This window comes from Camellia sinensis, chromosome 1, assembly GCF_055761805.1.
Source record: "Camellia sinensis isolate YWXY chromosome 1, ASM5576180v1, whole genome shotgun sequence".
In the NCBI taxonomy this organism is placed as follows: Eukaryota; Viridiplantae; Streptophyta; class Magnoliopsida; order Ericales; family Theaceae; genus Camellia; species Camellia sinensis.
In genome coordinates, this window is record NC_138961.1 from 223903152 (window position 1) to 223975240 (window position 72089).

Consider the following 72089-nt stretch of genomic DNA (forward strand, 5'->3'; position numbering starts at 1 on the left):
AACTTTCCAAGTCAACACTTGGGTTACAAAAAGAGAGTACTAACTCGATACACAAATTAAGCCCTTGGCTTGATGTACATGTAATATAAAAATGTAATCACAAAAAAAGTGTCCCAGCCACTAAGCCTCTCAAGCTACGTCCTTGGAGGTGACATGCTACCTGTACCTGAAAATGATGTCCCATAAAGGGTAAGCCAACGCCCAGTAGAGATATGCTAAACACAATATGAGCAATAACTAAAACATTAGCATTTGATAAATGTTCAATTTAACACAACTCAACTTATGAACATGGCTCAGAACCTGGCCAAATAACTGAAGTGAGGCTACATCTCATGCCAACAATACTATAACTTACCATTTTACGGAAATTGCGTCCGCAGGATTCGGAACCCATGTATTTTCATTCTCTTATGGCCATTTTACGGACATTTCATCCGCGGGACTCGGCACCCATGTATGGATATATTCGGATTGCTATTTTACGGATATTGCGTCCGCGAGATTCGGCACCCATGTATACATATATTCAATGGCCATTTTATGGAAATTTCATCCGCGGGATTCGGCACCCATGTATTCAAATACACAACTTGATTAGTTTCAATTTACCTAATCATCACGTAGTGTCTACAACAATCAAGACTATCCTCCACCGATAGCCCAAAGCAGTTATTTCTAAACAGATAATAAATGCCCCAACTCAATTTCATAACAAATGTCATTAATTACACTAATGACCCAAATATACCCAAATGTGGCATTTTTTCCCATCTTCTCAAGATTGACCCAAATGTCAAAATATTAACAACAACTACAATAATCCCCTTTCTAGACCCAAAACACATATGTATGAGCCAAATAAACAAAACCCCTTTTTAAACATCATACATCTCAAACCCTAACATCCCAAAACCGAACCATTTATACAAAAGCCCAACATTTAGGTTAAAACCTATAAAGATGAGTAGGAATCCCTACCTCAAAAGATGAAACCCAACGAAGGAGATGAAGAAAACGAAGATGCTCCAGATCCAAAAATTCTCGGATCAAAAGGTAGCCCTCGACGATCAACACACTTTTTACAAAGGCCAAAGGGTGAGAGTTTACTCTAACTAGATCAAACCCTAGAGAGAAGTGGAGGTTTTAGTGAGAGAAGCTCTCCAATGGTTGTTTTGAAAAGTAAAAGAGAGAAATGGAGTTGAAAAAGTGATCCAAAAAGCTAAATCTCAGAGTGATATACACGTCTCCCCGCTCGAGCGTGGAACTCCCCGCTCGAGCGTGGAACTCCCCACTCGAGCGTCAGACACAAACTCACGCTCGAGCATCCAAACCCCCGCTCGAGCGCCGGATACACACTCCCAAAACTTTTGCAGAACCAGGTCCCCGCTCGAGCGTAAAACTCCCCGCTCGAGCGTCACACACAAACTCACGCTCGAGCATCTAAACACCCGCTCGAGCGTCAAACACTGCAGAGAAAATACTGGGATATGGAAATTTACGCTCAAGCGTCAAAACTCCCGCTCGAGCGGAGAAGCAACAACAAAGGGCCCGCTCGAATGTCAAAATCCCCACTCTAGCATGAAGGCCAAATTTTGGACAACTACCTTTGGCTTCAAAGCACAACCAACCTGTTTCAAACTTGCCCAATACAACCCAAGACTCAAATACGAAGAGTAAATAATGGAAATGAAAATGAGACAACAACACATCCACAGAACCGAGTCTGGAATACAATAAATAAAGAGAGGCAAAACCAGGATTGCTATTTAAAATACATTTCACATTAGAATAAATAAATAAATATTTAAAATATAAAATATTTACCCTAAGAAAATTTTTAAATATTTTAAAAAAAAATTCAAAATACAACTCAAAACTTTTTTAAAAACTTATAATCAAATAAATTTTCTCTTTTCAAAACTCAAAACATTACTCCACACTCAAATTGTGATTTTAAAAAACAAAAGAAAAAAATATTATTTTAAATTTTTTTGTTTAAAATAAAGTTTTAAAAAGAGTTTGGTTTTCAGTTTAGAATTATATATTTGGTTATAAGTTTTAAAAATAATTTTTAAATTGAGTTTTGAATAATTTTAAACTAGCCTATCACTCGTGCATAATTATAGATATTTATATTTGTTTTAGATTTTTTTTAATATACAAATTATGTTTTTTAAGATTTTATAAAAAGGAGATAATTTCAATCATACAAATCATAATTTTTTTAATGTTATCTAACTACAATCATATTTTTCTCATAGTAAAAAAAATAAATTTTAAAAAAGAACTATTAAAATAGTAAATAAAAGATTATTTAGAACCATTGAATAAAAATAAATTTTAAAAAAGAACCATTAAAATAGTAAATAAAAAGATTATTTAGAACCATTGAACAAAATACAATCACATTTTCCTTTTTGTGAGTGTTTATGTTTATCTTACTTCAATCATATTAAAAAAATCAAATTATACACAAAAAGAGATAACTTCAATCATACAAATCACAATTTTTTTAATGCTATCTAACTACAATCATATTTTTCTCATAATAAAAAAAATAATTGAAAAAAAGAACCATTAAAATAGTAAATAAAAAGATTATTTAGAAGTATTGAACAAACTACAATCACATTTTTCTTTTTGTGAGTGTTTATGTTTATTTATTTTCAATCATATTAAAAAGTTAAATTATAAACAAAAGAGAAAACTTCAATCATACAAATCACATTTTTTTAATGCTATCTAACTACAATCATAATTTTCTCATAATAAAAAAAATAATTGAAAAAAAGAACCATTAAAATAGTAAATAAAAAGATTATTTAGAAACATTGAACAAACTACAATCACATTTTTCTTTTTGTAAGTGTTTATGTTTATCTAATTTCAATCATATTAAAAAAATCAAATTATAAACAAAAGAAGATAACTTCAAAAATACAAATAATAATTTTTTTAATGCTATGTAACTACAATCATATTTTTCTCATAATAAAAAAAATAATTGAAAAAAAGAATCATTAAAATAGTAAATAAAAATATTATTTAGAGTCGTTGAACAAATTACAATCAACATTTTTTTTTTGTGAGTTAACTTCAATCATATTAAAAACTCAAATTATAAACAAAATGAGATAACTTCAATCATACAAATCACAACTTTTTTAATGCTATCTAACTACAATGACATTTTTCTCATAATAAAAAAAATAATTCAAAAAAATAACCATTAAAATAGTAAATAAAAAAGATTATTTAGAACAATTGAACAAACTATAATCACATTTTTCTTTTTGTGAGTGTTTATGTTTATCTAACTTCAATCATATTAAAAAATAAAATTATAAACAAAATGAGATAACTTCAATCATACAAATCACAATTTTTTTAATACTATCTAATCATCATCAATAATTAAAAAAATTATAAATTAAGTCAATTGATAATTAAAAAACACAATAATTTATTTTTCAAAAAACATAGTGAGTTAAAAAGATCAATTACAATTTTTTTGGAGTCAAAATACAATCTAATCATCATCAATAATTGATACATTATGTGACCCTAATGAGTACAATCCATTTTGTTTTTCAAAAAACACAGTGAGTTAAAAATCAAATCACAAATTAAGTGAATTGATAGTTAAAAAAACATAATAATTTTTTTTCAAAAAACATAGTGAGATAAAAAAATCAATTACAATTTTTTTTTTCAAAATACAATCTAATCATTATCAATTATTGGTACTTTAAAAATCAAATAAAAAAAATCAAGTCAAATCACAAATATTTTTATGCTATCTAACTAAAATAATATTTTTTTTTATAAATAATTGTAAAAAAAATCATTAAAACAGTAAATAAAAGATTAAATCACATTAAAAAAAAGAACCATTGAACAAACTACAATCACATCACATTTTTCACATAATAAAAAAACTAAATAAATGAAAAAAAAACCATTGACTGCAATCACATTAAAAAAAAAGAACTATTGAACTAACTACAATAACATTTTTTTTCTTTGTGAGTGTTTATGTTTATCTAAATTTAATCATATTAAAAATAAAATTAAAATAGTAAATAAAAATATTAAATAACATTAAAAAAAATCATTGAACTAACTACAACAATCATATTAAAAAAAAGAGCCATTGAACAAATTACAATCGCATCACATTTTTCCCATAATAAAATAAATAAATGAATAAAAAGAACTATTAAACTAACTACAATCACATTAAAAAAAAAGAATCATTCAACTAATTATAATCACATTTTTCTCTTTATGAGGGTTTATATTTAAAAAACACAATAATTTATTTTTCAAAAAACATAGTGAGCTAAAAAGATCAATTACAATTTTTTTTGGGGTCAAAATACAATATAATCATCATTAATAATTAGTACATTATGTGACCCTAATGAGTACAATCCATTTTGTTTTTCAAAAACCACAGTGAGTTAAAAATCAAATTACAAATTAAGTGAATTGATAGTTAAAAAAACATAATAATTTTCAAAAAACACAGTGAATTAAAAAAATCAATTACAATTTTTTTTTCAAAATACAATCTAATCATTATCAATAATTGGTACTTTAAAAATCAAATAAAAAAAAATCAAATCAAATCACAAATGTTTTTCTGCTATCTAACTACAATAATATTTTTTTTTTATAAATAATTGTAAAGAAAAACCATTAAAACAGTAAATAAAAGATTAAATCACATTAAAAAAAAGAACCATTGAACAAACTACAATCACATCACATTTTTCCCCTAATAAAAAAACTAAATAAATGAAAAAAAGAATCATTGACTAACTACAATCACATTAAAAAAAAAAGAACTATTGAACTAACTACAATAATATTTTTTTTTCTTTGTGAGTGTTTATATTTATCTAACTTCAATCATATTAAAAATAAAATTAAAATAGTAAATAAAAAGATTAAATAACATTAAAAAAAATCATTGAACTAACTACAACAATCATATTAAAAAAAAAAGAGCCATTAAACAAATTACAATCACATCACATTTTTTCCATAATAAAATAAATAAATGAATAAAAAGAACTATTAAACCAATTACAATCACATTGAAAAAAAGAATCATTCAACTAATTATAATCACATTTTTCTCTTTATGAGGATTTATATTTAAAAAACACAATAATAAAAAAGATCAATTACAATTTTTTTTTGGTCAAAATACAATATAATCATCATCAATAATTGGTACATTATGTGACCCTAATAAGTACGATCCATTTTGTTTTTCAAAAAACACAGTGAGTTAAAAATCAAATCACAAATTAAGTGAATTGATAGTTAAAAAAACATAATAATTTTTTTTTTTCAAAAAACACAGTGAGTTAAAAAAATCAATTACAATTTTTGTTTTTCAAAATACAATCTAATCATTATCAATAATTGGTACTTTAAAATCAAATAAAAGAAATCAAATCAAATCACAAATATTTTTGTGCTATCTAACTACAATAATATTTTTTTTATAAATAATTGTAAAGAAAAATCATTAAAACAGTAAATAAAAGATTAAATCACATTAAAAAAAAGAACCATTGAACAAACTACAATCACATCACATTTTTCCCATAATAAAAAAAAAACTAAATAAATGAAAAAAAGAACCATTGACTACAATCACATTAAAAAAAAGAACTATTGAACTAATTACAATAAAAAAAAAATTTCTTTGTGAGTGTTTATGTTTCTCTAACTTCAATCATATTAAAAATAAAATTAAAATAGTAAATAAAAATATTAAATAACATTAAAAAAAAAACCATTGAACTAACTACAACAATCATATTAAAAAAAAGAGCCATTGAACAAATTACAATCGCATCACATTTTTCCCATAATAAAATAAATAAATGAATAAAAAGAACTATTAAACTAACTACAATCACATTAAAAAAAAAGAATCATTCAACTAATTATAATCACATTTTTCTCTTTATGAGGGTTTATATTTAAAAAACACAATAATTTATTTTTCAAAAAACATAGTGAGCTAAAAAGATCAATTACAATTTTTTTTGAGTCAAAATACAATCTAATCATCATCAATAATTGGTACATTATGTGACCCTAATGAGTACTGTATGGGTAATTTTCTGACCACACTGCCTGCCTAGTAATCAGCTGGAGAGCACCAGCAGAATAGATGGCTTCAACAGACCTGTAACAAAAAGAAAAGGCTCCGACGGTGGTTCTTCCACCCGGGGGCACTCCGACGATCAAGTCAGTATATCTCTCAAAGATAATCAAGTGCTAAACTCACAAGCTTAAGTATAAAACTGCGTACCTTAGACCCATGGGGGTGCCTCTCTTTTATAGTTTACTAAATCCAAGTCCCACTAGAAGTCTGACTTCCATGGACTCCAATTCAATGTCAACTTTGGACTCTTCAAGAGATAAAGATAAACTCCCTAAGAGCTTTATCCTTATCTTAGCAAAGTCTTCTCTTTTACCTAGGACTCTTGCCCCTTATCCATTTATCCGCCTATCTCGGATTCCGATATCTTCGGAGATCACCTCGGCCTCGCCAAAGATAACCTCGGCATAACTACCAAGACACGTGGCAGCTAGGCTGACACGTCGGCGTCACCATGCCACATGTTGGTATTCAAAAAATACATCCCCACAACTGCCCCCTAGGTTCTATTACCTCGGCATTCTGAGGTGATGGAACCTATATCTGTATTTTCTTTCAGTACCTCGGCGTGAGAACTTTTTTGGCCGAGATCATTCATTTTAGGCCGACGTGTTCTCTTCGGAGAACAAGAACTTAAACAAATTCCCTCACGCGCATGAGCTGTCACGCATTTCTTCTCAACCGTTCCCCTTACGTGTTCTATCTTCATTGGCCCATGTCTGTGACGCGCTTGTAAGCCGTCTTTCACCTGTCTGCGCCGTCTGACGCATACGTTCCTCCAGGCGCAATAAATGCCCTGTTTTGCCGCCGTTTCAAGTTTTTGATAAAACTTTTCTTTCCATCTTCATTTCTTTACTTTTGTATTCGATTTTCTGGCTCTCTCTCTCTAAACTTTCTTAAACCCACCATTACTCTAGCTCCAAGCTCTGCAACTGTCTTCATTCTTCCATTCCAGCGAAGCTTTCGTCATTCCGTCTTGTCTGCAACCGTTGCCTTACTTCGGCGACTTTCATTCCGGCTTCATTTGTTCTGGTAAGCTTCTGTTCCTCTCATTCCCAATTTCTTCTTATGTGCTTTTGTTTACTTACTGCTATTGTTGCGCTGTTCAAACCTTTGATTTGTTGAACTGTTCATCTGGATGCGTCTATTCCATGATTTTACTCATATCTTGAACACTTGCACTGTTTTAATACTTTTCTTGCCATTGTTCTTGACCTTTTACTTCTGTATTTCTTTCGCTTTTGAGAACCATACCTCTGTTCTTCGTTTCTGAAACGTCATTCTTTGTTTCTTGTTTTCTGTTTTTCCTTTCCAGATCTATGCCTTTGATCTTCATCTTCATAGTTCTTAGGCTTGGGACTTGTTTGTAGAACCTTTAATTTAGGGAAAACGGAAACAAGCCATACCAATACTCTCCTAGGTTTTTGCCGAGGTTCCAATAACCCTTTAAGAATACCTTCTTTCTGAGACCTAGCCCTCTAATTTTAGGCCGACGTTATGGGTATGTGGAGACATAGGGTAGATACCCCAACCAAACTTAAGTACTTCAGGTGGGAGTTCTCAATTCCTGCCGATGTCTATCTGAGGCTGGCTGAAGATAATGACTCTATCATGCCTACCGAAAACACCATGCCTCTCCCTATTGTAGCCTTTACTGAGTGTGGACTTCGGCTTCCACTTAACATTCTTTTTTGCGAGATTCTGTATTATTATAGGTTGAACCCTATGCAACTTGCCATAAACTCTTATCGAGTGATTTTTGGTATTATCGCCTTAGCCAGACAAGAAAACGTTAGAATCACACTAGCCGACATACAATATTGTTACACCATGTGCCCCCTTAACCTGAAGGAAAAAGGCTACGTCTACTACCTCAAGCCGAGGTCCACTGAATTCAAAATCGTAGCCGACCTTCCAGACTCCAACAAGAGGGCTGGAGATGACTACTTCATTGTCTCTGGAAATTGGGAATTTGCCTCAGAAGAAGATGTCCATCTATACCCTCTTCCTCAAACGGTTAAAGAGGGCAAGGGTAAGAGCCCAGTGTTATTTACTTAGTTGTTCCTTTTTAAGTCTTCAATATTTTATATGTTTCTAATGTCTGTTTCTTTTTGCAGACGTTCGCAAGCCAGCGAAAGACTTTCGCCAATCTTACGTTCTTAGCAAGGATCTGAAAAAGCTCCTGGACTTACATGTCCACAAAAGGAAAGCACCTCTCCTTCTGAACTTTATTCCGACATACAAATCCACACTGCCCGACGTCCCAAAAAGAAAGAAGAAAAGCCTATCTCCTCCCTCTGCTACCACTTTACAAACAGCATCAACATCTCGAGCTAACCAAGGGTCAACCTCTGATCCAGCTGACCAACCATCAACTTCAGCCCCATACTTAATCCCAATACCAGAAAGAAAACGTCGGCGACGACTCGTCAAAACTGCTGAGATGGGTCGCCCGAAGCCTGTTGCCCAAGATCTCCTAATCGACCTTCCCACGGATGTTGACGCTCAACCGACGCAAACCATGCCCCCACCGAAGCCGAGAAGAATTAAAAAGGCTCAGCCCAAGGCCAAAGCCGCTGAGATTGAGACTGAGGATGCTCTGCCCATCTCTCAATTGGCTGAGAGTAAAAAAACTACTTCTACTTCTGCAAAAAGGTCTGCTGAGGCCCAGCCATCAGAATCCACCCAATCAAAGAAGCCGAGGTCATCGTCTGCAACGACCTCGGGTTCCAGAATACCAAAAGTCCCTTGGAGACCAGAGATTACTCTGGAAGATAAGCCAATCCTAGCCAGCGACAGTGCTGATAACATAAACGTCAGTGTGGCCCTAAGTACTGCTCTACTCCTCCCAGGAGATCTTGAACGAAATGCCAAGATGAGTGAGTATGAGAACTACGCCTTTATGCTGCAACACTCTGTCCAAGTAAGTGCCTTTGTGTTGAAATATGTTTTCTTTCTTAATTTGTAGAATTTTGTAACAATTTGTGCCTTGTGTTCTTTCAGGCCATCCAACATGCCCACTCCCTCTCCATGCAAGCTTTTGAAACAAGGGAGAGGTTGGCCGACATGAAGAGGGAGGTTTCTGCTCTTAAAAAGGAGAGCAAAACCCTTCAGTTAAAAATGAAAAAACTGGAAGACCAGGCTGAGGCTGCCACCAAAGCCCAAACCCTAGCCGAAGAAAAGGCCGAGTCTGCTGAGGCCATCAAGAAAGTTGCCGAGGCCGAGAAGAGAGAGGTCGAGGTCAAAAAGGCCCAGGCTGAGAAAGAGTTTCAGAAGGCTCTGGCCACCAAAGAAGCTGAGATTAAAGAAGCTGATGAGAAGGCTTACTCCCAGGGAATGGCCGACGTCACTGAGGAGTACAAACTGCAAGTCAGGCAGGCATGCAACAGGGGCTTCTCCCTTGTTTGGATGGCCCTTGTCAAGAAGCTTAACATTCCTGATGATTCGCCACTGCGCAAAGCCGACGCTATTCCTCTTCCATTTCCTCCACCTCCAAGCCAAGCTGAAGATGAATCTGAGTCTGAATCTGAGGATGAGGATAAGGATGATGATTCATCTTTGGTAAGGAAGCCCAAGGATACCAGTGAGACCAAGTCTCCTCCTCAGAAGGATCAAGTCCTAGACTTGACTTATGAGGAGGATGAGGAGGTTATCAAGGAGACCACTCCTGAGCAAGCATCATCTGATGTTCCTCAAATCGGCAAGAGCGTTGATGAAACCATTGCTGAGATCGACGCCAAGATTGCTGCAGATAAAGAAGCCGAGGTATCTCTTTAGGAGACTTCTGAGGTTCTGATCCAGCCAGATGCTGATGCTGAGAAGTCTTAACTTTCATGTTTTTTCTTTTGCACCCTTGTACTTTGTTTTATTTTCTGGACAATGTAAGCTTCTTTTCATGGCCGATGTGCCTTTCTTTGTTACTTCAAAATAGTTTACTTCTGGTAGGCCATAGTGCCTTCTTTTGTATACAATTGCAACTGTTTTTCTATGGATGCTTCAATCTTTTAATTTCTCTTGATTTGCTTCTGCGTGGTTCTATACTTAGAATATCTTGCATGCCTTTCATATCTTGCCAACTTTGTGCAATCTTCTCGGGGTCACATATCTCGGGTTCAATAATAACAAGTTTTACTTCGGCAAGATACTGACCTGCAAACTTTTCATAAGTTTCAACAAGTGTAAAACATATACTATTCAATGTCAATTTTGCAAACTTTTTTCCAAGTTTCAACAAGTATTTAAACAGTGATCTCGGTCTAATTCTACTTGTAAATTGCTGCAAATTTCAACAAGTGTTAACATATACTGTAATTTTTTCTCAAGTTATAACAATGATCTACTTGTAATTTGCTACAAATTTCAACAAATGTTTAAACAATATACTTAGCTTTTACCTTAACCTGTAAATTGCTGCAAATTTCAACAGATGATCACATGTCGGCTTAACATTATCTTGTAAATTGCTACAAATTTCAACAAGTGTTAAGCATCTTCTTTGGTTGGACCAACTTGTAGATTGCTATAAGTGTATAAACTATAACCTCGGTTTTACTTCGACTTGTAAATTGCTACAAATTTCAACAAGTGAAGAGAACCAGTAATCTCGGCTTAACTTCGACTTGTAAATTGCTACAAATTTCAACAAGTGAAGATAAGGAATCAGCTTAATTCCAACTTGTAAATTGCTACAAATTTCCACAAGTGAATTAAGGAATAATCTCGGCTTAACTTCGACTTGTAAATTGCTACAAATTTCAACAAGTGAAGATAAGGAATCAGCTTAACTCCAACTTGTAAATTGCTACAAATTTCAACAAGTGAAGATAAGGAATCAGCTTAATTCCAACTTGTAAATTGCTACAAATTTCAACAAGTGAATTAAGGAATAATCTCGGCTTAACTTCGACTTGTAAATTGCTACAAATTTCAACAAGTGAAGATAAGGAATCAGTTTAATTCCAACTTGTAAATTGCTACAAATTTCAACAAGTGAATTAAATGTCTCTGTCTTCTATCTGCCCCCACTGTGAACCTGAGTTGTACTTGGGTTCTCATTATTCATGTCTCGAAAAACACCAATATGTAACTTTATCCATCATATGTGTTTTAAAGAAAAGGGAAAAGATTTTATTGATGACATCGGCCAAAAATACTGCACATCTAATGATAGAAGAATTTTAAATTACAAGTATTCCAAGGTCTTGGTAGTGCTTTGCCCTCGTTATCTTCAAGCCGATAAGCTCCATTGCCTAATACCGAAGTAATTCTGTAGGGTCCTTCCCAGTTTGGGCCAAGCTTGCCCTCTCTGGGATTTTTCTTGTTGCCGACGACTTTTCTTAGGATTAGGTCGCCGATTTGAAAATCTCTTGGATTGACTTTCTTGTTGTAAGCTCTAGCAAGCTGTTGCTGGTATACTGCGAGCTGAATTGCAGCTTTCTCTTTTCGTTCTTCCAAAAGATCCAGATTTCGGGCTAAGATTATATCATTGGTGCCATTCTCTACTCCCTGGGTTCTGATCCCTGGGATGCCGATCTCCAATGGGATGACTGCTTCTGTGCCATAAGCCATGGTAAAGGGGGATTCCCCTGTTGATTTCCTCGGCGTAGTCCGATATGCCCAAAGTACATTGGGCAATTTGTCTACCCACTTTTCTTTTGCTGCCAGCAGCCTCTTCTTTATTCCATCCAAAATTACTTTGTTGGATGCTTCTGCTTGCCCATTACTTTGGGGAAAACTTGGTGTTGAAAAGTAATTCTTGATCTTGAATTTCGCACAAAAGTTCTTGATGAGTTTGCTGTCAAACTGTGTTCCGTTGTCGGCAACTATTGCTCTTGGAATCCCAAATCTGGTGATGATGTTTCTCCATATAAAGTTCTTGACGTCCACATCTCGAATTTTGGCAAGAGGTTCTGCCTCTATCCACTTTGTAAAGTAATCTATTGCCACCAGCAAGTATTTTCTCTGCCCAGTTGCCTGGGGAAGTTTCCCAACCAGATCCATGCCCCATTGGACAAACGGCCAAGGGCTGGATACTGGGTTTAGGTCAGTAGCTGGCTGATGTATCAAAGGTGCAAACTTTTGGCATTGTTCACACTTCTTTACGTAGGCTTCAGCATCCTTCTGCATGTAGGGCCACCAATACCCCTGGGTAATGGCCCTGTGGGCTAATGATCTGCCCCCAGCATGCCTTCCACAAATTCCTTCATGAATTTCATACAAGAAATCTTCAACCTGCAAAGGGTGTACGCACCTTAAAAGTGGTCCAGTGAAGGACCTTCTGTAGAGGTGTCCATCTTCTGTCAGACAGAATCTTGCTGATTTCAGTCTGACTTTGTGTGCTTCTTTACGATCTTCTGGCAGCTTTCTTTCTTTCAGGAATGCAACAATTGCATCCATCCAGTTTGGTCCCATGTCCACACACATTGCCTCTTGTCCTGTGCTCCATGGTTCTATGCTCGAGCCCGACATATAGTCGATCACAATTGTCCTTGTTTTTCCAGTTTGCATTGAACTTGCCAGGTTAGCCAACGCGTCGGCGTGGGTGTTGTCATCTTGGCTAACTTGGAGTAATCTGCAGTTCTGAAATAAGGCTGCTAATCAGATGACCTCTTCTGCATATGCCGACATCCTTTCGTCTCTGGCTGCAAATTCTCCTGTTGATTGGTTAACAATAAGTTGTGAATCACAAAAAACTATTACCTCATCTGCTTCTGCTGCTGCTGTCAATTTTAGTCCTGCAATTAATGCTTCGTATTCCGCTTCATTGCTTGAGGCCTTGAACCCCAAACGGATGGACTGTTCTATTATTTCTCCATCTGGAGATATCAGCAGTACTCCTGCCCCCGCTTCTTGTCGGTTCGAACTTCCATCGACGAACAGTCTGAATGAATCGCCGATATAGATGCTGCAGGGTCTGAGTTTTTCCTTCCTTTGTTCTTTTGCCCTAGGCTGGGATTCTTTTTGCTTGCTGGGACAATGCTCATCCTGGCTCAACAGAGCCCGATGTTCGATGGTTTCGAGTGTGAATTCTGCCACGAAGTCGGCCAAAACTTGGCCTTTAATTGCTGTTCTTGGCCTGAACTCCAGGTCATACTGGCCTAGGGCTACTGCCCATCTTGCTATCCTTCCCGTTAAGTCTCCTTGTTGCAACAAGGACTTCAGTGGGTGCTCTGTTAGGACCACAATCTTGTGCGCCTGAAAGTAATGGTTCAATTTCTTTGAAGCCATTACTAAGGCTAGCATTAATTTCTCCAGTGGTAGATACCTTGTTTCTACATCGGCCAAGGTTTTACTAACATAATAAACAACATTTTGCTCCCCTTTTTCTTCTCGGATTAGTACTGCACTTACTGCGTGTTTTGAAACTGCCAAGTACAAAAATAGTTCTTCCCCTAGTTCTGGATTGGAAAGAACCGGAGTTGTGTCAAAGCAGAGTGCCTACCCTTGAACATGCCGATGTTCTTTATGCCCTGGATCCTTCATTCGATGTGTCCTTCGGGACTCTTCTTGTCTCGGTTCCTCTCGTCCGCCTTCCCTGAAAGGTCGGTGAGAGTGCCTTCCGCTCCTGGTGTGCTGAGGGACTTCGGGGATTATTCCTCTTCCCCCCCTCTGGGCATGGGTTGCTGGCATCGGTGTATCCTGCAGCGGGTCTGGTGGCTGCATGACATTATTTTGCATCATGAAGTTGACAACCGACTGTAGGTCCGCCAACTTGTTTTCCAAGTCTTTTACTTCCAAGTTGTGTTCAAGTACTTCTTTAGGTCGGTTAAAGCGGCTTCGCATTCTTCTGTCCACAGAAAGTCTGTGGCTTTTTTCACCAAGTTGAAGAAGGGTCTGCATTTATCTGAGCTTCTGCTGATGAACCTATTTAGGGCTGCGGCCCTTCCAGTAAGCATCTGAACCTATTTTGCCGACGTCGGGCTCTGCAGCTCTAGGATGGCCTTGATTTGGTCTGGGCTGGCCTCAATGCCCTTTCTCGTTACCAGATACCCTAAAAACTTACCTGATCCAACACCAAACGTGCACTTTGATGCGTTGAGTCGGAGCCGGTATGTTTTGAGTATATCAAAGACCTCTTTTAGGTCGGCAAGGTGACCCTTAGATTCCTTGGTCTTCACAACCATGTCATCGATGTAGACTTCTACCGTTTTGCCAATCAGGTGCTTGAACATTTTTGTTACTAACCTTTGGTAAGTTGCTCCTGCGTTTTTCAACCCAAAAGGCATTACCTTGTAACAGTACAGGCCTTTAGGGGTGATGAACGCGGTTTTCTCCTCGTCTGGAGGGTACATGGCAATCTGGTGGTATCTCCTGTATGCATCCAGAAAACTCATTCTTTCATGCCCTGAAGTAGCGTCTACGAGCTGGTCAATCTTGGGCAGAGGAAGCTGTCTTTGGGGCAGGCTTTGTTGAGGCTGGTAAAGTCTACACAAACCCTCTATTTGCCATTCTTTTTCTTCATCACTACTGTGTTGGATAGCCAAGTTGGGTAGTGAAATTCTCGGATGGCCCTGGCCTCTATAAGTCTATCTACTTCTTCTTCTACTGTTTCGACGTGCATCAACGTCGGTCTTCTGGCTCGTTGAATCACAGGTTTTGCCGACCTATCGACATTCAGTCTGTGGCAAGTGACCTCGGGGTCAATGCCAGGCATCTCGTAAGGTGTCCAGGCGAACACCTCAATGTTGGTTCTTAAAAAATCTTCCAGTTCTCTTTTCTCTTCTTCGGCTAAGCCTGAGCCAAGAAGAAAGAAGCGTTCTTCGTCGCCCTCTTGGACAAGGATTTTTTTTAGTGTCTCTTCACTTTTTTCGGTTGGCTCCTTGTCGACATCATCTAGGACCTCCATGTCCTCGTCTTCATTCTCTGCCTCTTTTGGCTTTCAAATGCTGCAAGTAGTCTTCATTGCTGCCATGGAGCAAGTTTTTGCCTGCAGTTGATCCTCTCTGACTTCTTCAATCCCATGCTCTGTTGGGAACCGTAGTAGTTGATGCAGTGTTGAGGGAACTGCCCCCATTGCATGCAACCATGGTCTTCCCAAGATGATGTTATATGGCGAGGGTGTGTCAATCACCATAAATTCTGTCTTGATCTTTTTAGTACCAGCCTGTACTTCCACGCTTGCTGCGCCCAATGGCCATGTCGGCGTTCCATTGAAGCCGACCATAGGGTTGTTGGATTGTTCCAGGTCGTCAGGGTGAAGGCCCAGCTCCTTGTAACATCTGACATACATGATGTCACAAGAGCTGCCTTGATCTATCAGGATGCGTTTCACTTGGCATTCCCCAACCTGAAGGGATACTACCAAGGCATCATTATGCGGATGTTGGACCAACTCCAGGTCGGCTTCAGTGAAAGTTATCATCGGTCCTTGGCATTCTTCAGGCCGAGGTCTTTTGTATCCGACCTGGTTCGCGTGCTGCAGGTGTTTTACTCTTTGGGTTTCTTCCCGAATGTCACTTTTGTTCATCTTTGAGTGGATTACATTAACCACCCGCGGTCCTCCCGCCTGTGGTTGCTGTGCTAGGGGAGGCGGTGCTGCTGGTGCTTGAGGCAATCTTGCATGTTCTTCTCTTGTCCTGGCCTCATCAACAAGGTCCCTCAGATGGCCTTGCCTTACTAGGTCTTCTAAGTGTGCTTTTAAGGCTCTGCAACCCTGAGTTGTGTGTCCTTCTTCATTATGGTAAGCACAGCGCCTACCAACGTTTCTTCCCATAAATTCCCCTGGTGCTCTTGCCGGTGCCTTGAAATAGGGTTGATTTCGTATTTGGTCCAGGACTTTATGGATAGGGATTCGGAACACCGTCGTCACTGCCTGTTTACCCTTCAATTCTGTTTCTTGTTTGGTTGGCCCGTTGGTACCTCGGCCTTGTTTCGGCGAGCCGTTTCCCTTCTCCTGCTTCATCTCTTTGTTTCCCGACGTATCTTCCTCGGCTCTGGCATACTTCTCGATTCTCGCCATGAGTTCCTCCATGCTTTTTGGCAATGTTTTTGCCAAAGACTTCCGTAGTGGGTAGTCATCTTTCAGGCCGTTCTTGAAAGACACGACCGCCACTTCTTGGTTGCATTCGGGTATTCGATTGAACACCTCATAGTACCTCTTCGCGTAGGCCCTAAGGTCTTCTTCCTTGGTGATTCTTAAAGCCATTAGGGCGTCGACCCTCAAGGGCTGTAATTTGTTCGTTACAAACCTGGCCACAAACATCTCGCCCAGGCCTTTCCATGTCTTTACGCTTCCCTTCGGTAGTTTATGGAACCAATCAGATGCAATTTCCCCAAAGGATGAGGGAAATACTTTGCAGAGCAACGACTCGTTCCCACTGTATAATGCCATTGAGTTCAGGTATAGTCCGACATGAAAGTTGGGATCTGACTTACCATCATAAATTTGGAACCTTGGTATACTGAATCTCTTTGGTGCTTCAAATTTGTCTAGTTCCACCGAGAACGGTGTTCTCGGCTTAACTGGGGATGTCACCTCGGCTTCAACATTCTGCTGCCTCCTTTTGAGGTAATCCCTCAAGTCTTCCTTACTCCTACCTGGAGCTCGGCTATCTCTGGACTTCAATCTTTTTGGCACACTACTTTCGGCCTCGTGGTGGGCCCGTTTCGATCTTTCTCCATGGGTTGTGTCAAAACAGAGTGCCTGCCCTTGAACATGCCGATGTTCTTTATGCCCTGGATCCTTCATTCGATGTGTCCTTCGGGACTCTTCTTGTCTCGGTTCCTTTCGTCCGCCTTCCCTGGAAGGTCGGTGAAAGTGCTTTCTGCTCTTGGTGTGCTGAGGGACTTCGGGAATTATTCCTCTTCCCCTCTTCTGGGCATGGGTTACTGGCATCGGTGTATCCTGCAGCGGGTATGGTGGCTGCATGACATTATTTTGCATCATGAAGTTGACAACCGACTGTAGGTCCACCAACTTGTTTGCCAAGTCTTTTACTTCCTCATCCCTCCATAGGCACCTATCCCTCCATACCTGAAGGTTATCTTCGTTATAGTACTTGCTTTGGTCTGTTCGCTTCGAAGTACCGCCCTCCTGGCCGACGTTTTTCTCTCCGTGACCCTGGTCATGATTTTCTGTACTGTGGTTGTCTCCTTCAACGTCAAGCTCAATTGGTCTGCCACTCCTAGCAGGAGTGTCGCCCCCAATGTTCTTCCTCTGTTCGTCACTGGCCATCTATTCTTCTAAGATTCCCACAGACGGTGCCAAATTGTATGGGTAATTTTCTGACCACACTGCCCGCCTAGTAATCAGCTGGAGAGCACCGGCAGAATAGATGGCTTCAACAGACCTGTAACAAAAAGAAAAGGCTCCGGCGGTGGTTCTTCCACCCGGGGGCACTCCGACGATCAAGTCAGTATATCTCTCAAAGATAATCAAGTGCTAAACTCACAAGCTTGAGTATAAAACTGCGTACCTTAGACCCACGATGGTGCCTCTCTTTTATAGTTTACTAAATCCAAGTCCCACTAGAAGTCTGACTTCTATGGACTCCAATTCAATGTCAACTTTGGACTCTTCAAGAGATAAAGATAAACTCCCTAAGAGTTTTATCCTTATCTTAGCAAAGTCTTCTCTTTTACCTAGGACTCTTGCCCCTTATCCATTTATCCGCCTATCTCGGATTCTGATATCTTCGGAGATCACCTCGGCCTCGCCAAAGATAACCTCGGCATAACTACCAAGACACGTGGCACCTAGGCTGACACGTCAGTGTCACCATGCCACGTGTTGGTATTCAGAAAATACATCCCCACAAGTACAATCCATTTTGTTTTTCAAAAAACACAGTGAGTTAAAAATCAAATCACAAATTAAGTAAATTGATAGTTAAAAAAACATAATATTTTTTTTTTCAAAAAATACAGTGAGTTAAGAAAATCAATTACAATTTTTTTTTTTCAAAATACAATCTAATCATTATCAATAATTGGTACTTTAAAAATCAAATAAAAAAAAATCAAATCACAAATATTTTTCTGCTACCTAACTACAATAATTTTTTTTTTATAAATAATTGTAAAGAAAAACCATTAAAACAGTAAATAAAATATTAAATCACATTAAAAAAAAGAACCATTGAACAAACTACAATCACATCATATTTTTCCCATAATAAAAAAAATAAATAAATGAAAAAAAGAATCATTGACTAAGTACAATCACATTAAAAAAAAAAAACTATTGAACTAACTATAATAACATTTTTTTTTGTGAGTGTTTATATTTATCTAACTTCAATCATATTAAAAATAAATTAAAATAGTAAATAAAAAGATTAAATAACATTAAAAAAAATCATTGAACTAACTACAACAATCATATTAAAAAAAAGAGTCATTGAACAAACTACAATCACATCACATTTTTCCCATAATAAAATAAATAAATGAATAAAAAGAATTATTAAACTAACTACAATTACATTAAAAAAAAAAGAATCATTCAACTAATTATAATCACATTTTTCTCTTTGTGAGGGTATATATTTATCTAACTTCAATCATATTAAAAAATCAAAAATAAAATTAAAATAGTAAATAAAAAGATTAAATAACATTAAAAAAAACCATTGAACTAAATACAACAATCATATTAAAAAAAAGAGTCATTGAACAAACTACAATCACATTACATTTTTTCTATAATAAAATAAATAAATGAAAAAAAAAAGAACTATTAAAACTAACTACAATTACATTAAAAAAAAAGAATCATTCAACTAATTATAATCACATTTTTCTTTTTTGTGAGGGTTTATATTTATCTAACTTCAATCATATTAAAAAATTAAATTATAATTTTTTATTCGCTAGACAAATCACAAATATTTTTATACTATCTAACTACAATATTAAAGCAGTAAACAAAAGGAAAAGTCAAGAAAGAGAAAACAAAAAGAAGACTTACTGTTTGCATACGTGGTCATTGAAATTAAAAGTGTAGAATTGAGAAGTCAAGAAGGAGAAAACAAAAAGGAGACTCACTGTTTGCCATAGGTATGTAAAAAGTTAAAAAGAGTGTGTGTATTGGAGAAGTTTAAAAGACTTGGAAGAATTTAAAAAGTATTAAGTTTTTTTTTTTAAAAAAAAATCAAAAAAATTAAGAAATTAAGGTTCAGATATTGGAACTCCCACAAAACTTGTGAGTTAGAGATAGATATAAATAAATAGATAGATATAGATATAGATATTTATATTTGTTTTAAAATTTTTTTAATATAGAAATTATTTGTTTTGGAAAAAGTATTACAGTAATTATAAGAGAAATCAAAAAGTCTTGTGAGTTGAGAGAAATTAATAAATACTGAAGTTAATTTTTTTTTTAAAAATAAAAAATAAAAAAATTAACATTGATATATTGAAACTCTCACAAATCTTGAGAGTTAAAAATCTCATTTTAGTTAGTATAGAAGTATAGATTATATGTTTAATTATAAATTTGGAAAATTTTTAATTGGAATTTTCAAAACTAAGCCATATGCCAGCGAAGTGAAGACAACCAACGGAGATCTTATCTGCAACTGCAAGCGCACACGTATTACAACGATTAGGCCTCCATTATCTATTTAGGTCTTTGATACCCCTATCACTCTACATAAACGTGGCGAGTGGTGATAAAATTAAAAAAAAAAAGAAAAAAAAGAAAAAAAAGAAAAAAAAAGGCGCCAATCAATCATGTTAAGAGGGATCAAGGGGGATGGGGTGAAAAAAAAAAACAAAAAGAAAAGGGTCTGGAACATTTTTCTATCTATTTAAACTCACCATTTGGCTCTCTTCCAAACGCAGACGAAACCAAAGCTTTTTCATGGCTCGGGTGGTCTTAAACCCTATCGGTCTCCATAAATTCCGGCCGTATAGCTTTGTGACTCATCAATCCCTGCAATTGATAAAACCCTCGGTACGCTCCCTGAACAGAACTCGTAGATGTCAAATAATTTTCTGCCAAACAAACCCCAATCCCGCCGACTCCTCCGAAACGGTACTGTTCTTTCCTTTGTTGATTCTCTCTGTGGTTTTACCTCTATTGTTGATCACCCAATTTTCAAATCCTGTCCTGTTTTATGGGTTTTGCCTCTCATTTTTTTTTGTGTAGAATGGATTGGGTATTGTCTGAATTTGCGTCTAACAGAAGGTGTAATAGCCAATGCTTAGTAATTTCTCTGCTCATTAACCTGATTCATCATTGTTTTTTTAACCTCCGTTTGTTTTTTGATATAGAAGGAAGTGGGTATTGTTGTTGTAATTTGGGTCTAACAGCAGGTTTAGCATGATTCATCATTGTTTAAATCTCTTAGTTGTGATTTGTTTTAAATTTGGTTTAACAAGAGACTATGTTTGCTTGAAAGTTTTCTCTGATGAGTTGTTTTAAGGGTTAGACAAATTTGGTGAAGGTGAAGCAAGTGATGTTGTAAACTGATATGATAGTCTTGAAGAGTCCGGAAGTCTTCTTTTTTTTTTCCTTTTTTTTCTCTCTCAAATGTTTGAGAACCAAACCCTAACAACCAGAGAGGCGAGAGAAAGAGAGAAGGAGGAATGGAGGAGGAGGAAGAAGAAGAGAGGACGCCGGAGATGGCTTCGCTGGCCAAATGGGAAGACGTGATCTGGCCACATCGGAGAAGGAGAAAGAGAAGGGGTAGAAGAAGAAGAGAGCAGAAGGATCGAAATTTTTTTCCTCTTTAACAATGGAGTTCGCAGATTACCCAAACCCGGTACCAATTTCTGACCCAGGTCCTTTGAAATCGATATCAACGAGACCCCCTTCCCTCTCATCACGAAACCCTCGACGTCGCCCTGCCTTCACTGCTGGAGGGAGAGATTTTGGTGTGTGGTGGTTGCGGGCGAGGGTATCATGTGAAGTGTTTGCTAACAAAGACATCTTCATGTACAGGTTTGTCTCTTTTTCTCTCTCTCTCGCTCCCCTCTTTTGAATTTGAGAACCTGTTTTATGTTTTTCTCTCTGTTTTTTATGGGAAGGTTGAATTTTTTGGAAAAATTTTGTTTAATCACGGAAAATTCTATATATGTTTGGGGAAAGTCCAATTCTTTTTGCTCTACAAAATATGGGCTTACTAGTTGGAGATGGGTTTAGGATAGAATCGGAAAAGGATGAGATTTTGCCGTCTTATTTTCGGTTCACTGCGTTTGGATGCGGAGAAAACTAAGTCAAATGAAAGGGAAAATTTATAGTGAATGTTTCTTATTTTGGTCTCTGAAAATTGATAAACGCAAAAAAAAAAAAAAAAATAAAAATAAAAATAAAAAATTGATTGGACCCAAAAGAGTTTGCTCTCAATATGGGAAATTCAAACTCCAAATTTTAAATTGATCTATTATCATTATATTTTCTCTGCAACCAAAAAGGATTGATTTTTTTGTTTTCTTACAAAATTTTCATCTTTGTTTTGGGGGTTATTCTAAATTTGTATGGTTTTTGAATTGCAGAGGGGACACTCCATTCTGTAGTGAAGAGTGCAAACAACAACAGATAGAGATGGATGAAGCCAATGAGAAGAATTGGAAGATCTTTGCTTCCATGAAAGCCTTGAGGATTGATCAGAAGAAACCCAACAAATCCTTCTCTCCAAAGAAGACCCAAAACTATGCTTTCCTTCTCTGTCTCCTTCCTTTCTTTTGTTTTTGTTTTTGTTTTTGTTTCTCTCTCTCTCTCTCTCTTTCCTTTTTTGTTTTTGTTTTTGTTTTGGCTCCAAAACGACGTTTTGGGGTACTGCAGGGAACCATGACAGAGGATCCGGACTCATAGTCAGGATGTCAATGGAGTTGTGTTGTGCTGTATTGTGCAAGTAGACCAAATCAGAGGGTGAAGGAGTTTAAAATAATAATACTGCAAGGAACCATGATAGAGGATCCGGACTCATAGTCGGGATGTCAATGGAGTTGTGTTGTGCTGTATTGTGCAAGTAGACCAAATCAGAGGGTGAAGGAGTTTAAAATAATAATAGTAGCCGGAGTGAACTATCAAAACCATGCTAGACAAGTAACTAGAAACTAGGATTCATTACTGTTTGCTTCCAGAGGTTTATTGTTAGTTACCACCACTGCCTTACAAACAAAAAAATAAAAAATACAGTAGAACAATTAACCCGGTTTTTCCTTTGCTTTGCTCCTTTTGGTGACCTTTTGAACCCACTTGTTGAAAGTGGTTTGGCAACAACTGAAACAGCCGAGTTGTAGCCTTTGCTCTCAGTCCTCCTGATCTCTTATTGTGGTCCATGACTCCATGTATGAATAGATATGTTTTAAATTCATGGCATGCTCTTGTTGTACAAATCTCTCATTGGTTCATTGACTTTATTCAATCATGTCTTCAAGGAAGTCTGTGCTTACCTGGGGTTGTTTCATTCATTGAATTGTTGGTCATTCTCTATCAGGACCCAAGGGTGGTGTTTATTCTACAATTTGTACTATATGTCCAGACCTTTGTAAAAGCTTAAAAAATCATAGAGTTCCATAGAACTCTAGGGTATGGAAACAAGATTTTCTAAAGTCTGAACTGAAGATAAAATGAAGTGCCCCCCTGTGCTAAATACAAAATTTTTGATTGGTAGTATGAGGTCTTACTATTTCAATCTATCACCTGATTGGCCCCGTTGGGTGTAATGTTAAAACAGATTATAGATTATATCTTAACAGATTATAGATTATGATTTTAATAAGAAGTTGTTAATCTGTTTGGTGTAGTTGTTGGATTATAGATTTAAGTTGTTGAGTAATGTTTGTTAAATAAGCTGTGAAGTAACTTTTTTAATTAACTTTTATTTTTTATTATTCACTAATTGTCTACATTTCTTATAAAAAAATAATAATAATAATCTATAGTCCATTTGGGCCTTTTTCTATTTTAAAAAAAAAAATAAAAATAAAAAATCTAAGAGTATAATCGTAAATTAACATGTTTATAGTAGAAGTTGATAATCAGAAATTAGGGGTGAACAGCTTCTCAGAATCAGTTTTTTTGAGTTAAAATTTGTTAGAATAAAAAATTATTTGAAATAAGTTTAACCAAACAATTCAAAATAACTTTTCGAAAGCTAAAAGTTATAAATTGACTTAAAAAAGCCCAAACAAACACCCCCAACAAATGTGATTCTGATTTTTTATTTCACTGTGCATGCCACTTGACCTAGAAATGGATTGAATTTGTGCATTGTCATTTCGCAAAGTTTGTTATTGTTATGGTTGTGATATTCCTCTTCCTGAGTGCATTTAGTCAGTTATATGTTTTATGCCTAAAAATTCACATCTTAGTGCAGGAAAAGCTGCTTGATGAGCCCAGTTCAGCCAATGATGACACAAAGCAAGCTGCAGATTCCTCCATTAATGATGGATCTCCAGAATATCCAAGCAAAAATTTTAACAAACAGATAGCTGTGGTTTCTACCCTTGCAGCAGTGGGACTTTTCTTATCAACACGACTAGATTTAGGTGTTTCTTTGAAGGACCTATCTGCTATGGCATTACCATATGAAGAGGTTTGCTTGTTATTCACTCTATGGCTCAAATTTATGTTATTCTTGGTTACTTGGTATATTGTACTTGTATTTGTGATATGTGCATTGGATGAGCATGATTGAAGGGTTGGATGAAAATTCTAGATATTGTTAACTTATATATTGTGTTTAATAAAATAATAGGGAGTATTTTGGAAAGAAAAGGATTAAAATGTTTGTTATTTTTAGACATAATGGTAGTGGGGTCATGACTTCATTATCTATCATAGGTTAGATTGTAGGCTTGTGTTTGAGCAGAAATTAAATAGTCACTAGTCTTTGTACAATTTTTATGGCTAGGCAGGGCACAACACGACTAGTTTGTAGAATTTTTTGTTACTTCGTTTTTGTAGACTTCTGTATTACAGAACCTTTCTTTTTTCGGTATGCTGCTCCACGAGTAGGGAGTGCCACGCACGAGCGGAGCGAAAACAAAGCAAGGAGAATTCTTCAAATCCTTTGATTGTGTATTGAATATAGATCCATGTCTTTCTTGTTCCACTAGCTAGGACCAAATTATCACATGTACGTGTCGTTATTACAACCTTATTTTTTGATGTCAAAGACACACCAGGAAGAGTATTTTGTTTTTAACTTTTTCATGCACCAATCATCCTTGGTCTTCCTTCCTCTCTGTAAAAACAAATAAATAATAATTTATGCTTTCCAGCTTTGTAACAGGTGATGAGTGAATGTTCTTACCTTGCCTTCATATTGGGAGCGTTTGGTGCGGCTGATAAAATAGATTATAGCTTATAACTTAGCACTCGTTTGGGAAGAAGGGTTGGGTTGGGTTTGGTTTGGGGTTATTTTAGTCACAAAAAGACAAAATAAGTTTTTAGCCCAATAAGACAAAACATCACATCTAATCCATAATCATTACTCTCTCTCTCACAAAAAGTCAAAACCAAAAAGCCCATCCCAAACGAGGCTTCTTAGTCCCAGGCTAAAATAGTCAAAAAGCCAAAAAGCCAAAAAGCCAACTCACTTATAGATTTAATCAGAAGCTGTTAACCTGTTTGGTATAACTGTTAAATTATAGATTTAAGTTGCTGAGTAGTGTTTGTTTAATAAGCTGTAAAATAGTTTTTTGTTGTATAATGTCCTTTTTGCCCTTATTAGATATAAAAATTGTTAACCTATTTCATTTTCTTCATTTTTTTTATTACATGCCAATTAATATAAAAATTGTGATTTATTTTTTTCATTACAATATCAATTAATTAAAAATTGTGATTATTTTTTTTCATTATAATACAAATTAATAATATAAAAATTGTTAATTTTTTAATTTATTATTAATTCATTACAATTAATAAAGATTAATAATATAAAAATTGTTAAGTTTTTTTAATTTATTAATTCATTACAAATACCAAACCCTAGCTACCGCCGACAGCCCTAGCCACCGCCAACCGCTCCCTTCTTCTCATCCCACCACCAGCAGCTCTCTGCAAAACCGGAGTGAACATAGAGAGAGAGCTAGGGTTGATCTCGAAGAGAGAGAGAGAGAGAGAGAGAGAGAGAGAGAGAGAGAGATAGGGTTGATCGCAATCGTGATTGCAACGTTGGAGAGGAGAAGAAGGGTTAGGGTTTTGCATCGTCACGCCGTTGATCGCCACGCTAGGGTTTCACATCGCGATGTGTTTCACAGCATAGCCAGAGAACAACGCCAGAGAGAGAGAGAGAGCTCCGGTTCATAACGCCGAAAATCGCCTCTCTATCACGCCGGAAATTGCCACTCTCTCAGAGAATGAACAGTGATCTTTGTGGTTTATATAATGGCAATTTGGTAATACTTCAAATTAGTGAAGGGCATTTAAGTAATTTCAACACCCCCCTCCGCATAATCCACTTGCGGAAGCGGCTCCCAGCCGCTTCTGATTTTGGACGAATTTATGTAAGAAAAAAATCTATAGAAGCTGAAGCTGTTGGCCTTAAGCTTAACCAAACACTCTGCAGTAGCTTTTTAGAAGCCAAAAGCTATAATCTGTTCAAATTAAGCCAAACCAAGCACCCTCATTGTATCATTGTCTGTGTGATTATTGCTTTGTAACTATTTTTGTGCTGGTTGTTCAGGCTCTCTCCAATGGGAAGCCCACTGTTGTGGAGTTTTATGCAGATTGGTGTGAAGTATGTCGAGAATTAGCTCCAGACGTGTACAAAGTTGAACAGCAGTACAAGTACTTTTCTTGCTATTCTTTTCTCGCCCTATATTCATTGTACTTTGTTTTTATCAGCTTTTTCTAGCTAATAGTTGGCAAGCTTCACATCGCTCTTGAAAAATTGACTCCAATACTACTGTCTAATTCAGGGACCGTGTGAATTTTGTGATGTTGAATGTTGACAACACAAAGTGGGAACAGGAACTTGATGAGTTCGGTGTCGAAGGTATCCCACATTTTGCATTCTTGGACAAAAATGGGAATGAGGAGGGAAATGTTGTGGGCAGGCTTCCAAGACAGTATTTTCTTGAGAACGTGGATGCCATTGCCCGTGGAGAAGCATCCATACCTCATGCCCGTGTTGTGGGACAGTATTCAAGTGCTGAAGCCAGGAAAGCGCACCAAGTTGTTGATCCAAGAAGTCATGGCTAGACATTTCTTTATTTCCAAATGTGAGTATGGTCTAAGGTAAAACGTAACCTTGCGATATTCACCTGTCACAATTTTTTTGATCATTTCCTTTTGTTTAATTTTAAGTTTACTTAATACTGTCAACATTCTTGCAACCTTGTTGAAAAAACTTGTGCATTCCATGGTCAAAAAGAGCCTGGTCCTGATCTTTTAAGCCATTGCATCCAACTAGTGTAGGGATAATAGTGCTTACTATAGAGATAAATTGGGCCCTTGGGGATGTTAGAACTTAAAATTCTCATCTAATTTTTATGAAGAATTCAACTAGTCCAAAGCTACAAATTATGTGTAGACTGTGAAGTAACAAGGGTAAAAGTTAAAACAAGGGACTAGGTTATGCATAGGCTGTGATGTCATAGTCTCATAGCCATGGCTTATTGTGAATTTGATTTTCTACTTTGCTATGTGAGGTTATCTTTAACCCATTTTGGCAATTAGCCCGTCATTCATCAGCCCTACCTAGTTGAACTCTTTGCTAGTCGCCAGAATCCCAATAAGTGAAGATGGGTTTGTTGTTTTTCCAGGAAAGGAAATAGTTTCTAGGAAAGGTGACATATTGCAAGGGCAATTTAGTTTTGATCGTCCACACTAAGTTAGGGTTGCGGCACGACTCGTCTCCTCTTAACATGACCTTGTCTCTTGATTTCAATAGACACGCAAACAAAACAGTTGTATAACATGCATTCATAGAAATCTAACATATAATTAGAATAAAAAATTATTGAATAAAACTCTCAAAGTTATACATGTCCAAATCAAATCAAAACTAACTACAATACATAATCCTAGTTACTTGGCTAGGATTTCATCTCAACCCTAAAGAAAGTGCCTAGCCTCTCATGGAGAATCACTACTAATAAGAGGGTTTTTGAGTTAGCAAGGTGCTGTCGCAAAGTGTATTTGTTGTTGCGAAAACTTTTTGAGATGGCATGGTAACGGCAAAATTAGAGACAACATTAATGTGGTTGCAAAAACTTTTTGAGTTGGCATGCATGTTGTCACCGATTATTAGAGATGGTAAATTAAACTTTTTCAGACAGCAAGTTGCTAATGAAAAACTGGTAAAAACCGTTTAAAATAAAATTAGCAACATTTTTATAGCTATCGCTAGTGCTTGTTGCATTGGTAAGTTGTTGCTTAAAATCAATGTCACTAAAATAAAATTTTATTTGAGTTGTATAAGCTTTTGCCATCTGAAAAATTTTTTGTAAAATTTACACCAAAAAAAAAAAAATAAATTATTTACAACTATAATTACACACAATGGACTGTCGGCGAATTTTTTTAGTCTCATTCCTCTTTGAAGACACCATGGATTTGGACGTACTATTTATTTATTTATTTTTTCTTCTCCTCCTTCTCCGGCAACACTATGAATTCTAACGAACTTTTTTTTGTAATTTGTTTTTCTCCCTACCAGAGACATTGAAATCATCTTAACAAAACCCTTCAATTAGTCGGAGATTGAAAATTAAAAATCTAAGAGAGAAAGAATGTAGTAGTAGGTGAATGGATTTTCTATGGAAATCTCATATTTGAAATTAGAGGAAACGACTAAATGAAAAAGGAAAAAAGTTGGCGGAGATAGGGGAGAGAAGGTTTTTGCGGATACAAGAGACAATAATTTAATTATTTAGTACATTTGTCACTCCAACCCATCAAATTGACGTTGTGTACTTGTTATACCAATTATTTTCTCTTGCTATATAATAGTCTAGTCTAGTGTGATTTATTTCTACACCTAGCTTTCCATTTTTTTTTTTTCTTTTGCTAAGGAAAACGAAAACTAGCTTTCTATTCTTGCATGCAATGGCTTTGTACGTCATCCTTCTTATTATTTTTTTATTCTTCTTCAATTCTACTACTGAAACTAACAAGTCCAGTTATTTAATTTTGTCGATAAAAATTCAACAATCTCTCAACTTTTTAATGAAGCAAAATGGTTGAATGAGAGAATATTTTATACCTATAAGGTATTGAGAGGTTTTGCTGCATGGTTGATGGAGGAAGAAATTGAGTATATTACTCATGCTATTGGAGTCCTAGATGTGATACTCGGCATTTGTCATCTTCCTAACAAGCCGCCTCCACGAGTGGTACTACGTACCCTGTGCATTATGCCCAAGGACCAATCCAGGCGATGCGACAAGGATCTACCTTGCCTGCCTTGCTGCTTACAAACTAATGCGCTTGCAAGGTGCTTGGTGTAAAATTTGCATCTCCAATGAGTCGGTACATGACAAGTAGTTATAGAAATTATATGAGTGTCATGACTAGTTTCATCCCGTGGTGACTGGTAATCTCTACCAAAATGGTTCATAACTTTATAAGATTTGAAATTTTCAGACACCACAGTAAAGTATATAGCAACAACTAATTTTTTGCTACACAAGCTTGAATTGAACTCCTCTCCCTTTTCACAGGAACAATTCCAACTAATCCAACTAACCTAAGTCCTACATCATTGAAGTTTTCAACTTCTGGCCATATGCCAAAGTCCACTAAGCAAATAATCACATTTTCAGTAAAGTTAGATTTTGACCCTAAGCCAAAATTTATTTTGAGGCCCAAAAATTTTGGTAATCAAGTAATATGAAGACAATGGATTGTCGGTAATTTTTTTTCCAGACAACAAGTTGCCACCGAAATAATAGTAAAAGCTATTTTAAAAAAATTTAGCAACATTTTTATTGCCATCGCTAGTGCCTTTTGCGTTGGTAAATTGTTATCACTTAAAATTAATCTCACTAAAACAATTTTATTTGAGTCGTATATGCTTTTGCCATTGGGAAAAAAGTTTTTTAAAAAAAATTATTTACAACTATAATTGCACGCAATAAATTGTTGGCGAATTTTTTAGTCCCGTTCCTCTCCAGAGACACCATGGATTCTAACGAACTACTTTTTTTTCTTCTCCTCCTTCTCTGGCAACACCATGAATTCAGAAAAACTTTTTTTATAATCTTTTTTTTCCCTCCCTATATGAGACGTTGAAACCAAATTAACAAAACCCTTCAATTAGCAGAAGATTGAAAATTAAAAATTTAAGAGAGGGAAAGAACGTAGTAGGTGAGTGGGTTTTCTATGAAAATCTCATATTTGAAATTAGAGAAAAACAATATATGAAAAAAAAAAAAAAAAAAAACTGATGGAGATAAGAGAGCAAAGGTTATTGCTGATGCAAGAGACAAGAATTTAATTATTTAATACATTTGTTCCTCCAACTCATCAAGTTGATGTGGTGTACCAATTATTTTCTCCTGCTATATAATAGTCTAGCATGTTTCATTTTTTTCCTTTTGCAAAGCGAAACGAAAACTAACTGCTTACTCTTGCATGCAATTGCTTCGTGCGTGTCATCCTTCCTATTATTTTCGTATTGTTCTTAAATTATGCTACTGGAACTAACATGTCCAGTTATTCAATTTTTGTCAACAAAAATTCAACAATCTCTCTAACTTTCTAACGAAGCAAAAAGGTTGAATAAGAGAATATTTTATACCTACAAGGTATTGAGAGGTTTCACTGCACGGTTGACGGAGGAAGAAATTGATTATATTACTCGCACTACTGGAGTCCTATATGTGATGAAAGACGAAGCAATTATGTGCCCTCATACGACTCGATCACCAGAATTTTTGAGTCTCAAAATAAATTTTGGCATAAGTTCAAAGTCCATCTTTGCTGAAAATGTGGTCATTGGTTTAGTGGACTTTGGCATATGGTTAGAAGTCAATGATGTAGGACTTGGGTTAGTACCTGTTAGAGCATCTCCAAGGGGATAGTTAAACAAGGCTTGTTAGGTATTTTAACCAATGTAAGTCTAATTTTGAGCTCCAATGGGTTAGCTATTGGGCTAGCTACTTTACCATCCTATTTTTTTTATGGCTACAATTGAAGAGCCCCAGAGGCTCTCCAAACAATTATGTATGTATATATTTTAGATTTTTTGTATATTTATGTCTTGGATTTGGAATTTTATATATTTTATATATATGTGTGTGTATGTAGCAATTTTATATGTTCTTTCAATTCTGTTTAATGAATTACGGAATAACTTATTTTGTATTTTGTATTTTTTTTTCTCCTCATTCTACATGTTTTGTATGTTTGTATGGGAAAATTTATTATTATTGCAAATTTATATTAGTAAAATATCAACAATTAGTATTTTTTTATTTTAAAAATTAATTTAGTTTAAATGATTAGCTAAAATAAAGAGCGTGGTTGGATAACACAATAGCTAAAGTAATTAGGTAAAATAAAGAGTGTACTTTTTTTGTACTTTAGCTAGTGAAAAGTAGAGTGTCGTTGGAGTTGCTCTTAGTTGAAAGTGCTCTCTTGAAAATGGAGAGGAGTTCAACTCAAGCTTGTACAACAGAAAATTGGTTGGTGCTAGATACTTCACCGTGGTTCTGAAAATCTCAAATCTGATAAGGTCATTAACCATTTTGGAAGAGATTACCAGTCACCACAAGATGGAACTGGTCATGGCACTCATATGGCTTCTATAGCTGCTGGTGCCCTTTTCGAACATGCCAATCTTTTCGGATTTGTAAAGAGCACTACCAAGGAAATTGCATCTATCGCACGGATAGCCATGTATAAGGCAGGTGTGTTAGATTAATGCTCTAAATCTAATATATTGGTTGCTATGGAAAGTGCCATAAAAGATAAAATTCAATTATTATCACTCTGAATAGGAGAAATTGAAACTCCATATTACACAAACGACATTGCTAGAAGTGGGTTTGCTGCAATGATGAAAGGGATATTTGTAATTTGCACTGCTGGCAATGATGATCCATTGTGCCTATTTGGCAGAGCTTAATTACAGCTTATTTTAGCTTTCAGCTTAATTTAAGCTATTTTGATGTGTTTAGTTTAGCTTATAGCTTATAGCTTATAGCTTTTTGGAAGTCAGAAATCAGCTTATTCTTTGAGTGGAGCAGGAGATGCTTTAAGAATAAGCTGGAAATCAGCTTAAGCTGAAAGTTATAAGCTATAAGCTGTTGAGGCATAAGCTATAAGTACTTTTCCACAGCTCTACCAAACAGGGCCATTATCTAAGTCGGTGGTGAATACGGCCTCATGGTCAACTATTTTGAGTGCAGGATCTATTGATCATTTTTTCTCGACAGATGATGTGGAAAAGTATTTGTCCTCATAACATTCGAGGCTTACAAGGAAAAACTAGTGTAAACTAGTCCATTTATGAGCACGAGATCTACCAAGAAAGAACGATCAATAGATCTGACACCCACAGTAGTTAACCATGGGTTTGTCTTCACTATTGACTTAGACAATGGACCATCATTGCCGACAACGCAAATCATGAATATCCCTTTCATCATAACAGGAAGCCCACCTCTAGTAACGGCGTTTGTGTAATATGGAGTTTCAGTTTCTCCTATTGAGAGTCGTAATATTTGGACTCCATCTTTTATGGCACTTTCCATGGCAACCAATATATCAGAATTAGAGCACCAATCTAACACACATGCCTTATACATGGCTATTCGTGCGTTGGATGCAGTTACCTTGGCAGTGCGCTCTACAAATCCGAAAAGGTTGGCATGTTCAACAAGGACACCAACATGTCGCGGACTGGGCGCTTGTCATCCTCCAAAAAAACTAACTCCACGAGTGGTACAAGCGTCCAGTCCGTGACATGTTGGTGTCCTTGTTGAACATGCCAACCTTTTCGGATTTGTAGAGCGCACTGCCAAGGTAACTGCATCCAACGCACGAATAGCCATGTATAAGGCATGTGTGTTAGATTGGTGGTCTAATTCTGATATATTGGTTGCCATGGAAAGTGCCATAAAAGATGGAGTCCAAATATTACGACTCTCAATAGGAGAAACTGAAACTCCATATTACACAAACGCCATTACTAGAGGTGGGCTTCCTGTTATGATGAAAGGGATATTCATGATTTGCGTTGTCGGCAATGATGGTCCATTGTCTAAGTCAATAGTGAAGACAAACCCATGGTTAACTACTGTGGGTGTCAGATCTATTGATCGTTCTTTCTTGGTAGATCTCGTGCTCAGAAATGGACTAGTTTACACTAGTTTTTCCTTGTAAGCCTCGAATGTTATGAGGACAAATACTTTTCCACATCATCTGTCGAGAAAAAATGATCAATAGATCCTGCACTAAAAATAGTTGACCATGGGGCCGTATTCACCACCGACTTAGATAATGGACCATCATTGCCATCAGTGCAAATTACAAATATCCCTTTCATCATAGCAGCAAACCCACTTCTAGCAATGTCGTTTGTGTAATATGGAGTTTCAATTTCTCCTATTCAGAGTGATAATAATTGAATTTTATCTTTTATGGCACTTTCCATAGCAACCAATATATTAGATTTAGAGCATTAATCTAACACACCTGCCTTATACATGGCTATCCGTGCATTAGATGCAATTTCCTTGGTAGTGCTCTTTACAAATCCGAAAAGATTGGCATGTTCGAAAAGGGCACCAGCAGCTATAGAAGCCATATGAGTGCCATGACCAGTTCCATCTTGTGGTGACTGGTAATCTCTACCAAAATGGTTAATGACCTTATCAGATTTGAGATTTTCAGAACCACAGTGAAGTATCTAGCACCAACCAATTTTCTGTTGTACAAGCTTGAGTTGAACTCCTCTCCATTTTCAAAAGAGCACTTTCAACTAAGAGCAACTCTAACGACACTCTACTTTTCACTAGCTAAAGTACAAAAAAAGTACACTCTTTATTTTACCTAATTACTTTAGCTATTGTGTTATCCAACCACGCTCTTTATTTTAGCTAATCATTTAAACTAAATTAATTTTTAAAATAAAAAAATACTAATTGGTGATATTTTACTAATATAAATTTGCAATAATAATAAATTTTCCCATACAAACATACAAAACATGTAGAATGAGGAGAAAAAAAAATACAAAATACAAAATAAGTTATTCCGTAATTCATTAAACAGAATTGAAAGAACATATAAAATTGCTACATACACAAACATATATATAAAATATATAAAATCCCAAATCCAAGACATAAATATACAAAAAATCTAAAATATATACATACATAATTGTTTGGAGAGCCTCTGGGGCTATTCAATTGTAGCCATAAAAAAAAATAGGATGGTAAAGTAGCTAGCCCAATAGCTAACCCATTGGAGCTCAAAATTAGACTTACATTGGTTAAAATACCTAACAAGCCTTGTTTAACTATCCCCTTGGAGATGCTCTAACAGGTACTAACCCAAGTCCTACATCATTGACTTCTAACCATATGCCAAAGTCCACTAAACCAATGACCACATTTTCAGCAAAGTTGGACTTTGAACTTATGCCAAAATTTATTTTGAGACTCAAAAATTCTGGTGATCGAGTCGTATGAGGGCACATAATTGCTTCGTCTTTCATCACATATAGGACTATATAGGACTCCAGTAGTGCGAGTAATATAATCAATTTCTTCCTCCGTCAACCGTGCAGTGAAACCTCTCAATACCTTGTAGGTATAAAATATTCTCTTATTCAACCTTTTTGCTTCGTTAGAAAGTTAGAGAGATTGTTGAATTTTTGTTGACAAAAATTGAATAACTGGACATGTTAGTTCCAGTAGCATAATTTAAGAACAATACGAAAATAATAGGAAGGATGACACGCACGAAGCAATTGCATGCAAGAGTAAGCAGTTAGTTTTCGTTTCGCTTTGCAAAAGGAAAAAAATGAAACATACTAGACTATTATATAGCAGGAGAAAATAATTGGTACACCACATCAACTTGATGAGTTGGAGGAACAAATGTATTAAATAATTAAATTCTTGTCTCTTGCATCAGCAATAACCTTTGCTCTCTTATCTCCATCAGTTTTTTTTTTTTTTTTTCATATATTGTTTTTCTCTAATTTCAAATATGAGATTTTCATAGAAAACCCACTCACCTACTACGTTCTTTCCCTCTCTTAAATTTTTAATTTTCAATCTTCTGCTAATTGAAGGGTTTTGTTAATTTGGTTTCAACGTCTCATATAGGGAGGAAAAAAAAAGATTATAAAAAAGTTTTTCTGAATTCATGGTGTTGCCAGAGAAGGAGGAGAAGAAAAAAAAGTAATTCGTTAGCATCCATGGTGTCTCTGGAGAGGAACGGGACTAAAAAATTCGCCAACAATTTATTGCGTGCAATTATAGTTGTAAATAATTTTTTTTAAAAAACTTTTTTCCCAATGGCAAAAGCATATACGACTCAAATAAAATTTTGTTTTAGTGAGATTAATTTTAAGTGATAACAATTTACCAACGCAAAAGGCACTAGCGATGGCAATAAAAATGTTGCTAAATTTTTTTAAAATAGCTTTTACTATTATTTCGGTGGCAACTTGCTGTCTGGAAAAAAAATTACCGACAATCCATTGTGTGTTGGAGAAGGAGATTAAAATAATAGTTTGCCGGAATTCGTAAGTCTTGCTGGAGAATAAGAAAGAAAAGAGATTAAAAAAAAAAAAGTAATTGGAATCCATGGTGTTGCAAAAGAAAGAGAAAGCAAAAACTAGGGCTATTCACCATTTTTGCTGCGATCTCAACGTCACCTTCACTCAAACCATTTCGTCGTTTCTACCACCAAAAGCGTGAGATGAGAGAGAGGAGAGGGAAAGGATCTTTGATTGAAGTGATGAGACAGTGGATAACTATAAATGAGAGAGAAGACAAAGAGGCTCTCTGATTTTGAAAAATAAAGTGAAAAGAGAAGAGCTAAAGAGAGAAAATAAGTTATCCACGAGACTCTTTGGAAGATGTGATGGGGCTCTTTGAATGATGTGATATGATAAAGAGAAGCACTGTGATCAAGGGTTTCTTATCAATAGGACTGTAAACTGTCCGAGTCAAGTTGAATTTGAGCCCCGCTCAATAAGTTGGGTTTGAATTTCGCTTAGTTCATTAATATTAATGAAACTTGCATTCAACTCAACTCGATTCGATAAGATTTTTTCAAATATTATTTAAATAAAATATTATTTATATATAAATAATAATATATTTATTATATAATTTAAATAAAGATAAACGAGTTGAGTTTATTCGAGTTCAGTTCTTTTTCTAAACGAGCTGAGCTGAGCCCTTAATGAGCCGAACCGAGTATTCATTTACAGCCCTATTGATGCAATTTGAATATGACCCGACGAGGACCAGGCCCCTTGATCCCGATTAGAGCGATTTTTTCCCAAAAAATATCCCCGACGGGTTGGGGATGGTATTTGAAAATCAATCCTCGACATTTTTCGGGCTGGGGACGGTGATACGTTCCCCTTCCCTGTCCCTGTTTCCCCCCTGAAGTAAAATTACTATCATCCCCCCTCTCTCTCTATATGTGTGTGTGTGTCTATCTTTTTGACTCATTTTAGGGTTAGGTTCACACTCAAATAGACACATCACCTCTCTCTGCTATGCTCACACGGCTGCTGCTCCCTCACCGCTCGCTCGCTTGCTCCTCCCTCACTGTCGTCGCTCCTCTCTCACCGCTGTCTCCCTTCTCCCTCACCGGTGTCTTCCTTCTCCCTCACCAGCTCTCCCTCTCTCAAATCGCTATACGAAGATGAACCAAAGTTCATTCTGATTTTCACCCCCCAATCGACTCTCTTTGGTATGATTTGCCTCTCTCCTCTATCAACTCTTCGATTTGCCTCTCCTTCTCACCATTTTCAGCTCACTGATTTCTGCTATTCCCTAAATCTTTCATTTCTGTTTGGTGAAACCCTAGCTCTTGATTTTATTTATTTTTTAAATGGAATGGATTTTATATGGTTTGATCGATTTTGACTCTTATCTGAATGTTTGAATTCTGCTTTGCTTTAAGGTTATGAGCTTAATCACAATCTTATACTTATATATGTTTTTGGAACAAATTATTCCTCGGGTCATTTTGGCAGTTATATACATGTTCTCTGCCTCTATCTGTGTGATTTATTATATATATATATATATATGTGCATATGTAGAGGTATAGAGATACATGTGGCAACTGTGTGAGTAACTACTTATAATTTTTGTTTTAACTTTGGACGTGGTTGGTGATTAGAAAGGATGTAGTTGTGTTGTTCAATGAATGGCAAATCTGTGAAGTGTATGTACTGTATTTGGTGGGAGAACACCTTACTACAAAAGGCTTTGGTTATTCATTAGAGTGCACCAGGCCACCCAAACACTGCTATGTAATTGTTAAATGATCTAATTTATTTGTTCAACTAACAGTCACCCGTGGGCAGTCCCAAATGCCATTACTACTGTGACACTGGCTTCTCATTTTGGTTTCCAACTTTTTAACCAATAGTATGATAATTATGGTCTTGTTTTTGAGGAAGTCTTTGAGGACATCTTGTTTACCTCTTCACTACTTATTGTATACATCATGCAAAGAAGATGCCTTGTTTTTGGCCTTAGTCCAAAAGTGAGTGATTAGTTCTATTTTTTGTCTTATCTATATTCTTTTCTTTCTGCAAAATCTAGTGATGGATGATTGACATGGCACAAATCCTCTACTCTTTCTGAGCATCTGTTTTGTAGATTTATTTTATACCAAATATTAATGGTTGAATTTTCTATCTTGATTGCATGACAAGTTTGCTTTTTAAGGCAGTAAAGGAGATCCAATAATGAAAGTCAATATAAGTTGATTATTTTTTAATTTTTAATTTTTTATTTTTTAATTTAGTTGGATCTACCGCCACTTGTACTAATTCTTTAGATCTTTGAAGTCTATAGCCATCATTATTGTTTCAAAGTTGTTGACATAGTGGTATTTTGGAGTGGTTAGATCACTTTTGATCCTGATAAAAAAAAAGATCACTTTTTGATGTTCTGTAGTACCTGCTCAAACCCCTTAATTAAAACTGATGAATCTTTCCTTTTGTGATACAATGTGTGTCTAATATTATGACCTTGTTTCTAAAGTTGAATGTCTTTGGTAAGCAAGTTGTTTTGCTGCCCATTTATATATTAATTGTTAAAAATAGGTGTTGAATTTGGTGATATCATTACCCAAACTAAATATTTGGATGTGGTTCTGTGGTTATTTGAGCATGCTAGTGATGTTTTTGGAACAAATTATTTCTCGGTTCATTTTTGCTGTTATATACATGTTCTCTGCCTCTATCTGTGTGATTTATTTTATATATATATGTGTGTGTGTGTGTGCGTGTGTGTGCATATGTGGAGGTATAGAGATATATGTGGCAGCTGTGTGAGTAACTACTTATAAATTTTTGTTTTAACTTTGGACATGGTTGGTGATTAGAAAGGATGTAGTTTTGTTGTTCAATGAATGGCAAATCTGTGAAGTGTATGTACTGTATTTGAGGAGGATGTGTATGTACTGTTTTCTTTATCAGTATTCAATAGCCAACAAAAGTATTTATGCCTCATTCCCTTAATTTGTGCAATTTTGCTGCCTCAGTTTATTCATTTGATGTTATTTTTATAAAGGTCAAAATTGTCAGATGTTGACTCTCAAGTACCGGTTAACTCTCAAGTACCATTTGAGAGCGAGGCCTCACAATAATCATCGCCACCTACCAACTCACTGTGTGGCACTTATGTGTTAGTTGCCATCTTTTTTGTTTTAATTGTTAACATTTTTTACATCTTATTATTAGTATTTATTTTTTATTTTTTTTTTCCTTTTGTTATTTAACAGGAATTCAAGTTGAAGGAGACGATGAAAGTTGTGGTTATAACAGATTTTTGGGAAAACAATGTTGTTTTATTGTTATAAAAGTATGTTTTTGTGGATGTTGCAAATGGTTATGCTACAGTTTGCTGTTATGTTATTGTGGATATGAAGGATGGATCTTAGGAAATTATGCTTAGGGAATTATTTTGTAAGTTTATGGGAATAGGTTGTTTTTATGGAAAAGACTTAATTTTAGTGAATGGTATTATATGAATTTGTTTCCTTCATGCCAAAGCAAATCGAAGCTGCATTCCTTACAAACTTGCATAAGAATACATTCATTCATCAACCTGCACAAGGCAAATACAAGATGCATTCATTACAAACTTGCATAAGATTACATTCATTCATCAACCTGCACAATATTACATTCATTTGTAAACTTCCAAACTGTTACATTCATTCTAAGGCAAGGACAATAAGTTTCCCATATCCACTGCCTTGTACAGTTGGAATAGAATCTAGGAAAATACAGCAAAAAATTTCAAGCTTCAACAAAAAGAAAAAGAAAAAAAGAGGGGTCGGGGATTTTTCAGGGTTGGGGAAATCCGATCCCCGCTAAGGGCCGGGGGTGGGGGTGGGGGTGGGGGTGGGAGGAGGTGATGGGTTCCCGGCCGGGAATTGGGGGCGGGGTTGGGAAATTTTATGACTCCAGGGATCGGAAACGGGAAGTGTAATCCCTGATCTTGTCCTATATCATCCCGTTGCCATTCCTATTCATCAATAACTCTACCAAAGCATTTATTATAATATGTAAAATATGCATCTCTAGTAGAAGTGATGTGACCCTACACGTAAAGGTTTTGGGTTCGTTTTAAAATAACTTTTTTTAATTTGATTTTTAGAATTTTTTTGGCTAATTTAGGAGTGTTTTGAGAATTTTTTTTGGACTTATTTTTGTCTTTAATAAATTTTTTTTTTAAAATTTAAATTTCTAGATTCATCTCGATTAGACGAACAAAAAAATTGAAAATTCAGAAAAGACAAAAATAAGTCATAATAAATACTCAATTTTTTTTGCTTATTTTTGTCTTTTAGTGATTTGTTTTTGGAATTTTTCAAAAAAAAAAAAAAAAAACCTTGATAGATTTGCCTCGACAAGATAGACTGGAAAAGTAAAAGATTTTGACATAATTTTGAAAAAAAAAAAATCACTAAAGGCAAAAAATTTCAAAAAAAAAAAAAAAAGAGGTGACTTTTTTTTGGCCAAAATGGGCCTTGGGCTGGCTAAATTAGCTTTGTTTGGAAAGAATTTTTTGATTTTTTTTTTGTGAGGGAAAAAGTTGGGGGATTCTATTTACACCAAAAAAATCATAAAGTACTCCCATTTTAAGTACACCCTATTTAATTATTTAAAATTTAATTTACTCTCATTACGCCTTATTATTTTTCCCAAATTATCCTCAAGATAAACCCAAATAATAAATAATAAACAAACTAAAAAAATTAAATTATTTCAAAAACTTTTAAATTACTAATTCTCAAATACAGAAAATATTAACAAAAGCATTCGCATCAAATTGGGTCTTTATGGCATGAGCATGAATTTGTTCCCCTCTTGAAAGCAAGGAATTTGAAAAACACATCTTTATGGCATGAGCATGAATTTGTTCCCCTCTTGAAAGCAAGGAATTTGAAAAACACATCCTAAGAAGACTGCCCAATGTGAACTAACGCGGCTTCTATACCTCATACTGCATTTGCCAAAACAAATAGAAAGTAAAATAAAATACAGAAAATATTTATTTGCCCAATGTGAACTGAATCGGTTTTTAAATTATTAATTCTTGTTTTCATACTTGTAGCAGCTTATTTTTAATTTATTTTAAATTGATATATATATTTTTTAAAACTAATATTTGTGAAAGAACACTAAAATGGTGTATTTATTTGTATTATTTGATTTTGTTCAAATTTTCTTCTAAGGTTTAGGGTTTAAAATAATAAAAAAAACAATGATGTTGATGATGATGGTGAGTTTTGATAGGGTGGATTAGAGTTTTGGAGGGAAGAAGAAGAAGAAGAAGAAATAACTTTAATCTTTTGGGAAAGAAGATATAAAGATTTGAATAAGAATAAATGATACCATTAGGAAAAAAATATATATTTTAGGGTTTAATATGTGTTGCCCTTATTAGTAAATTCATATTAGGATATAATAAGAATTAAAATTTATAAATTTAAATTGAGCGTATTGAGACATATTTTAGATTCAAATAGAATTTTCCTAAAAAGTAAAATGATTATGGTTTGAATGTGACATTGTGTTATTGCTTTGTTTAGCCTATTTTGTCTTTTTATGCTTTTTTTTAATTCCAAACCCAAACGGTAGCTTTAACTACTTCAGTCGGTCGGACTTCAATTGGGTGCTACGCTTTGAATCCGATGACTGAACCAAAATTATTATTTTTGGCTGTTGCACACCTGTTTCCAACCTGAGTAACACAAATAACTCGACCTTATATGTCGGGTTGGTTCGGGCTAGCGGGGTTGAAAGAATATATGAATGGCCCAAAAAACAAAATTGTCTACAACCTTGTGTTTATATTGATAGATCGGACTAATAAAAAATTGATGAAAGTTTTCTATTAAAATGGGTGATGGTATGGTCATGAGTCTTGAGATGGAGGGTGTTGGAAGTGTTTTGAGAGAGAGACAGACAGAGAGAGAGAGAGGGGGATAGATAAAGTTTTGTCAAACTTAAAAAATCATATGTGAATGTGTTTATATACATGTCATATTATATATAGAATGTGATTATGCATTGTGGGGACATATTTTGTGAATAACAACATGTGGCTAAGATGACGTTGAAGTGTCAGTCGAGGTGCCATGTGGCCTAGTCATGCGTCGAGATGATCTCGGCTAGGCCGAGGTTGTCTACGGAGATACCGGAATCCGAGATAAGCAAATAAGGGACAAGAGTCCTAGAACGGAGGAGGATCTCAGTCTGGATATAGATAAGGTTCAAGAAGAGTTTATCTCTATCTAGATGAGGGTCCAGGATAAACATGGAGCCTGAGTCCATTGAAGTGAGGCTTCTAATGAGATCAGGTCACTGCTGGTTATAAAAGTAAGGCACCCTCGTGGGTCTCAAGGAGGTTCCTTTTTGTGAGTTTAAACACAATTTGTTATCTGTTAGAGATATTGATTACTGACTTGATCATCGGAGTGCCCCCGGGTGGACGAACCACAACCGGATTCTCATCTTCTTATACATGTTGTTGGGCTTAATCTATTTTGTCGGTGCTTTCTAGCTGAGTTCCCCTTTTGGTTGTGTGGTCGGAAATCAACACCCACAATTTGGCACCATCTGTGGGAACATAAGGAGAATAGATGGCCGACGACGGACAGGAAGAAAAGATTGGGGATGGCATTAACAGTGAGAGTTGCAAACATGTAGATCCTAGCGTCGGGAAAGAAAACTGTAATGAAGGAGCACAAGATCCGAATCCTGGGGAGAAGGACGTTAGCAAAGAGAGGGATGCCCTGAAGAAAGTAGACCGAGATGAGTATTACAACGAAAATGACCTCCATGTATGGAATGATAGATGCTTAAGGAGGGACAGTGAGATGAAAGGAATGGCGAACAAGTTGGCAGACCTACAATCGTTTGTCAACTTCATGATGTAGAACAACGTGATTCAACCACCATTCCCATTGCAGGACACACCGGTACTAGCGGCCATGACTGTCGCCCAGAAAGAGGGGGCGGAAAACAATCCCAGTAGTCCCACAGCATGGCAAGGAAAATGAGCGCTCACATCGGCCTTCACGAGATGTCAAGCGAGCAGAGTTGGTGAGAGGTGAGTCACAAAGGACACCGCGAATCAAGGAAACCTATGCCAAAGAACCTCGGCATATCCAGGTAAAAGGACTTTGCTTTGATGCAGTGAATGAAGAGAAGTCCAAGAGGACGCACAATGATACCGAGAGCAGTGCGCCAAAAAGGCTGAAATTTGTTGATAGTTGAGCTCCCAGCCGAACGAAGGAGGATCTGAGGGACTACCTCCAGAGGAAGCGACTCCACACGCAGGTAACATCCTCCATCAAGCTGAGAACGACGTTCTCAGTAGAGTTGGATAGATTTGAGGCCCCAAAGAGATTCCATATGTCGAGGTTCCAGGTTTATGACGGTAAGTCTGATCTGAACTTTTATGTCGGCTTATATTTAAATTCAATGGCTTTGTATAGCGGGAATGAGCTGTTGCTGTGCAAGATGTTCCTTTCATCCTTTGGGGAAATCGCATAGGATTGGTTCAACAAGTTGCTGAAAGGAACTGTGAAGAGTTGGGAAGGCCTGACAGAGATGTTTGTAGCGAGGTTTGTAACAAATAAGTTGCAGCCATTAAGGGTAGACTCCCTGCTGGCTTTGAACATTAGTGAGGATGAAAGCCTCAGGGCTTATGCCAAACAGTATTATGAGGTGTTCAACAGAATACCGGCATGCAACCAGGAGTTGGCGGTCGTATCTTTCAAAAACGGCCTGGAGGATGAATGCTTGCTTCGAAAGTCACTTGCAAAAACTCTACCAAAGAGTATGGAGGAGCTCATGGCACGAATTGAGAAATATGCTAGAGCAGAGGAAGACACACATGGATCAAAGGCACCAAAGCAGGCGAAGAGAAACGACTAGCCGAAGCAAGGCCGAGGTAACACTGGTTTCAACAGGCAGGAAATAGGGTTGAGGGTTGTACAGACAGTCACTACTGTATTCAGAATCTCGGTCTACAAAGTTCTGGAAAGGATCAAGAACCAACTGTATTACAGAACACCAGAGAAGATCCCTGATGAGTTTATGGGAAGAAGCCTTGGGAAGCATTGTGCTTACCATAATGAGGATGGGCACTTGACTCAAGGATGCAGGGCTCTAAAAACACACTTGGAGGATCTGGTCAAACTGGGTATCATGACCCAAACCCGCCCCTATAGGTTTAGCATCATAACCGGCCAGTAATCTTAGGATTACTGAAGGCCTCTGAGACAAATTAACATAATATTAGGGGCTAGCGGAAGCAAATAACAAAAATACAACGTCCATTGAGCTGTGCAGACTTACATGAGATAGAGAAATTTGAAACTTTTTATATACATATCTACACGTCATCCTTGCGTCATCATATATATATAAACTAAGCAAAAATGGACTTGGCCCTATTTACAAAATAAACAAAAACTGGTTCAACCAAACAAGAAAACAAACTTAAACTTTAATCACATAGCCAAAACCACTTGACATATCCGGAATCTCCACGGGAGGCACATAGGTTGGCTGACAAAAACAGATTCCAGGCAGATGCTTCTAAGCTTGGTCACGCGCCTGATCACCTACATACATAAATAATACAGTGAGCTAGAACCCAGTGAATAATAACAGAGTAAAGGGTTTTAATGAATGATATCCATTACAGAGTTAGAAATCAGAGTTTATATCAAAACATATTCTTATCGGAAACAGAGTCTTATGCATATTCAGATTTCAAATCAGAAATAGATTCAGATACATGTTCATATTCGTATTCAGATTTTGCATAAGATTATACGTGGTACACCCATTAGCTATCATATCAACTTGGTCCTGAGACCCACATGTATAGTCGGTATCGACAACTATAAAGGTCCATATCTTGCGCGCAAGTAGCCATGGTATTGTTACCCCCAGGCAAGGGCCACATGAATATAGGCCTCGGTATTGTTACCCCCGGGCAAGGGCCACGTGAATATAAGCCACAGTATTGTTACCCCTGGGCGAGGGCCACGTGCATATTGGCCACGATAGTGTTACCCCCGGGTGAGGCCACGTGAACTAAGGCTGCCACAATTACATTTCAGAAAAATGGACATTCATTCATAATTCATAAAATAGCATTTTAGAAAACAGATCGTATCATATCGATCAGAAAATATTTGTAATTAAACATAGCTTTACAGAGTTATTACTCATAGATAGTAGCAGAAGCAGATCAGACATATCAAGCAGACAATAGCACGTGACCTACACAAACACATAACATATACATATTGAAGCACAATATTACTCCTTTAATCAAACTTGACTTTCTTGTTTTTTGTCTAAATAATTCGAAGGTCCACTACGCTTATTCTTTCTTTAGTCAATGAATCGAGTTCTCATTTTACAAACCCCTTTTATTACTAAATCATTCTTTTCTGAATAAACCAATTTCTCACTTGGCTTCTTAATCAAGTATCAGTAAGTTAATGACTTATTCTTTAATCAACTAATTAATATTGATTATTAGCTTATTAATCCTTATTGAGCCATAAAACATATCTAGAATGCTTTGGAAAGATATGAGAATAAAAATGTGAATTAAATGTAATTTTTCAAAATATACTGAAAATAGGGTCTTCGCTGGAGTGCCACTTTGGTCGCTTAAGCGGACTGTAAAATTTTGCAAAACTTCTAGGAACTCGATTTTCACAGCGAGACTTTCCTCGCTCGAACGGACAGTGTGAATTCTGGAATTTCCAGAATTGTAATTGAAGTTCAGATTTGATATTCAAAGCCGTATTTTTGATACACAAATATAGAGAACCATTGTATAATTTAGTAAACACTCTCAATTAGAAATCATTTATTAAAAATCATACTCCAATTGTCCAAATTTAGTTTTAACTCATTTTCTCCATATCAAGCCAAATTTCAAACCCAAAGTGATTAATCTCTAATCTCCATAAATTGAACATGGCTCCAATTTCTCATTTTCTTTTTTTAGTTACATAAAATTGACTTCAAACTCTTTTTATTTTCCTTCAAAACATTAAATTAAAGTCATAAACTCCTTATAAAATCATTCATATGTATGAAATTGACATCAAAATTACTAATTTTATATTCTTATAAATTTTCCAACTAGTTTCCATAATCTTAAACTTAACTTAATTTGTAACCTCAACTTAATTCATAATCATAGATGTTCCAAACTATGTTTAATTTAAATAAAATCTTAAATTACATTACATGCATGAATTAAAAATCTAATTATAAAATCAAAACCTTATCTAACATTAGGATTAATTACAAATTTCCATAAACTTGATGTTCATAAAACATTTCATTTTTCTCTTCAAAATATGAACTTAAATGGCTCAATTTCTTCAAAATCCATGATGCATGTAAGTATAGATTCAAATACTCATAGAATTCTCTCATGCATGTAACAATGAAACTAATCTCATGCAAGATTACACAAATTAAACTCAAAATAATTAATTTTCATAAACATGAGACTAGCTTAATTTTCTTCATCTTCTTGCTAATTTCTTCCAAATGATATGAAATTGAAGCCAAATCTTTTTTTGATTTTAGTTGCTAGATGATTTATCTATAAGATTTAAGTTTCAATACCTTACTTGGAGTCTTGATTTGTTAAATTTCTATTTGAAGATTGAGTCCCTTCTCTGCACTTCTCTCTTTTTCTTCTCTTTATCTTGAACTCGAGTCTATTTTGTTCAACTTTCAGACTTCAACAGCAACCAAGTAGATTGAACTCTCTCTCTCTCTCTCTCTCTCTCGGTTCCTCTTTCTTTTTCTAACTCTCCGTTTCCATCCATAAAACAAATGAACATAAGGCTTCCAATACAAATAAATAGACACGTACCTCTTCTATTTTATGAAGCCACTAGCAAAAATTACACGTGCACACCTCTTTCTCTATTAAATAAATGAGCAGAATTTGCTTAACAATTAATTATACATTAATCTTAATTAAATATCACTTAGTCTTGATTAATCATAATTAGTGCATAACTCAATTAATTATAACTAATTACAATTCTCACGTAATTTAGATAGTCTAATTTGACTTCCATTAAAGCCCAATTAATTATATTTAAATTTATTAATCCGAATCAGATTTTTAATTGAACTCCCCAAAAGGCTCTAAACATCAAATTAAACTTTTTTCTATCATCAATTTTGGTTCATCAAATTATTAAGGTCTTCAATTTCAGATTAAACTTCAAAATCTTCGCTCTATAAATTACATATTAAATTGAGCGCCTCATAAATAAATTTAATTCATAATAATCTTAATTCTCAATCCTCATAACTTAATTAACTCCAATTCGAACCCAATTGATCAAACCTTAATTTTATAAATCTGAATCGAATATTTAATTGAACTCCCATATGGTCCGATATTCGAAATTAAAATAATTCAATTCACCATTTGAACTATCTTGAGCCATTTAGGCTTTCAATTTCTAATTCCAAAATAAATCATGAATAGAATCACATACGAATCAGTCTCTCTAATTTTCATAAATCTCAGATTAAATTAGAATAATTGGCAATTAAAATCCAAATCTCCTTAATTAATTAAGTGCTAATCATTTTACATGATGGGGTCGTTACATGGGTCACCTGAGAGACCTAGTAGATGAGGCCAGAACAAGGGAAGAGCAAGCAAGGCTACCCCAGGCACTGGTAGCACCACCTCCACCACTACCACTACAGCAAGAAAATGGACCTTAGGTGATCAATGTGATTTACTCGAAGGTCAATGAGAATGATGTACGTAGGGAAACTCAGAGAGTAAGACACCTACAACATGTGTACCAGGTCCAGCAAAAAAAGCCTAGGACAACTGAGTACTAGGGGCCAATGGTTTCTTTTAGTGAGACAAACCTGGATATGGTGCAACATCCACATAACGATGCCCTGGTGATAACGCTGAAGATTGGAGAGTGCCAGGTAAGGCGCATACTGGTTGATCAAGTCAGTTCCTGTGATGTCATGTATGTTAGATGCTACAAGGAGTTTGGCTTTCACCCAGATGATCTACAACAATCCAACAACCTGATAGTTGGATTCAACGGATTGCTAATGTGGCCTCTAGGTGCCATGAATTTGGAGGTGCAAGCAGGCACCAAGAAGGTAAGCACGGAGTTTACAGTAATTGACACCCCCTTCTCTTACAATGTTATCTTGGGCAGGCCATGGTTGCATGCCATTAGGGTTGTTCCCTCAACATTGCACTACCTGTTGCGATTCCCAACCAAACATGGGATTGAGGAGGTCAGAAGGGATCAGGTACAGGCAAAAAATTACTTCATGTCAGTAATGAAGTTCACCTGCAATGTGCGAGAAGTAGAGACAGTTAAAATTGAAGACGAGGACATGGAGGTCCTAGATGATGTCGATAAAGAACCAGCTGACAAGAGTGAGGAGGCATTGAAGAAGATTTTGGTCTAGGAAGATGATGGAGAGCGCTTCTTTGTTCTCGGCTCAGGCTTAGCCGAGGAGGAGGAAAGAGAGTTAGAAGCTTTCTTGCGAGCAAACATAGAAACGTTTGCCTGGACACCCTATGAGATGCCAGGCATCGACCTCGAGGTCACTTGCCATAGGCTTAACGTTGACAAATCGGCTAAACCTGTCATCCAGTGGGCAAGGTGGCCGACATTAGTACATGTGGAAGTAGTTGAGGAGGAAGTGGACAAGCTGCTAGAAGCCCAGGCCATCCGAGAAGTACACTATCTGACCTGGTTGTCCAACACAGTGGTAGTGAAAAAGAAGAACGGCAAGTGAAGGGTTTGTGTAGACTTTACCAGCCTGAATAAGGGTTGCCCTAAAGACAATTTCTCACTGCCTAAGATTGATCAGTTGGTAGATGCCACTTTAGGGCATGGAAGGATGAGTTTCTTAGACGCATACAAAGGCAACCATCAGATAGCAGTATACGCCATAGATAAAAAGAATATGCCATTCTTCACCCTAAAAGGACTCTATTGTTACGGGGTAATGCCTTTCGGGTTAAAAAATGCAGGAGCAACCTACTAGTGGTTAGTGACCAAGATGTTTAAGCATTTGATTGGGAAGATAGTGGAAGTCTACACTGATGACATGGTCGTGAAGACCAAGGAGCCTAAGAACCATCTGGCTGATTTGAAGGCAGTTTTTGATATCCTAAGAACATATCGGCTCCAACTTAATGCTTCGAAATGTGCATTTAGAGTCGGATCTGGTAAGTTCCTAGGATACTTGGTTACCAGAAGGGGCATTGAAGTAAGCCCAGATAAAATCAAGGCCATCATTGACTTAAAAAGAGCCTGACGTCAGCCAAGCAAGTCCAGATTTTGACCGGCAAGGCGGCAGCCCTGAACAGGTTTATCAGCCGAAGTTTTAATAAGTGTAAACCATATTTTAGTTTGTTAAGAAGGGCCACAGACTTTTTGTGGATAGAGAAGTGTGAAGTCCCCTTGGCCGACTTAAAAAAATACCCGACAACAGCTCCAGTTCTGTCAAATCCAATACCTAGAGAAGAGTTGTTCCTATATTTGGCAGTTTTGGACCATGCAGTGTGTCACGACCCAAACCTGCCCCTATAGGTTTAATATCATGATCGGCCAGTAATCCTAAGATTACCGAAGGCCTTTTAAACAAATACATAATATTAATGGCTAGCGGAAACAAAATACAAACATATATCGTCCATTGAGCTGTGCAGACTTACATGAGACAGACAATATTTAAACTTTTTTCTTTTTTATATACATATATTATCATATCAGTCATGCGTCAGCACATATATAAAGAAGACAAAAGGGACTTAGCCCTATATACAAAATAACCAAAAACTTAAACTTTAATCACATAGCCTCGGCATTTGACATATCCGGAACCTCCACGGGAGGCACATAGGTTGGTTGACAAGAAAGAGTCCAGGCAGAAGCTCTAGGCCTGGTCACGCGCCTGATCATCTACATGCATATATAACACAATGAGCTAAAGCCCAGTGAATAACAACAGTGTAAAGAGGTTATGAATGATGTCCTTACTGCAATCCAAGTCGGCCAATTTTAGTAATAAACAGAAAATCAGAATCATATGCTAAGCAGATCCATATTTCATACAAAAAACATAGTAGTTATACGTGGTACATCCAACAGCAAAACAATACAGGCGGTCATACAGACCGAACAGGTGGTCATGAAGACCGAACAGTCATATATGATGGCCATCAATACAGTAAACAGGAGTTCCAAGAAGTGGAACTTACAGAGATCTCTGTAACAATGATAGTAAACAGGTGCTAAGGATGCCACAAATACAGTTCAAGAAAATAGGATTACCATTCATTAAGCAGAAGAACCATTTTAGAACAGAGAATAGTGTAATGTAGAAAATAAATACTTTTACTTAAACATATCTTTACAACAGTGTTACTCATAGATAGCTCCAGAGACAGAGTAGACAGACCATAGCGCGTGACCTACACAAACACATAATAAATACACATTCAAACACAATATCACTTCCTTGATCAAACTTAACTTTTCTTGTCTTTTTACTATTTAAGTAATTTGAAGTTCTACTACGCTTATTCTTTATTTATTGATTCTCATTTTACATATTCTTTCATTACTAAATTCTTCTTTTCTAGACAGGCTGATTTCTTACTTGGCATCTTAATCAATTACTACTAAATCAATAATTTCAAACTTTTTCTTCTTCTGTTTTATAAAACATAAAATTAAAGCTATAAAGCTTTTAGGAGCATCTTTGCATGTACGAAATTTAATTCACAATCAAATCAATTTTTGATTCTCAAATTCTAAATTTAGCCAAATTTAGCTTTAATTCATTTTCTTCATATCAAACCCAATTTTAAACCCACAAATTCTAACACATGAATTAAACTTTCAAAATATCATTCCAAAACTTAGGTTTAAACATGGCTTGTCTAAAAATATACAAACTCTTAAATAATTAAGAAAACTTGATCATTTTTATACCATTTACCTATAAAACTCTTCTTCAAAGTCAATTATATATTCCTTTGTATGGATCAAGTCTTCAAACAATTTTTGTTGTATGTAATTTATAAAGCTTAAGTCAAGACTAATTCTCAAAATTGATCCTAAACTTAACAAATCTAAAGAATCATAACTCATATTCTTTAACCTGACTTAATTTAACATCCAAAACCCAAAAATCATTAATTGATAAAATTAATCTCCAAATTCCTTCATCCGTTCATTATTTTTTTCCAATTACTTGAAATTGAACCCAATTATTTCTTAATTTCAACTCGTAGCTAAATTATTTATAAAATCCAAGCTACAATGTCTTACTCAAAATCCAATTTCTTACAAAATCCATAAGATTAATTCCATAGCTTTCTTACTTTCAAGTTCAATTCCTCAATTCATCCCAATTATATACAATTGAACCTAATTTCTTTCTAATTCTATAACTATAATCTCAAATCCTTCTTAATCTTAAGTATTATAAAAAGATTCTATAAAAGCAAACCAAACATAATTAATTTCTAAATTAATCCCCAAAACCATGATTCTAGCTCAATTTCCCTCATTTTCTCTTAATTCCTTCCAATTGCAAGATATTGATTCTAAATTCATCTTTAATTTCAAGTGTAGTATAAAGATTTTACAAAAATCAAGCATGATTTCATACCTTAAACTTTAATCTCAAGAAGTTTAGTTGATTCACTTCAATTCCATGCCTTTCCTAACTTTTTCTTCAATATTTCTTCTTCTTCTTGGACTCTTGAGTTAGATTTCCAGCACAAATCTCTCTCTCTCGATTTTCCTCTCTCTCTCTCTCTCTCAGTGCTCTCACTTTTTTTTCTTCCTTCTTTGAGCTCACAATGCTTCCAACATACACACATGAACCCTTATATTGGTATGTATGTCTATTTGTTGCCTCAAAGCTTCTAGAATACACTAACACTTTCTCTACAAACCCACACCCATATACACCCTCCAATTAGATTCCTTCCTAATTTAATTTATGTTTGGCATTAATTTAATTAAGCAATATTTAGGCTTACTAAATCTTGATTAACACATAATTAAATCAATCATAACTAATCACAAATCTCACATAATTTAATTAGTTTATTTGACTTCCTTTAAAGCTCAATTAATTATATTTAAATTTATCAATCTGAATCAGATTTTTAATCAAACTCTCATAGGGTCCGATACTCGAAATTCAAATAATTCAAGTCACCAATTATACCTTCTTGAGCTATTTAGGCTTTCAATTTCTAATTCCAAAATAAATCCTTAATAGAATCATATACGAATTAGAATAATAGGTAATTAAAATTTAAATTTCCTTAATTAATTATGTGCTAATTATTATACGTGATGGGGTCATCACACAATGAGTGTAATGGTAATCTAAGAAGAGGAGGGAGAACAAAAGGCGGTATATTATGTGAGTAAAACCCTTGCAAGTGCAGAAACCAGATACCTGCCCTTAGAGAAGTTAACACTAGCCCTGGTAATGGCTTCCAAAAAATTGAATCACTATTTCCAAGCCCATAAGATTGTGGTACTGACTGAGCATCCCTTGAAACCCTTATTGTTGCATGGAGATCTGACAGAAAGAGTAGCTAGATGGGCAGCGATGTTGGGCCAATATGACTTGGAATTTAAACCTAGAACAGTAATCAAGGGCCAGGTTCTCGCCGACTTTGTGGTCAAGTTCACCCCTGGTGTCATCCCATGTCGGGCTCCGGTGAGCCATGGCTTGGGGTGCCCAGGGAAACCAGAGGAAACTCAATTGGGGCCAAAGAACCCCATACCAGCAGCATAGTAGAGAAGGAAAAGAAACCAAAACCCTGCGACAATTACATCGGCGATTCCTTTTGCTTGTTTATCGATGGAAATTCAAGCCATCAAGGAACAGGGGCAGGAGTGGTTTTGGTATCGCCAGAGGGGCGAATGATAGAACAATCAATCTGTTTGGGATTCAAGGCCTCAAACAACAAAGTAGAGTACGAAGCATTGATTACTGGACTAAGGCTAGGAACAACAATGGAAGCCGATGATGTGGTGGTCTTCTGTGACTCCCAGCTTATTGTAAATCAAGCCACGGGCGAGTATGCAACCCGAGATGAAAGGATGATAGCCTATGTCGAAGAAGTTGTCAGGCTGCTAGCACTATTCCAAGATTGTAGGCTACAAGAGGTTAGCCGAGATGATAATAGCCACGCTGACGCCTTGGCAAACTTGGCTAGTGCAATAAAGTCAGGGGAACCAAGGACAATTAGTTATAGCGATCCCGATTTTTCCCGTCATGTATTGTGTTCCTGGCTCGAGTCTAGTAGTTGTATGTTGTTGTCTTATTCTCGTTTCCATCCTTTGATTCTTTGTATTTGAGTTTTGGGATGTGTTGGACAGGTTTGAAATAGGTTGGTTGGGTGTTGGAACAAATGGTTGCTGTCCAGATTTTGGTTTCTTTGCTCGAGCGAGGCTTTTGTCGCTCGAGCAAGCTTTGTGTTTTAGTTCCTTCGCTCGAGTGAGAACTCCTACGCTCGAGCATGCGTCTGCGTCTAGATTGGACCTGAAGGTTGGTAATCTTAGCTCGAGTGAGGCTTTTGTCGCTCGAGCGAGCGAGCTCTATGTTTCGTGTTTCTTCGCTCGAGCGAGGACTCCTGCGCTCAAGCATACTTCTGGGTTGTAGACCTGAAGCTTCGCATTGTCTACTCGAGCGACGCTTCTTGCGCTCGAGCGAGGTCCTTTTGTGTCTGGTCGCCTAAGCGACCACTTCGTCGCTCGAGCGAGCGTCGAGTATATCAGATCGCAGCAGTGGGTTCCTTCTACTCTTTTTGATCTTTTTTTCTTCGCAAACCCTAAATTTTTCACACTCTCTCTCTATACACTCCTTCTCTCTACAAATACACTTGATCTAGAGGGTTTCTACCTTACTTCCTTTGTAAAAAGGGTGGAGTATCGCGTGGGCTACATTTTGATCCAAAAATTCTTGGATTTGGAGCATCTTGAGATTTCTTCATTATCTCCTTTGAGCCTCTTCATTGAGGTAGGGATAAACTACTCGTCTTTATGAGTTTTAACATAAATTTTAGTCTTTTTGTATAAATGGTGAAATATTGAGATTTTGGAAGGTTAGGGTTTGAATTTGAAATTATAGAAAGGGGGTTTTCAATTGTTGAGCTCCATGTCTATGTGAGACCTTGGTAAATGGGATTATTGGTATAAAATTGAGGAAATTGAGAATTAGGGCTAAAGTTGAGAAAAGAGGGAAAGTGCCCTAATTAAATGTAATTGATTAAATTTGTATAATTAATTTGGTAATTGTGGGAATATGAAATTGATTTGAAAATCATGAAATTTGGATGGAATTGGAATTAAATGGTGTAGTTGGATTGATTAATCACTCATCTATGAAAATGTTGAAAATTTATCGGTTGATAAATTTATTATCCGTTTAGAAATAATTGTTTTGGCCTATTGGTAGAGGATAGTCTTGATTGTTGTAGACATTGCATGATGATTAAGTAAACTGAAACTAATCACCTGGAATATGTCATTGAATATGACTGTTGGAATAACACATTGAATATGTGCATAAAATGATCGTTGTATATGATAAAGTATGCAAATACATTGCATATGTATCTTTGTTTGGGAGGAGACAGGGGATGTACTCCATGGTTTGGGTGGAGATAGGGGATGTACTCCATTGTTTGGGAGGAGATAGGAGATGAACTTCATTGATAATTAAGTTGGCCGGAGTGTCCAGGGTGAAAGTCTCGAAATCTTATATACATCTGAATGATGTTGATGAATTGAAGTGTTGTCTTTATGAGTTGTAGTCTCATTTGAAATTGTTGATGATAGAAGTGTTGATAATATGAGTTGTAGTCTCATTTTGAATTGTTTGGATAAATAATGTACTACGTTGTTGATTTGATTGAGATAAAGAAATGGGAATGAATTGAAACACAGTTGTAAATGTAAATGGATGTATGGAAATCTATGTTGGTCGAATATGGAAAAAGGGGTTGAGATAGTTTCAAACTGTTAAACATTTATCGAATGCTAATGTTTTAGTTATTTCTCATATTATGTTTAGTGTATCTCTACTAGGCTTTGGCTCACCTTATATGGGACATCATTTTCAGGTTCAGGTGATATGCTGCCTCCAAGGATCTAGCTTGGATAGTTTAGAGGCTGCAGGCTTCCTTTTGTTGTTACTTTTCTGTATTACATGTTTTATTTCGAAGCCAAGGGCTTTAATTGTAAAAGGGCTTCTGACCCTCTTTTGTTGTAACCAAGTGTTGACTTGGAAAGTTGTAAGCCCGTAGGACATTTACTTTTGTCGTCAACATGTAATACCTTTTGTAGAAAATACTTTGATGAATGGAAATATAATATCTCTTTTATGATTTTGGAATCTTATAAATGATTGATTTATGTATTTTTTTGAGGGCGTTACAACAATCATAGTTGATTATCTGACAGGACCAATTGTATAATAGAGTATGAAGCAATGTGCGTGGAAATGAGTCCCAGCTGGATGGATGCCATAGTTGTGTTCCTCAGAGAGGGCAGACTGCCAGATGACCGAAAAGAGGCGCACAAAACCAGGTTGAAATTGGCCAGGTTTTGCCTATCAACAGAAGGCCATCTATACAGAAGATCCTTCACTAGACCTCTACTTTGGTGTGTGCACCCTTCTCAGGTAGAGGACTTTTTATATGAAATCCATGAAGGAGTTTGTGAAAGCCATGCAGGGGGCAAGTCACTTGCCCATAGAGCCATATCCCAGGGATACTGGTAGCCATACATGCAAAAGGATGTTGAAGCCTATGTCAGGAAGTGTGAGAAGTGTCAAAGGTTTGCACCTTTGATACATCAGCCAGTAGCAGATCTAAACCCAATGTCCAGTCCTTGGCCGTTTGCCTAGTGGGCATGGACCTAGTTGGACCACTGCCCCAGGCAACTGGACAGAGAAAGTTCTTGCTAGTAACCATAGACTACTTTACAAAGTGGGTTGAGGCAGAAAATCTTGCAAAGATTTGAGATATTGATGTGAAAAACTTTATTTGCAAGAACATAATTACCAGGTTCAGGATCCCAAGGGCCATTATAGCAGATAATGACACCTAGTTTGACAGTAAGCTAATCAAGAGCTTCTGTGCAAAGTACAAAGTTAAAAACTATTACTTTACTCCTAGTTTTTCCCAAAGTAATGGTCAGGTAGAAGCATTTAACAAGATCATCTTGGAGGAATTTCCCAATGTGTTGTGGACATATCGGACTATGCCAAGAAGATTAACTGGGGAGTCTCCTTTTGCCATGGCTTATGGCACTGAAGTAGTTATCCTACTAGAGGTCGGCATCCCTGGAATCAGAACCCAGGGAGTAGAGAATGGGGCTAGCTAGGCATTCTATTACGCCCCAAAATTTGGACAATTAAATATTAAATTAGGCCTAAACCCTAATCAATATTCCATCATCCAAATCCTAGGGGTAAAACAAAATCAAAATGTTCAAGTCTCCAAAGGGTTTAAGTAAATTTCCATCTCAAAAGATTACAAGGGATAAAAATAAAAAATAAAAAAAACTAACAAAACGGCAACCAAGCCATCCACCATAAATTTATAACTATCCAATACCTCAAACATTAAAGTAACAACAACTAGTCAAAATAACTTAAATAATGTAAAGTTGAAAAATAACCCACAATGTCAAATTGTCAAAATATTAAGGTCATAAAAAAATAATAAATACAATAAACTAATATCAATCCTAAGCTCAAGAAAGCAAAAGAAGTCCAAGAGACATGTCCAATAACTATAGTTATTTCTCGTTACCACCGTAGTCCCAACTAATCTTGCAAATGAAGCTCGGCTACGCTCAAACAGAACGCACTCGAGTTGCCAAGAGACAAAACAGGTTAGTATATAAGTATACTGGTATGAGTACAAATATTTGACACCCACGTGTCCACCAGACATAAACAAAAATACATTTAATTCTTGTTACGAGACAAGACAAGTAGTTCCATCCACATTGAGAGGAATAGGTAGTTTCCCGAGATACGGTGGCATTTAGTTTCTTGCCCGTACACAACTAAATATAAATTGAGTATAAAATAAACAAAATAAAAATAAATATATGGTGGGTCAGCCATGCATAAAAAGCTAGTAAGACCCACCATTCTGTAAAAAAAATAAAGTTAGTATAATTCAATCATAAGTAAATTACTGAAGAAATATAAAAACGTCCTGCTTCATGCTTAAATAATTCGAATTGGCCAAAACTCAAAGAACAAAAGTTATACATAATCAAATTTACTAGAAGGCAATGTGAACGAATTTAGTAGAAACTCAACAGGTTGAGAGAAAAACTTAATAGAAGAACCTAGACGAAATTCGATCAAAAAATTTGGAACTGAAAACTGAAAGAAACTGCCCTAAGATGATTTTTTTCGGAAACGTTCAAAACACAAAAAGTGTTCAAAATAATGTTTTACTTCAGTTTTCAGGAAATCAATAAAAATGAGCTCGTTTCGTGGGTTAAAACAACATCTAAAATATGCATTGCTAAAATGAATAAAAACTATTGTAAACAAGATCATCCAATTACAAGTTTTAATTGATCTTTTTAATAAAAAGTTAAAACACAAAAGTTGTCTAGAATCATGTATACATGCCTCTGCTCAAATTTCATAAGTTATTGAGGTTGTTTACTATTTTTCAAGATGTACAAATCAATACAATTCAAACTATACATATAAGTTCATATTTAATTCTTTGTACCTTAATTCCACCACTTCGGCCGTTTCATTTCCGGCCTACACATATATCCCATGTGCCTCCCATATTCCTAACACCACTCCGAAGTCAAACTTGCACGGGGATATCATCTTGAGTTTGACTCACACTCCCCAGATGGTTAGCATATACGTACGCGCGTAAATCAAAGCACTTGTCTACTCCTGAGAATGAGGCAACAATATATATATACACAATCTCTCATCTACTCATAAGAACAAACACAACAATGCCAAGCCTAAGGGACTCAAATAAATCTCATAATCCTTATCTTTTTTTTTTTAATGCATTCTTTCTTACCAATACTTAAATAAAACAACAATCCATGAAATCATGGTGGAATGTAAGGAATTTATCTATGGGTTCCTAATTTAATTTAATTTCATATGTCCATGAGTGTGATTACAACCATAAAATAAATACATATAAAAACCCTAAACCTGGCATACACAACTAATCAGAATAATTAAAATCAATTTATCATCTACATACAAATACAAAATCAAACTAACATCAAATAAATAAAAATAAATAAATAAAAACAAAGAATCAATCCATTATCTAACCAATATCTATGGCTTTTAAGTTTATTTCAATTTTCATATAACCATGAGTGTGATTACAACCAAAAAATAAATACATAAAAAAAAAACCCCCAAAACCTTGCATACATAACTAATCAAAATAATTGAAATCAATCCATCATCTTCATACAAATTCCATATCAAACCAACATCAAATAAATAAATAAATAAAAACAACAAAATAAACATAAATCAAGGGAAGTAGGTTTTGCACTCACAATATTTTTTTGAAGATCAAAGAATTATTTGAAGAACTAATGGAGCCACCAAAACAAAACCCTAATCCCCTTTTTTTCTTCTTCTTTCACTCCCGCCATCTCTACCTCTCCTCTTTTTCTTTGTTGACTACTCTCTCTCCCTCTCTGCAGCACAAACAAAACCCTCTCTTTCTTTTTGTTTTGTTTACTAGATAACCTATTTTCCTATTATACCTAAATACAACATCTATAAATATATAATATAACATCAATATATATATATATATATAACACCTTTTATATATATAAAAAAAGATATATATATATATATATAACTATTCTAATTAATTATATATAACTAAATATCACATTAAATTAGTTAAACAACACATTAAATTAACTAAATAACACATTAAATTCCCATGTAATCACACAATTAATAAAGCCAAAATTAAAATAGAGTAATAATAATCATAATAATAGTAAATAATGACCTACAAGAAATTAGGATCGCTACACATTCTTGGCCCGAGATCTGGATCTCTTAGAAGAAAGAAGGGAGAGAGCAACAATTCGGCTGAGGGCATACCAGCAGCAGGTTACTAGGGCTTATAACAAAAAGGTCAACCTAAGAGAGTTCAAGGTTGGGGATCTTGTCATGAGGAAAATTTTCGGTAACAAGAAGGATCTTAGAGAGGGAAAACGTGGCCTAAACTGAGAGGGACCTTATAGAATCGTCTCGATTGCCGGCAATGGGGCATATCGACTTAAAGACGCTAATGGCAAAAAGTTGCCACGACCCTGGAACACTTGCAATCTGAAGTTTTTCTATCATTAGTTATTGTTTTTTGAGATTTATGTCATGATTTTATTAGCCAAAGTTTTAATAAAGTACTAGTTTGATTTTGTTTTTACGAATTTGAAATTTGTGCGATAGGACTGAACAGTCTTGTGACGATGTTTCCGATTGAAACATGGAGAATAACTTAAACTTATCATATAGTAGAGTCGAATTATACCTGTCATACGATAGAGTTAAACTAAGTTGGCGATGTTTTCGAATGAAACATGACGAATAACTTAGACTTATCATATAGTAGAGTTGAATTATACTTGCCATACGATAGAGTTGAACTAAGTTAGCGATGTTTTCGAAAGAGACATGATAAGTAACTTGGACTTGCCATGACAGCCGAGTTGAACTTAGTTTGATCTAGTTAGATTAACAGAGACACCGAGGTAGAAAACCTCGGCTAAGATTTGTTTGAATCAGACTTCGGCAACAAAAAAAGGGATGCATGCTTAATGTGAATATAAGTGATACTTAGATTCACATTAGGGGACAGGAAGCAATAATGAGGAACAAGCTTGATACTTGTTGAAATTTTTGACAACAATTTACAAGTTGGAGTAAGCTGAGGTAACTAGATCAGGGGATATCTAAGGTATTTGTTACCTGAGATAACTAATAAGTTTGTCAAACAAAAACTAAATAGAAAGGTGAAGTCTTACCAAAGAGCAGTAAGTACAAGTAAGGTGGCAAATACTTGTTGAGATGTCATTCAAAGAATTCTTTAAAGAGCCCATTGGCCGAGATCATAGTAAAAGGTGACCTTCGAGGTAAGTTGGTCCGAGATGACCAACTAAGGGTGCACCCGGGATAAAGTGGATCCGAGGTGATACATGCCAGACGTGTTCTAACCCGAAATGATTACATAGTTGAGGTGTACTTGGAGGAATTGCAATAATATTCTAAGCATAGAACAATACATGACAGTGAAGATAGATAAAGCTTAAAGAGACAAAGCATTCAACACTTAGTCAAAAAAGGAAGATGCGCATTCATAGAAGAAACTGGTTCAGATACAAAGAAAAAGGCACATCGGCCTGGCATGAAAGATAACTGTCCAACGTATAGAGATGGCACTTCGGCCCAACAAACAACTATTACAACTATTGTTCAAGAAAAAGAGTACAACAAATAAAGTTTAGAAAAAGAAAAAAAATCCTAAGTACATGAAACTCTAAACATTTTGCTCAGACTGCCCTGCCTCGGCAATTTGAGTTGCGTTGACCTCGGCAGCCAGCTGGGCAGATTTTTCAGCTTCAATTTCGACGTCAATCTCGAGTAGAGTTCGGTCGAGACTCTTCTCGACGGATTGGATATCGACCTCTTGGGTAACCTTCTTTGTAGTGGTATCTGTGGAGACCTCTTCATTCTCCTCATCCTGAGTCAAGTCTAGGACTTGATCATTCAGAGTTGGGGATTTGGCCCCAGCAATTTCGTCTTCTTTGGCATTGACCTCGGCGACTGCGTCCTCGGCATTATTGGCTTCGACATCTTCCTCACCGTCAAACCTCATCCTTGAATTGGCTTGGAGTAAGGGGGAATGACACAACAAGTCAGCTGGTGTCGTGAAGAGACGAGTTCTCAGGAATGGACAACTTTTTCAAGACAGCCACCCACCCAAGGACGTATCCCTTGTTGCACGCTCGATTGACTTACCTCTTGTAGGCATCGTAGACGTCAGTCGCCCCTTTGGCATAGGCTTTTTCGTCAGCCGCTTTGAGTTTGGCTTCTTTTGTGGCGAGCGCAGACTGAAACTTGCTCTAGGCCTTAGTGATCTTCTCCTCAGCCTTTTTTAATTCGGCCTTAGCTACCGTAACAACATTTTCAGCCGCTTCAACATGGTCTTCGGCCTTGTTTTGTGTAGCTTGGGCAGCTTTGGCCTAGTCCAGCAGACCTCGGATACGGATCTCAAACTGATTCAAGAAAGAAAAGAGCTTGGCAGCCTCCTTAGTCTTCCTGGTTAATTCCTTCTTAAACTCCTCAGCTTTGACCGCAAAGGAATGACCTTGTTGAATGGCCTGCGAGAAGAAAAGGAAAACATAATTTTTTTGTTAAGTACGAATAAAAAATAAATTGAAAAATTGAATACAAGTATAAGGACTTACCAGAACACAGTGCTGCATCATCAATGCGTAGTTTTCATACTTTATGAGCTCGAACATGCGATTGATATCAGCCAAAAAGAGAACGATAGTAGAAAGAGCAACCCTAACCTCCACACTCTCAAGAGCATTATCGCCGGTCACCAGAGGTTGGTCTCCAACCATGATTGTGGGAGCCCAGGGCTTGTCGGCGTAGAAAACCCCAGGCGCAGTTGTGCTCTCTGACCTCAGCCTTTTGGGAGAGGACGCGCCCGATGATTCAGCCTCGGCAGACCTTTTCTTGGCTTCAGATGAGCGCTTCTCAGTTTTAGCCAACTTGGAAATTGGCACTGTGTCTTTAGATTTGACTTCTGTGGCGGTGGCCTTAGCCTTAGTCCTTTTTTTCACCCTCTTGGCTTTGGGCTTGGGTTGGGTTTTAGAGGGAGAAGAAGAATGGATCGACACCATGCTAGGGATGTACGTCAGTGAGAAGGTCATTAAGAATAATTTTTGTGCTACCCATTTTGTCGGCAGTGGCAGCAATGGTGACTCTAGGGCCAAAATAAATTGCTGGCAAGGCCATTGGAGGATGAGATGGGTCTATTACCGAGATAACAGGACTTCGGTGTCTGTGGCTGCGAGTTCTCCCGGTAGGGGCATTAGGAGGAACTCAGCGTTAGCGCTGGCGTTGGGCTGGAGAAATTAGCAGGTGGCAGAAGTGGATGGCTAGTCCACTGGGTGAGAAGTGGAGGCTTGATCAGGCATTGGTGATGAAGCAACTAGTGGTGTTGTAGCAGACAGAGGGGACTTGTTTTAGTGAGGGATGTCGGGCAGAGGGCTCCTGTATGTTGGGATGTAGTTGAGGAGAATGGGAGCCTTGCGGACTTCAATCAATAAGCCGGGGAAGGCAAACCAAGTCCTTGCTCGACACGTACAGCTGACAAAAAAAAATTTCTGGCTGAGAAAGGGCTGTAAGGACAAAATGAGAATGTTAAAATAGAGTAATAGAAAGATTGCTAAATAAAATAATAGAGAAGGGACTTTGGGGGGGACTAAGTCCTTACCCTTGTCATCCCTAGAAACTTCTCGGCGCAATGGGAAGAGGTGGGGCTCATCGTCTGGCATAAACTCCCAATTGCCTGAAACAATTAGGTAGTCATCTCCCGTGCCTTTATTTGAGTCTAGGATGTCGGCTATTTGCTTGTATTGTGTGGACCTAGGCTTGAGGTAGTATGTATAACCTTTATTGGTATTTAGGCTACACATGGTATAACAGTACTAGATATCAGAGGCATTTTGCTGACATGCCAGATCGGAGATGCCGTTTATGATCCTAAAAGAGTTCACAACTAATTGCATGGGGTTTAGTTTGTAGTAATGGAGGACCTCTCTAAAAAGGATATCAAGGGGGAACCTGACACCACCTTCAATTATGGAGACTATGGGAAAGGGCATGTAATCATTCCCGGGCATAATAGAGTCATCCTTTCTAGCCAACAAAAGTTAAACGTCGACTGGAATGGAAAACTCTTGCCTAAAGTAGTCTAGTTTAGAAGGGGTGTCTACCCTCCACCTAAACAGACCCATGATGTCGACTTAATGTAATTGATACTGGAGTTCAGAAAGGAGTGATTGGTATGGGTTTGAATACTTTGACTAAACCCTAGAAAGCAAAAGGGTGAGGATTTATGAAAGTCTAAGGGGAAATCTGTTCTAGTTTTCCTAAGGATATGAGTTCTAAAGCAAATCCCAATCCTTGGGCTACAAAAATAGAATCGAAGGCAAGAATCTGGAAGTTACACCAACAAAGCAAAAAAGCATGTGATTCAGAATCACGGAAAGAAAAAGAAATGAAACAAAAAATAGGAAATCAAATTTGCATACATAGAGCAACAAGATTCGTACAAATAGGCAAAGAAAAAGAGAAAGAATTTTGTTAAAAACTTAAAAGGCGGAGCAAAAATGTAATGAATTGACCTTGGGTGACGTACCTGTCAGGCGGCGTGGGCAGAAGCGATGTGATTTGATAGCTCGTGTGTAGCTTGGCTTTTTCGCGCCCCTTTTTGGAAACTCGAAAAGAAGCCCTACAGTTCAGACTCCCGTGGTTCTAAATCTAATCTCACAAGTGCAATGTGAAACTGATAAACACCAAAGAGTCCAAATCCGGTAAATCGTTTTGGAAAATTGATTTTGAATCAAAAGTGCCAAAATTGGACTGCTTTGTCAGATACAGAGTCGTCACCTAAATATTTTATTTTTGGGGAAATTTAGAAAACCCATGACTCGTGCTAAAGGCCACGTGTCCGTCATTACTAAAGTTGCCTCGGCCTGGGAACTTAGGTACGAGAAGGGAAGGTCATGAATTGAGCACCCTCGCTCACCCGATCAAAGACCGGTCTCTACTAATCATGATATGATTTTTTATAAACATTATGTGCTCTAATTCTGATTATTAGACGAGCTTTACTATATGATGAGCACAAATAAGTATAGACTAGTTTGCTCAGATTGGAACAAATTCAACTTCATGTTTGTTTTACGAAAATGGTTTAAATTTGCCAATTCAAGTGGGTTAAAGTTTTCGAATTTGCCACCAAACATAGTGGGCTTAAAACTAATTTGCCACTTAACAAAGTGGGCTTAAAACATACATTCATTGAATCATTCCAATTCAAACAATAAGCCTTCATCCACAGGCATTCAAGCAGTGTAGCAAGTAAGCATTTAGCCTCATGGTAAGCATGTTAGACATGGCAAAATTCACACTCATGCAAGTATGCTAAAGCATTAAAAACTCACCTAGTACTCCAAGCTAAGAAAACAAGAGTTAGAAAAACATGCATGATTCCTAACTATACAAGATGTCTAATGCAACACATGCGAAGAATGCAATTAATAGGCTCGACTACTAATATGGCATGTGAATTAATTCAAAACATACGATCTAAGCACGAATTCAAAGAATTATTAAAATAACAATGCAGTTTGAATGATGCACCGAGCCTCGGTGCATGCAAGACAAATGAATGAATGCAAGCATAAGGTATACTAATTGAAACGCGTTCCTAATCTAACCATCGAAAGCGGTTAAGTAAAAGGGAGAAATACGTGGGGTTGGAAGACATGCACATCATTACATTTTGCTCTCACGAAGGAGAGTCCAAATGAATAAACTAAGCTAACTAGCAACTAATTAGGGCTAAGCTAATTAAGCTAATTAGACTAATTATTACAAACCAAATGAATAAATAACTAAACTAATTAACTAATTATTACAACACTTTTAACTAACTAGTAAGCTAACTAATTAAATTACAACACAAATGCAAACAACCTAAGCAATTAAGATATTTAACTATGATGCCGCCACTCCGCCTTAGGAAGTACAGGATGCACATGCTCGGTTTTCGCCTGAAAAGACCTCCGTTTTGCTCTCGAAAGACTCTGGTTGCAGAGTTGAACATTTCCAGAACCTTTCTGCTCTACCTTATCAACATTCTGCTGAGGTTTACATCAATAGCTAGTCGGCCATGGATGAATGCTACCGGCCATCTGTCGGCCAAAAAGGTGGTCTGTCGGCCATCTAAGGTGCACTGCCGACCATGGATGGTGGCTTGCCGGCCACTGATGTATTGGATCACCATGCTGCAACAGAGTACAAATAGAGCGAAAAGAGGGTTTTTCCAAGGATTGTCTGCACAATTCACCCCTCCGTTTCATGGACAAATCCAAGGAGTTATGAACTTAAATGACAAACCACCAATCTAAGCAGTTTCATTGCATGATGGCTTGTGATTCAAGGTGTGCAAGCTCAATAAATGCAAAACAAGACACTTAAGAACCATCACCCTATCATGTATGATCAAGGGCAATGGAGACCTAGGAAACTTGTGTTCAATTAAGGTCCGATTGAACACAACACACAAGTTATTATCTTGCTCAATTTTAGTCCCAAATTGTTAGTTACTCATTTTAACTTACCAACCATTACTTAATCCAATTAAGTCCAAAAGGTGAGCTAGAGTCCTCTAATAGAAAGAAGACTCAAAACACAAGTTGCTTTGGGTATAAAAGAAGTCTCATACCGTTGGTAATGACCCCCCAAAGGGATTAAACCAATAAGTATAAAACCTCAATTCCACACTTAGGCAAGCAAATGACTTGAAACCACTTTCAAAGCAAAATGAAAAGCCAAGAAAGGAGGGAGGTAGCAAAGGTGATTAGTGTTGAAATGAAGTACAAAACAACACCAAAGCATGCAATCAACTCAAACAAGAGGTGTCTAATGGCCTAAAACACCAAGCTTGTGAGGACTATTACACTACAACCATGCAAAACAAGACTCAACTGACCAAAACAAAGCTAAAGTAGTTTAAAATAAAGGCAAAAACATGCTGAAACAAAGCTAGAAAAAGCTAGAAACACATGCTAACACGTGGAGTTAACTAGGCTAGCAAACAAGACACAAGGAAGGGAGGCTAAATCCTCCAATTTTGAACTTTAAAACATGTTTTTTGCCACTGAAAATACTCTGAAATTCAATGGTTAAAGGCCCAAAAAAAGATGGTTTGAAAATGGGAAACACAAGTGAAGAAGCCTTACAAACAAAGTACAAAGAAGGGTGAACCACCCCTACCTTAAAATGACTTCTAATCACAAATTTTAGCCCATTTTGACAGAGTTTTTATAGCTCAAGAATGACTCCAAACAGTGGGAAAAGATGGAGAAACAAGTGTACTAAAACAAGTTAAAATACAAGTGTTATATCTCTTGAAGCCAAACACCACTTTAGGCACAAATGCAAGCCAAAATCACCTTCAAGAGCTCAATCTAGACCTCAAGAGACCTCAGCTCAAAGGTGATCACTTTTGGTTAAGAGTTGATATGCAAAAGTGTAGTGTATCTAGCAACTAAGCACAAAATTTCACAAGAGAGAGAAATGTAGAGAGAGAGAGAGAAAATTTTTTAGTTTAAAATCTTCCAACCTCAAAACATGAGAGAGGGACTCCCTATATATAGAAAACATGAATTCTATATAAGGAGATCTAGCCCTCCACGTATGGACAGATGCAAGCATCTGTGCAAACAGCTGGCACAGCTAGCACAAAATATTTTCAAAAAACACTGGTGGCCGGCCGGCCATCAGTGGCCGGCCAGAAACTTTGGCCGACAGCCTTGATAGATGGTCGACAGGCCACCAAAAATTGCAAGAGAGAAAGACCAAGACATGGTCCAAAAAGAAGACAAAATGGATGTAGGGTTTGAATGGCTCAAACCTGTGGCGTTCCGCTGAAGATTTCGAATGCTCGGCGAGCAATCAGACTCGTCACCGGATGTACTTGCAAGAACATCCAAGTCTTGAAATACCGTAAAAAATGGGGTGTCTATAGTTGCCCCTCTTTGACAGAACTCGGAGTCATGAAATGACGTGAGTGAATGTCAAAGCCAAGAGACGACCCATTTTGACAAGGCCGTAAGACTTGGACAAACAATCAAGACAGAAAACAAAATGGTTGCACCCGCAGGCTGCCTACGTATCCCTTTGCAAGGAATCAAATCAGCGTAGTTCTAGGGCAAAATACAAATGATATGCATGATGTGGGAACATAACTTATGATCATGGAATGAGGCTATGCAATGAAACATTTAAATGCAAATGTTATGCAAAGAAATGCCATAGTTAAACAAACTGAAACAAGGCATAACAATTCCAAATATGAAAAGAAAACCACGCGGCACGCACAAGTAACACAAACCCAAGCTACACTTCATACAGAAAGGATATAGGAAAATTACACAAGCTTAACTACGTATCACGTAGAAAAGACGAAGGGCGACGTAACCGTCGGGCACACCAGAGGTCTTAATTGAGATCTTAACGCGTTGCACGCAAGAGGAGGAAAAAGACGATTTGAACACCGGGAGCACCCAAATGTTTTTAACCGAAGGTGGTGTGAACAATAGGATGCACCCGAATGTTTTTAATCAAAGGTGGTGTGAACACCAAGCGTACCTGAATGTTTTTAACCGAAGGTGGTGTGAACACCGGGCATACTTGAATGTTTTTAACCGAAAGGTGGTGTGAACACCAGGCATACCCTAATGTTTTTAACCAAAGGTGTTCACCAAGCATACCCAAATGTTTTTAACTGAAGGTGGTGTGAACACTAGGCGTACTCGAATGTTTTTAACTGAAGGGTGGTGTGAACACCGGGCATACCCAAATGTTTTTAACTGAAGGAATCCTAACGCGTCTCACGCAAGAGGAGGAAGAGGGAAAGATACGATCCAAAGGACACGAGTGATTTTACCTGGAACTCCTCTGAATGAACCGTACATACAATATCGTCCATGTGTAGGAAAGAGACTTAACAAATGTGACATAGTAGGAATGCATGTTTTATGCAATACATACAACCAAGATACAATGTTAATGGCATGATCCATGCAAGAAACAAAAAGCGTAAGCATGTTCTATGTATGATTGGTAACAGGAGCATATTCTATGCGTAAAAGTGGATGCACGTTCTATGCATGATTCAGAAGCAAATGTGAGATGAGCATGCAATTCCCGTAAGATGTATATCTTACAATAACACATATGAAATGCATATTCTATGCCACAAAGTGAAGTACATGTTCCATTCAACAATGAATAAGAATTGCATGTTCTATGCAAGATATCAAAGCATGATTTGATGAAACAAACTCGAAGGCAACTTCCGATTCACCTCTCGGAAGAATTACAATGTATTTAAAGGATACACCTCGTTCATGTTGGCAAGTTACGAACATCGCGCACTGAAAACACAGTTTCGAGCTTTCGCAGAGGCATTCTAAACTCAACAGTAAACAATCCCTTCAATTCTTGGAAACCAAGGACACAAAATAACATTAAGAACCCCATGAGAGTTGTCGGCCATGAGGGAAGGCAGCCGGCCAGGTGCCGGCCAACAATGGACCTTGCCGGCCATCGATGGAGATTGAGGGCAAATTGGGCAATTCAGCTCGGGGCCTTTTAAGTATGAGCCACTAGGGCTCATTTCCTCGCTTCTCCTTGTCCGAAAATCATCCTCCTTTCTCTCTAGACATTCCTTCTCTCTAGATTTGCGCTATTTACGCGTTTTCCAACGCCTCGCGCGAAGTTAATTCGCTAAATTTCCTTTGTTCTCTTTACTTTGAACCGATTGAAACTTGATTTCGGTGCTCCCTTCATCATTTCCACCATTCTAGGCTCATCCCCCTCAAGTTTTTCTCAAGTTTTGTGCACTTTTCCTGGTTTGTACTTTTTTTCTCCATTTCTCTCTCCTAGGGTTTGATTTTTTCCAAGTTTACCCTTTTTCTCCATTTTTCTTCACTTTTCACCCGTCTCGCACCTATTTTCAGATGGTAGACGAGGTTCCTCCGGAGGTTCCCCTAGTAGTTCCATATGTGCCGAAGGTAGAGGAGCCAATAGCTGATCTTGAGGCTGACCTAGAGGCGGAGTTCGAGCCCAAAGCCGAGCTGGAGCCGCTACCACTGAGGGTTCGGCCTTTTGATCTGGTGAGATATCACCCACAGACACACATACTGCCCACTTCCAGAGGCATCAGCTGCTTCACCGAGTTTGCCCATGGTGCACCGAAGGACCTTTTGTTGAGGAAGCCAAAGTCTCGCTTATCGGCCATTGCCATCGAGGTAAGAACTCTATTTTCATTATTTCTAGTTCAGGTATTTCTGCCTTTAGTTACTTGCAATTCCTACATTGCCTTGTATTTGGATCCACCCATACACTGCCTTTATCTAACCATGCACTGCTTTCATCTGATGCATCTCATGCATCTCATGCACTGTCTTCATCTGATTGCATTGCATGCACTGCCTTTATCTGATTGCATTTCATGCACTGCCTTTATCTGATGCATTTCATGCACTGTCTGCATCTGATTGCATTGCATGCACTGCCTTTATCTGATTGCATTGCATGCATTGCCTTTATCTGATTGCATTTTAGGCACTGCCTTTATCTGATGCATTTCATCTGCTGCCCTTATCTGATGCATTTCGTGCACTACCTTTATTTGCCACAGGGCGAGTCTCGCGCCTTCAGAGGCTATGGTGCTACGACTGCTAGAGACTGGTATGACGAGCTCCCGCTGGAGTTCAAGACATCAGCGACAGTGCAGGCTTCGGCCTCTTTTGCTCTGGCTTGACTCGGATTGTCATAAGTCGTCCCCTCCTAGGAGCGCTGGTGGAGAGATGGTGGGATATCACCAACACTTTCCATTTTTCCACTGCAGGGGAGATAGTGATGACTCCTTACGACTTTGCCATGATCACCGGCTTAGGTGTAGGGGCAATTTGATCACTATTGATACTGATATGGAGACAGCTTGGTTCAAGCTACTGAGGGCATATCCACCTATATACCGGACGGGGATGGTGAGATATACTTGGTTCGCAGAGTGATTTAGAGAGACTGAGCCCAAGACGATAGAGGAGACCGAGCAGTATGCCAGGGGCTTCTTGATATTCATCTTTGGTACCACCTTGTTTTCAAACAGGTGGAGTACCGTTGGCGTACCGTTGGCCTATATTTGCAAAGCGCCTTGATGACCCTTCCTCTGGTTCGTTTCTACGACTGGGGTGGAGCTGGCGTCACCACACTGTACGGATATATGAGCTCCACCTCCCATCTACGGGGAGACCTGATTAGAGGCTACTGGCGTGCCTAGGAGGTACACATCTCAGTTCCCTCTTTGTACTTTATGTTTACTTTACAGTTTCTGCTTTACATCTATTTCAATACATGCTTTTTGTTTTGCATTTCTGTATCTACCCAAACACTGTTCATACACTGTGCTTTCTGTTTTGCACTTTTTGCATCTGGTCGATACTGTACTGATCATATAGCACTACATTTTCCCTGCAGCTATGGATATATGCATACTTCCCGACCCTCGTCCCGGAGCCTGTAGCGGAGTTTCCGTTGACGGTACCCTACTCGTAGATATACGACGGTCAGCTTCGTCGTAGGACTTGTGAGCCTTTTATATTCTTCAAGCGACCCACGAGGTAATCCAAAACATAGTCATTTCATTTCTACTTTGAAACTATTCTGCTTTACGCATTTAGCAACTGACAATAACTAATAATCTATACAACTTCTGTTTGCAGATCACGTGGCAGCCTTGGGACTTGATGCTAGGGGGGTGTGGGGTCAGTTTGCTGGTGCCTGGGCCGTTTCCTACTATCACATTCTGCTTGAGGGTCCAGTCTGTTGGGCCTGGTTCTTAGGTGAGCGTTTCTTGTGCCAGATTAAAGGTGTGCCAGACCCGGTTGTCCCGATAGCTCTACCAGAGTCCATGTGGTCCACAGAGAGCTTATTCGTTGAGGAGGTCATCCAGTTCATGGTGGGCCTCGACATCGACTTCTTCCGAGCAGAGGGCGACTATACGGATTTCATCCTGACACATCTGATGCCACCCCTGATGGGTGTTTGTGGAGATAAGGAGGCGAGGGCTCCTGCCATAAGAGCGAGGCGCAGAGTAACCCAGGCAAGCAGGGCCCGAGGCAGAAAGGCTTCCCGAGCGGGGCGGAGGGATGATTGGCCAAAGCTCCCCACCACACTGACTTGCTGGCGACACATAAGAGAGGCCTATCAGATCCCGATTGAGCCCGCAACAGCTGGTCATGAGTTGTTGAGATTCGAGGCCCGACTCCGGTATGAACCACACTTTAGCACTTGCACTCCATATTTCATTTCAGATATATCTATGGTAGACACTAATCATTCAAATACATTTACAAGCATTGATCGAGTATATAGGAGGCGCCCTCGAGCTAATAACCTAGCTGATGAGGATGATACAGAGGAGAGCGATGATGCTCAGCCTCTACGGTGTTCAGGTAGTTTCTTCAGTCTTATATTCCAGGCATCAACTTTCCACTGACACTAACAACTGTACTGATACATTGCATTTATAGACCACATCTGACACACTGCACTCGCACACTGTATTCACACACTATATCTGACTTCTGCATATACTTATTTGGTGTGTTATGCTTACATCTGATACACATGTTATAACTGATACACAATAATTGTCTTTTTCAGATCCCACCTATACAGATGGCACCAGCATGAGCTGCAGCACCTGCGCCAGTAGTACCTCCTCCAGCAGCAGGGAGGAGAGAGGGACAAATTCCGGCACACGGCTGAGGTAGAGCCAGAGGCACCCGAGATGGGAGCGGCCCTTCAGAGCCCATTTTGAGTGATGATGATGCTGAGACAAACGACTCTGAGGAGGCAGCGAGTCAGTAGTCAGAGTCATTTGAGAGTGGAGATGATGACGCCGGCTCGGGTTCCAAGAGCAGTGACAATGCCGAGGCGAGCTCCAAGGCGAAAAGCAGAGATGACTCTGGTTCAAACTCTAGTTCAAATTCAGATAGCGGCGCCGACGGAGACAGTGCCCCAGAGTCCTCTTCTTGGAGAAGAGGACGAAGAGGGCTTTTCGGGCTTGAGGCAACCAGCGCTGATTTATTTGTATTTTTGCTTAGTTTCCTTCTTCTTTTTTTTTTTTTTGTAGTTTTAGCACATTGTACAGTTTCAGATAGGTTTTATTTGTTTTAAAAACTTGTACTGCACTTTTTGTAAAAACAACCATGATCGGAATGAAAATCAATTTTTATTTGAAAAAGTGTTGTATTTTGCATCATGGGCACCACATTGCATGAAAATGAGGTTGAACTAGATACTAAAAATTGAACACTTGTATTACACAACATTCTTAATTGGGTAATGAACCGACCAACAGTTGAAATAATAGCAATATATAACTCGATAAACAACACAACAATAACTTGATAAATAAAACAAAACGAATACAACTCGATGAGCAAAACAAAATGAATAGAACTCAACAAACTTGCCAAAGCCTAAAATGACTCAAAACAAGACTCTAAAACACACAAAGAACAGAACAAAACACATGCTTTCAGCATTTTTCCAGCACAAATAAGAACAGCAGGTTAGAGAGGGAGACTGCTGCCCATAAGTGGTGATTGCCGACCATGTGCCGGCCATGTGAGGTGGCCTGCCGGCCATCAATGTGTAGGTCCTCCGAAATGTTGACACTTGGCTTTCACTTATTGCCTTATCTTCTACAAAAGGTTGGACCTCGTAGTTTCTTCATTTCCGCTGCAAATTCTTCACAAATGGAGTCATTTTTCACCGAAAAACTCTCGAATTGGATTGCGACTTTGGATGGCTCAGAAAATGTGAACTTCTGGGACTTCGCCATAAACGCACTATTCCTATTGAGCCATTCTCCGCTTTTTTTTTTCGTTCCTACATGCCGCGGCTAGATGTTGGAACCCGATTACACATGTCTTTAGCTTCGAGGGACGAGAGATGTGCCTGACAATCGAAGAATTTGAGGCGCTAATGGAATCCCGGCGTGATGAGGAAATCATACCTCAACCCCGCTTTGGGCACATCCAAGCTTTAGGACGGATGTGTGGCCTTACTCTTCATGAAGCTCAATCCTTAGTTCACAATGGAGAGCTGGATATCCCCAGTCTGATTTATTGATTTTCTGAAGTCGGCGACCGAGGTAATCTTCTTTGGCGGGGTTTTTGACAACACGCCCTCTGCTTGTGCATGTTAGCTCATTTCCTTCTTGCCCCTAGTTTCGGAGGGTCTAGCATTCGACTCATCAAAGTGGCCTAAGGTTTGAAAGAGGGCAA

At 37.2% G+C, this 72089-nt stretch overlaps 1 protein-coding gene and 2 pseudogenes across 15 annotated transcripts; 2 read left to right on the forward strand and 1 right to left on the reverse strand.

The window, feature by feature from the left end:
- Positions 1 to 19785: 19785 nt before the first annotated feature.
- HCF164 (Thioredoxin superfamily protein) lies at positions 19786 to 38296 on the forward strand. 15 transcript variants are annotated; one of them, XR_014345480.1, is made up of 6 exons: positions 19786 to 20168; positions 23461 to 23679; positions 25777 to 25880; positions 26012 to 26314; positions 37837 to 37936; positions 38034 to 38296. XR_014345480.1 is itself a non-coding variant. In XM_082896626.1 (5 exons), exons 1-4 carry the CDS (start codon positions 19995 to 19997, stop codon positions 26292 to 26294), a joined length of 780 nt encoding a protein of 259 aa, XP_082752752.1. In that variant the 5' UTR covers positions 19791 to 19994; the 3' UTR covers positions 26295 to 26314; positions 38034 to 38296. The 15 variants fall into 15 exon arrangements, 6 of the variants coding, with proteins under 6 accessions (XP_082752752.1, XP_082752751.1, XP_082752769.1 ...); XR_014345470.1 differs by having other exon boundaries at positions 19791 to 20168; positions 37823 to 37936; XR_014345469.1 differs by having other exon boundaries at positions 19834 to 20168; positions 26012 to 26330; positions 37823 to 37936.
- LOC145822605 (subtilisin-like protease pseudogene) lies at positions 31514 to 31846 on the reverse strand (annotated as a pseudogene).
- Positions 32091 to 32423, forward strand: LOC145822606 (subtilisin-like protease pseudogene; annotated as a pseudogene).
- Positions 38297 to 72089: the final 33793 nt, after the last annotated feature.

What these genes read in the sequence shown, in the direction of transcription:
- HCF164 (XM_082896626.1), top strand. Translation starts at nt 19,995, where the DNA reads ATGGCTCGGGTGGTCTTAAACCCTATCGGTCTCCATAAATTCCGGCCG. An exon ending in CCGCCGACTCCTCCGAAACG is followed by an intron (nt 20,169 to 23,460) that starts GTACTGTTCTTT and finishes ATCTTAGTGCAG; the next exon opens with GAAAAGCTGCTTGATGAGCC. An exon ending in AAAGTTGAACAGCAGTACAA is followed by an intron (nt 25,881 to 26,011) that starts GTACTTTTCTTG and finishes TGTCTAATTCAG; the next exon opens with GGACCGTGTGAATTTTGTGA.